A 71,403-nucleotide genomic window follows, 5' to 3' on the forward strand; every position below is an offset into this window, starting at 1 on the left:
TAGGGAAGCCACCGGACTGAGCGTGGGGTTGCAGTTCACCCACTGAGGGTGTATAAACAGGGTCCACTTAAAGCGTGGTGTTTAGTCAGGAGCTGAAGTCCTGCCCATCTCCCAGATGTATTGACTCTCCCGAGTCCCCTGTGAGGTCTCACAGTTCTTATCCCTCTTCTACAGCAACGAGCTGCTGTTCCACATCCCGCCAAGCCCCGTGATTTTGATCAAATTAACTGAACAGCCCCACCATACAGCCCCGCCGCAGTGCAACGGATCTCCCCGACAGCCTTTAGCTTTCCTTATAGCACGAGTTGATAATATTTTCCCTGAAGCCAGCTTTTGATTAATGTGTGTATTTTCACTTTCTGACGAGGATATGACAAATGTTAGGTACCATCAGCTAATACCCGCCGTGCTCCGTTTTTCCTATAAGGCTGTGTTTTTTCCTAAGGTAATTAATTTCTCACTTAAAGAATGGCCTGTGGGAATGCTTTGTTCAACTTCAGGGTGTTATTTATGTCTGAAAATGGTCATGGCGTACTGTTTCAAAAGGAGGAAAAGAATTCCTGAAGACAATGCGTGGTTTCCTCTTTTCTAATACGGCACAGGAATGCCACGGAGGTTTGCCCCCAGTGAAAACCAGAGAGCCAGACCCAGGGAATTTGCTGATGGAATTAAGATGGGCACAGGTGGATGGGGAGTGAGGGTCGTTAGGCAATGGGGCATCTCTCTGCAAACGAACAAGCCTCAGCCCAATCTTTCCGCCCCTTCTAACGGCGTGGAACAGAAGGGTGGTGTGCGTGGTGGCAACAGAGGCTCCAAATGATGTCAGCGATCTCCATCTCAAACGCGTGCTCTTCAGCGCCTCCGAGTTTATATTCGGCAAAGGGAAGGGGAGACGTAGCTTTCATTAACCACGCAGGGATTTTGATGAAAGTTTCAATGGATTTGTGACACACCGAGTATGTATTTCGAAAGCTTTGAGTGGCAGTTCCATTACACGCACGTAACAGGATCTGAAACCTCTCCCTCGCTGTCAAACAGCCAGCGGTCTTCCACCTTTTTTTTTTTTTTTTAAATCCGCTTCCTGAAATTGCCGAGTGTAATTCAGCTTGTTTTCTTTGCTTGATCACCTTTGAGTGGTCCTCACATGTAATTAATATTTACGGCGTGATTGGCACTTCTCATCGCGGTAGCTTCAGCGATACGCAGCGATTAGCCTAACGAGGGAATTTCATCAGACAGTGATGGAGAGATTGTATTAGAGGACCAGGTCCAGCTTCTGGAGAATGCAGAAATACCTTGTAGGGAACACGTTCTCAAGTTTAGAGTGAGGTTGTAAATAAAATAATTTTTATATGTTCCCTATAGAGTTTATTCCACAGCCTAATACCTCTCCTTTCCAAGATTTTGCTACAAACCAGCAAAATTGCTCTATTCCATTCTGGCCTCTTCCAGCCCAGCCCATCTTTTCTGTATAGAGCTCATCTCCAAAACAATTTCTGCCCCATCAGGTTGTCTTGTAGATGTGCAGCACACGTTCTGCACTCTTGTTTCCATTTCTTTGTCCCAGACTGAATTTTTTAAAAAAAGTGTATTTCTTCCTTTGTAAGTTTTTCCAGGTACCTGATGATTTTTTTTTTCCCCTCTTCCTCTCATTTCCCAATTTGTTGGTGGTATCTGAGTGGGATTTACACACCAGCTTTTGTTATCCAAGAACAAACCAGAGCAAGGAATATCAATTCATCATTTATTTCATGGTATGTTCACGAATAAAGCAGAAAACAAAACTGAGATTTTTACATGCCAGTACATTTACTTTTTTCACACTGTAAAATCATTCCTAACTTTCTTCTAGGCCGAAAGTCTGTGAGTGAACCTGTGTGCTCATCACTTCATCTCCCGGAGCTGGGAAAGAACTTGGACTTTTCCCAGCAAGGTACTGAGGGCAAAGACATCCCTTCTGCTCTTACGTCCCCATCATATTATCCCTTGATAAAAGTCAGCTGCTCCTTTCTTTTAAGCCCATGTGAGATACAGCTCAAACGACTCTTTGTTTTCCTCCTGTCTGCGTTTGCTGTGACAGCTAGCAAATTAAGCAGCCAAAATGAAAGAAATGAAAAAAAAAATTGCACTGAAGAGATGGCAGTAAGGAAAGTAAGTTTCCCTTGGTTTAGGCTGCCCAGGGAGGTGGTTGAGTCCCCATCCCTGGATGTGTTTAAGAATAGGGTGGATGATCTACTTGAGGATATGGTTTAATGGGGATTAGGGATGGTTGGACTCAATGATCTATAAGGTCTTTTCCAACCTAGAAATCTATGAATCTATGAGAGCACGGTGCTGCACGCCGTCACCGCAGCTGGACCCAGGGCAGCAGCTCCCCTGCCCTCATCGAGGTCCCACCAGCACCTCCTCCTTCATCTCTGCTCCGTCTCCTTCGTCCCAGTTCCATGACGCCCCATGTCCTTCATCCCAGTGCCGTGCCGCTCCGTCTTCTTCGATGCGGTGGATGGCTTTGCTGCGGCTGCCGCACACAGCTGCCGGGGGTTTGATGGGCCATTACGTTCCTACCGTCTGCCTCCCAGGAGACCCTTCCGAAATAGAAGCAAGTGGGGGGGAAAAAAAAATACCCTAACCTGAGTATGATAGAATAAAGGACATAAAAGTGATATATTGCTTTGTGTATTTTTCATATCATGTGCTCATGACACTGTTTTTCCGTGGGCTAAAAATACATTCTATAACTGCCGAATAGATCCCAAGATGCTGGTGGCCAAATTGATGGATACGCTTAGTCCCGAAGAGTTCAGGCTTCCTTTGGTTTCTTTCTTCAGTGACTGCAATCTGGTCCCCAGAGACACAAAAAATCTAATTTTTGACATTAAAAAAATAGAGGTGTGCTGCCATAAAAGCAAGCAACCCCCTACAAACACATTACAGAGAGGATATATCGTATGGTCACCAGTATCACTCAGCCTGGATTAAAATTCAGCGGAGGAGGGAAGGGAGAAGGTGATGCTATTAAAATTTTGCGTTTGAGCGTGCACAGTGGTTTGGGGCAAGAGAAGAACAAAGCCTTAATGCAAAAGGGTGCTCTGAACAACTTCAAAAATAGCTTCTGTGATAGCCATCCGACTCCTGGGTTCGTAAAGTGAAACGGAGGAGGGAGAAAGGGGCCGGCCCCGGGCTCTGTTGCTGGCTGAGGGTGCTCGTACAGGGCGGTGGGGCGGCTCCAGCTGTGCTGCAGGGACTGTGCCCGGGTGCCAGTGCCCTGGAGGAGCCCCCGGGAGAGGCTGGGGGTGCAGGGCCCAGACCTCTGGCATCCCGGCTGCGTCCCGCATGGCAGCGAGGGGCTGATGCTCTCGGGTGGTTCCTCGAGTTGCCAAAGCGTGGGCCCCCACGGGGGCTCACCCTGCCCCAGCGAGAGTCGATGCCCTCGTCTTCCCTATGAACATCTGCCCTTTTTTCTGAAACCTGCTAATTTCTCAGACTTTCACAGGTCAACCACAACACTTTTTAAATAAAAAGAAAGTTTTTCCTTGGTGGTGGTCAGGTTTGTTACCCCTCGCTGCCATTCACAGCGCTTTCCCCCTGTCCTTTCTACGCTTCCTGCTGCTTCCCAGCTGCTCTCTCGCCTTTTTTCTCCCCATTTCCATCGAGGCAGCTGTATCACCCTTCCAGTAACGGTGCAGTGTCACTGGGGAGCAGCACAACTGGCTGAACCATCTGGGAGAAGAGCTGGCTGCCAGCCACCGGGCACGCGGGCAAGGGCAACGGGCAGCAGCTATCACTTGCCAGCGGTGAGCTGGCAGAAAATGAGATTTTCAGACAGCAAGTTGAAGCCTTAATTACGGAGAGGACACCGCTGGTTTATAATATAAAAGAATTGAAAGACTTGATGCCCCTCTGGGCTCCTTCAGCTTTACCAGTTCGACAGCCCCAGTCACAGTTTGCTGAAATCGATGGCAACGGCATCGTCCATTCATGCACGCAACCGGAGCTGGCGGGAGAGGAGGAGCGCTCCTAATGACTCATTCTTTAATGAGAATTAATTTGGGCTCGAGCGCAGCTAGGGCTGCGTGTTAAAATGAATAGGAACACGAAGATTTTTTTAGGACACGCACTTCCATGAAAGGTTCCCAGCCCCAGTGCGAGGGGAGCGCCCCGGGCCGGGTGCGCTGCGTCACCCGGGACCGATCGACGGCTACTTTAAGTGATAAATATTAAGACAAATCATAAAGCTGTAATGTGTGCTGTGCCTGTCGCTTATGGAAGTTGGATTTTTTTTCACTGCAAATGAACAGCAGGATCCTATTTTCCTTATTAAAGCTAAACTGCTTTAAAAATCAATGTGAATTTCGCCTGGCTATGGAAGCGGAATGAAGCCCCACGCCTGACCCGTTGAGATGCACCTTTCCTGCACGCTTCAGGCAGCGTTTGACTGGTATTACCAACGAGCTGTGGAAAGCACACAATTAAATCTGTACAGCCACCTAGAGAAATTCAGCCTGAGTACGTTCGCAGGGTTATCTCAGAGCAATCGCAGTTGCCGGAGTATTTTTAATAAGTGTATCCCATTTAAAATATCCATCAAACCACTTCAGTGGGTGTTTGGGAAGTGACTAAGGTGCCTCTTGATACTCATTCTGGATAGATCCTGGAGGATTCGCATGCATTTGGAGCCAAAGGGGTGAAATCTATTACCTCGTGTTCCCAAGCCAGTGCTCCTGGCTAAGTGGGAGAAAAGACAAGGAATCCGGTGGCATTTGGCGGGCTGCTGAGGTGTGCTGGGGACAAGCTTTGGTGGGTATTTATGCCAGGAGAGCTCTGGCTCCGGCATTCCGCACGCTGGAAGCCGAGGCTGAGCAAGAGGGCTGAGGTCTGCATGGGCATTGGTTTAACTCAAGGCAAGATCTACTACAGCGTTACTCATAGACGGTAATTAGGTAATCAGACAGCCTAAGGTGAGGCTGCTCCAACCTTGACCTAAGAAAAGTGAGACTCGAGCTTTTTTATTTTAGTGCTGCAGAAGAATTGCAAATAGTGCCATGTTAGGGAGTTGCTGTGGTTGGGGCTGTGTGGACTTTTTGGGCATTGTTCCCTCGGAAGCAGCCATCACGAGGCTGCAGTGAGGGGTCCCGGTATGAGTCCTGCTGGGAGGGGTCCTGCTGCAAAGTCCTACCCCACCAGCAGCCACTGAGCATCACAAGGGGTTTCCTCACAAATTGGAAATTTCCCCTCTAAGAGCTCACATCTGACAGCAACTGAGAACTCCTCAGGTCTAGCAAGCAGGTCACTCTAACAATCTTCTGCGCCTCTGGGAATTTCATGGATGGAAACATGGAGAAACAGGAAAGCGCATCCATGAAAGGCCCCTCAAGTTTTGGTGGTAAAATTGAACATGCTCTGCCATTTAAGCTGAATAAACAAGGGACAAGCACAAGGAAGCACGTCAGCTGTTTGTACCATCTTCAAGCCAACTACAGGAGGTGGAGTCCTCCTTTGGGTATCTGCACTGGTATTATCCCAAATACACCTGTTTCCCAACACCTCAGCACTGCAGCAAAGTAGATCTTGTTTCCAGCATGTTCTAGGAGCTGTCGGGGCTTTGCTTGTTGAAACTACAGACCCTCCAAGCAGCTTTCCAGGTGCTTTTCTAAAAACTGTCCCTGAAACGATGTGTGTAATGATCTGAAAAAGCCAAGTTCACCGCCAGGTTCCCACCCCTGAACACACAGGTCGTGGCTTCACACACATGTCTAGAAGGGACAGAGGCATGCTCTGGGTGGGAAGACCCAGCTCTATAAAGCAGGGAGATGTTTTCTCCTGCCCAGGGGCCAGGCAGGAGGTACCTGCCCCACCACCGCTCCCACGCGACTGGCAGTGAGCGCCTCCATCCGTGCCCTACAACGCGGGACGAGGTGGATGCTGGAGCCCTTGTTGGTGTCCGAGAGGTGCTTCTTCCCCGTGCTGTCATCCTCCTGCCCACCCATGGATTATAAACATCCCGAATCGCCTTCTACTCTCTGTGCCAAGTCCCAGCGTCCCCACGGTACAGAGAAGGAGAGGGGCCTAAGTAAAGCTGATGGACTGGATGCCTGTGAGCACCTCTGCATCACTGAGTAGGAAAAACCCTTTTCCCAACAATTCCCTGCCTAAAATGAGGTATCTTTACAGGGATTAAAGAGTCACAAGCCCTTTATGAAGACAGGGGCTCTCATCTTGCAGGGGGTCCTTAGGTGAGAGGCACCAGGCCATGTGTGCTCTCGGGCTGAGGTGGAAAATTCAGCAATTGTATCACAGAACCAGGAGTTTGTCATCCCTCAGACTTAGGGTGTTGCAAAAAGCTGTGGCTTCTGGCAAAGGTTAATCAAAATGTATTATATTTCAAGTGTTTGCTATAATTAGTAAAGAATGCCTAATGAATCCAGCTCTCAAAAAACGTTCAAGCATGCAGTGCACTCCTTGCAAGTCAGATTACGGGAACGATTGTGTTATCTGCAACACCATGAAGCGACGCAAATTAAAAAGTTGGAAATGCTTTGTAATCACTGAAACATCTATATTGGGAGTTTTCCCTCTCATTGTATTATCTTAAAATTCTGCTTTATCTAATGTTTCTACAGCACTAAGGGGTAAAGAAAGGAGGAGAGTTTTGGTTAAACTGCTCACCTCTGTTTCAGTTGATAGATGGCTTAGTAACATTTATTTTGATGTAATGACAAAGTCCATGGCGTATTTGTTTCCCAGAGAACAGGCAGATCTGTTCTTTGTCTTTCCCTTAAATGTAGCTGTAAGCAAGTGAGTACATGGCTAAGATATCTGCTCCTCGTAGGGAATTGTACTACACTGGGATACACAGTTTTCCCCGATTTTCGACCAAAAGTTTATCCGCAGTCGAGCGGTTGTCTCAGCCTCCATCCCCTTCTAACTCAGGTGTGTTTTGTAAACGCTGAGTTTCACCTTGTCTATCAAGAAGGAAACTTCTGATAACATCTCCTAGAGGTGTCTATAGCGATTCAGTGGCTTGGCCACCTCCTCACCAACTCAGGATAAGCTGAGGGAAAATCAAGCAGGCTGCAGTCTGCATGGGTGCTCTGGAAAACTTCCCGAGTCTTATCAGCATTAAAAATACGGACAATTAACCGTCTTACTGCAGGACTTCGGATGTCATGAGAGATATTTTCTCACGGGCAGGTTGCTTGAGCCTTTTTGCCCCCATCCCGCTGCTGTGCTCCCTGGCAAGTGTTCATGCCGGTTCCGCTCCTCCTACGGCAAATGTGGATGCATCGATTTATCACGAGCAACCAGTGCAAGCCCCCGGGGACAGGATAAACAGCTATGCAAACCTCTCAGAGAAGGATGCTCTGTTATCCTTATAAAGGAAACAGATGAATAAAAAACCCAGTAAAATCCCGTGCAAGCAGAAATTTCTCCCTCCCTTCAGTGCCACCGTGAGAAGTCACCTGTTGGTGAGGTTTCCAGGTGGGTGCATAAAAACTATGTACGGTGGTTTTCCAGACTCAAACCTGGACAGAGGGGAGCACAAACAGGGGGCACCGGGTTATTTCCCCGGCCAAAGCCGGACTCCACGGGGCAGGAGCGGGGTCCCCGGGCACATCCCGCCGTGCCCCGCTGTGCACAGGGCAGGGGGAACCGGGGAGGGGGGCTCGAAAAGCAGCCTGAAACGCCAAGTTTTAGCACAGCTGCAAGACAAAATCCTGCAAGGACGGGCCACGGGGCGTCTGCTTCCCCCCGAGTTGGGGGATTCGCGGCGGCGAAGCCCGGCCACCCCCCCACTCCCCAACCCCCCCGCCGCCTCCCCGCTCCCCTCCGCGGCGGCGGCGGGACCCTGGGACTCGAAGACGGTGGCATTTTTTACCGCGAAGGAAAGAAGAAACCCCAGACCTGTTGCCATCAGAGCACGTTTTACTTCGGTACCCCGCGGGTCGGGGCGGGCGGCTCCGGGGGCCGCACACGCCGGGCACGTCTCAGCGGCCTCCGGGATCTCGGGGTTCGTTGGCTGTTGTTTTTAAGGAGAAAAAAAAAAGAAATAAAGAAAAAAAAAAAACAACCCAAACAGTCTGTCTAACGGAGGAGCGGCCGTTGTGCGGTCAGCGCCGGGAACGAACGGCCCAGGTCGGCTTCCCCCGGGCGCCGGGCCGTCGGGGCGGGCGGCGGAGCGGCGCGGGCGGGCGGGCGGGCCGGGGGGACCCGGTCGGCGGTCAGTAGGGCCCCACCACCACCGCCTCCACCTCCTTGGACGGCCGCCGGTCCTTGACCAGAAAGTTGATCATCCCCTCGGACTTGATGAGGAGGTTGCAGCCGAGGAAGAAGATGCCGAAAACGACGGTGAGGGCGAGGACGCACATGACGGCGATCTGCACCACCCGCATGATGTACAGGCTCCGCTCGTCCGCCGCCGCCGCCGCCGCCGCCCCGCCGCCGTCGGTCACCACGGAGGCGGCGGTGCAGCAGCGCAGCGCCCCGCTCCAGCTCCAGCGCCGCGCTCCCGGTGCCCGCCAGCAGCCCCGCCGCCGCCGTGCCGCCGCCCGCCGCCGAGCCGTTCATCCCGCCCGGCCGCCCCGCCGCCGCCGCCGCCGCATGCAGGCGGGCCGGGCCGTAGCGAGCCGAGCCGTGCCCCGCCGCTCCGCGCTGCCCCGCGCCGGCGGAGGCTCCGCGCTGCCCGCCCGTACCCGCTCCGCTCCGCCCGCCGCTCCGCTCCGCTCCGCCCCGCCGAGCCCGGGCGGGGAGCGGGGCCGGAGGGGGAGGGGGGTAGAGGGGCGGGAGTGGTGGGCGGGAGGGGTGTTGGGGGGGCTGCGGGGAGGGGGAGCGAGGGAGAGAGAGGGTTGGGGGGGAGTTTTTGGGGAGCGGGTGGCGGAGAAGGGAGGTTGGGGAAGGAGGAATCCGTGGGTGGGTTGCGGGGAGCGGGTTTTGAAAGCAGCAGTTGGGGGGTCCTGGGTGGGGTTTGGGGGAGCGGGATGTTCGGCAGCGGGTTCTGGGCAGGGGGAGTCTGCAAGTGCCTCTCGGGGACGGGCTGGTTGAGGGGAGCAGACTGTGAGGTGGGGGGTATAGGGAGTGGGGTTGGGGGAGTTTTTGAGGGGAACAGACATTCAGAGATCAGATTTGGGGGAGCAGGAGTTTGCAAGTGCGTTTTTAAGGGAGCAAGTTCTGAGGTTTTGGGGAAATGTGTTTTGGAGGGGGAGGTTTCTGCAGAGGGGGGTGCCCTGGGGGTTCCTGGGGCTGTAGAAGGAGCCAGCCCAGCCTTTCGGGGATCCGAGGGTGCAGTCAGCTGAACCCCACCCTGCCCTACGCCCCCCAGGTCTGTTTTACTGGAGGTTCAGCCTCTGCGCAGCCCCACGAGTTTTTCAGAGCTGTGCCCCACCCCGTGTGCTGCTGGAGACCACGGTGCCCGCTAGAGGTGCCACCAGGAGTGGTGACAACCCCGTGCCACTCGCGTGGGCCATGCACCTCTGCACCCCACTGCCCTCCCAGAGGGTGATGCCACAGGCCCACGGACGGGCAGGTTGTCATCTTTGACAGCATCCCCAGCCCTGGGGGTGCACCTGGGCACCCCACGGACCAAAGCTGCTTCCCCAGAGGCACCCAAGTGCCTGGGGATGGCGAGGGGTTCGTGCCCCCCTCAGCAGTTGTTCTGGGGAGGACCCAGCCCTGCTGCTGCTCTGGCATCACTTTCCCCACCCGTGGTTTGGAGGTTTGGGGGATCAGTGGAGGGTGCCAGCAGCTCCCCACAGCTGGGGCCGCACTTTGGGTGTTCGTCTGCCGGTGCCTCCATGTGTGGGGCGGTGATGGGCAGGATGGTGGCTCCGATGCCTCCGGCTGAGGGATGACTTGGGATATTTCCAAGCGGAGGATGTGGATGCTGCCATCATTAACCCTGCCCTCTCTTTGCTTGGATGGAGATTTAATTATTACAATCAGCCAGAGGAATCCGTGTGCCAGGGCCTGCCAGGGGCTGCCACCAATCACTGCTCATGGCAGGGTGGGGTGCGATGGCCGCACAGCACCTTACGCTGTCCAGGGCTGATCCTCATGGGAATAAACTAGTGGGGAGGTCGAGGCCAGGCACGGAGAAATGGTGTTTTTATGGACCCCTTGCAGCTAATCCCTGTCAGTGTGGTGGCTGTTTCATTAACTGACACAATCATGCAGAGCCTGGATGTCACCTGTTGCTCAGGCCCTGGTCCTGATGCACCCATTCCTTTGGCACAGGGCTCTGGGGGTGGCAGTCCCCGCGTGGGATCCCTTCCCTGCAGAGCCCAGCGTGGCTGGCGCGGTCGGCTGAGAGCAGCCCACCAACGAGGCCGTGCTGGGTGAGCTGTGCTGCCTTATCCGATGGGACACGCCGGGAACATTGTGTTTTTACTGTCGGAGGAAGAGGATAGTATTAATTCTAATTAGCAATGGGAGCGCTGGCAGTTATTTTAGCCAGAGGATAATGTGGGAAGAGATGTTCAGGCTCCACAACTCCCTTTTCGCGGCGCGCGGTTTGCCTGCCTTCTCGCCTTGCTGGTGGCAGCACGGGGGGGGTGGGTCGGGGTCTGTCCCTTGGGCCCCTCTCCCTTGACCAGCTCTCAGCACCTCTCAGCAGCAGTTGGAAAACAGTTCCCGTCCCTCGGTTATGGTCGGGAAGCCGCTGCCAGCTGTGAGAAGCTGTGGCTAGGAGTAAGGAGAGCTGGATCCATGCAGAGAACATGATCTCTGTTCACGTATGTGGTGCCTTTTAACCATGAGATTTCATCCACATTAGTTTTCTGGGATAAGGAAACAATACAAAAAGCAAGTACCTCCCCGCTGGAATTTCACAGCAGAAGGAAGGCAAGATGTGCCATTTAAACCTCTTAGAGCTCCTGCCACTGTTTTTGTTCTTTTCATCTGCGTGATTTGCAAACCAGAACTGCGTTAGCTCCGAAGAGTGAATCGTGTTTCATCTTGCCCAGTGGAAAAAGTTGCTGAAAGCTTTGGGGATAGGGGTGTCGGGCAGCGCAGTGCCAGGGGGATGCAGAGTACTTGCGTGCACGGGCTCAGGGAAGGGATCACCCTTCTCCCCTTCTCCAGGTTTGTAGATAATCGGAGGCAAGAAGACACCAAGAAATAGGAGGTGCTTTAAAGAGTGTGTTGTGGAGCTACGGGATAGAAAAGAATGTTCACATTCACAATGTTTTGATGTGGAAAACAACATCTGGGGAAAAAAAAAGGGAGAAAAAAGGCACAAATCATTTTAGCAGTGTACAAACAGACAGATTTGGGCAAAGATCACCAGTCAGAAGTGACCGGTTCTGACTCACACTGCTTGGGGCTGGCAGAGGTGGTGGAGTCCAGTGTCCTGGGTGGGATTTGTGTGGTAAGTGTGGCAGCCCAGGAGAAACCAGCCCCGGGCAGTGCTTTTGCCCTCCTCCTCCCTGCTCTGGCAGGGTGGCATTGCCCAGGGAGGGCACTGCTGCCCCGTGCTCCGAGCACCCTGAGCACCTCCGGCATGCAGAGCCTCGTTGCTCACCCACAGGGCCGTTATACCTGGGGGGAGTGGGGCTGCGTGCGGGCTGAGGGCACCCTGAGCTCACCTGTGGGCTGGGGATGGGACAGGGATAGGGATAGGGACAGGGGTAGGGATAGGGATAGGGATAGGGACAGGGACAGGGACAGGGATAGTGATAGGGACAGGGGTAGGGATAGGGATAGGGATAGGGGTAGGGATAGGGATAGGGATAGGGATAGGGGTAGGGGTAGGGATAGGGATAGGGATAGGGACAGGGACAGGGACAGGGACAGGGACAAGGACAGGGACAGGGACAGGGATGGGATGGGGATGGGGCTGGGATGGATGGGATGGGGATAGGAACGGAATGGGGATGGAGCTGGGGATAGAGATGGAGATAGGAATGGAATAGGGATGAGGATGGAGATAGGGATAGGGATAGAGATAGGGACAGGGATAGGGATAGGGATAGGGATAGGGATAGGGAAAGGGATAGGGATAGGGATAGGGATAGGGACAGGGATAGGGATGGGATGGGGATGGGGTTGGGATGGATGAGATGGGGATAGGAATGGAATGGGGATGGAGTTGGGGATAGAGATGGAGATAGGAATGGAATAGGGATGAGGATGGAGATAGGGATAGGGATAGAGATAGGGACAGGGATAGGGATAGGGATAGGGATAGGGATAGGGATAGGGATAGGGATAGAGACAGGGATAGGGATAAGGATAGGGATAGGGATAGGATGGGGATGGGCATGGAATGGGGTTGGGATGGATGAGATGGGGATAGGAACGGAATGGGGATGGAGTTGGAGACAGAGATGGAGATAGGAATGGAATAGGGATGAGGATGGAGATAGGGATAGTGATAGAGATAGGGACAGGGATAGAGACAGGGATAGGGATAGGGATAGGGATAAGGATAGGGATAGGGATAGGATGGGGATGGGCATGGAATGGGGTTGGGTTGGGGATAGGAATGGCATAGGGATGAGGATAGAGATGGGAATAGGATAGGTTGGAAATGGGATGGGGATAGGAATGGCACAGGGATGGGGGTAGGGATGGGAATGGGATAGGTTGGAAATGAGATGGGATGGGGATAGGGATGTGTGTTTTGGATCCCTACGGGAGGCAGCAGCCGGCTCCCAGGGACAGACGCGGAGCGAGGGCTGTCCCGGCCGAGCGCTGCCTTCGCCCCGCGGGGCTCACGCCGCCACCCGGCCCCTCGGGAGGCAGAACCGGCACTCGCTGTGCCCGCAGCCCGCCCGCGCCCGGGGCCCGCGGAGGCGGCGATGCCCGCGGAGGGGGCGCCCCGAAAACGCCGCTCCGGACGCGCCCTCGGAGCCCCGGGCGCCCGTCCGCTCTGCGGCCGGGGCTGCTGCCCCCCCCGGGCCCGGCCCGGCCCGGGAGCGGCGAGCGGGGGGCGGAGCGGCGCCGAGCGGCGTTTTAACCCCGCGCGTCCCGGGCCGGGCGGAGCGGGGCCGCCATCGCAGGGCGCGCAGTGACACCTAGTGCGAGCGCGCGGCGGCGCGGGACACCGGGATGCGGCACCGGGACACCGGGATGCGGCACCGGGACACCGGGACATGGCACCGAGACACTGGCACGGGGCCACCGGGATGCGGCACCGGGACATCGGGACACTGGGACACGGCACTGGGACACCGGGACACCTTCACGGGGCACTGGGACACCGGGACACCAGCATGGAGACACCGGCACAGGGACACTGGGACACGGGGACACCGGGACACCAGGACACGGCACCAGGACACTGGGACACTGACACTGGGACACTGGGACACCGGCAGGGAGACACTGACACGGGGACACCGGGACACCGGTGAGAAAAATATAATAAAAGAACTGCGGGTCAAGACAAGAACAGAGAAGGAGCACCCACCAACCTCAACCATGGTCCCGGGCAAAACGGACTCGGGATGGGTATAAAACAATTCATTTTCTTAACAGTTACTTAAAAGAATAAAGACAAGCAAAACCAGTTACTTGAGAGGATAAAAAGAAACAAAGCCAGATCATAAAAACAACATCTCCCACCCCCCTTTCCTTTTCTTCCCGGCTCTACCTCCTTCCCCAGCGGCACAGAGGGACAAGGAATGGGGGAGTGCAGGTCATTTCATTCCATGTTGTTCCTGCCGCTCCTTTTCTTAAAGGAAGAGGAGCCCTTACACCCTTTTTTCCCCTGCTCCAGTGGATCCCCCACTCACGAGGAAAATCCACAAACTTCTCCAGCACCAGTCCTACCCACAGGATGCAATCCTTCCCCATCGGATTGCTCCAGTGTGGGCTTTACCACAGTCTCGGATTCTTAGAGAGTTGTTGCCACTCACTCCGGCGTGGGTCATCACACAGACTCTAGATACGTCTCTACCTTGTCGTGCCCATGCTTCATGACCGTCCTCAGGCTCAGGCCTCTCTTCTCCAATGTGGCTTCTCCACGGGCTGTGAGTGGGTCTCTGCTTCACCAAGACCATCCTGGCTGCAGGGGGCCACCTGCCGTCTCACCACCAGTTGCAGGGGAAACTCAGCTCTGGCACCTCATCCCGCTCCATCTGCACTGACCTGGTGTCTGTGTACCCGCTTCTCTCAGATCTCAGTCCTCTCTGGGTGAACTCAGCCTGGTGGGCACCCTGGGAGCGGGCTCTCCCTGAGTTCCCCAAGTGGCTCCACCGCGGCCATCCTCAGCGGGTGGCGCCGGCCCAGTGTGGGCAGCCCCCGGCCAGGAGCCAGGGAGCGGAGCCAGTGCCCCCCTCCCCTCTCCTCACTCCTGGGCAAAGGCACCTTTTCTGGTTCCTTTGTCCCAGCTTAAATAGGGCGATTGGCAGAGGCGCCAATTGGCTCAAACCCCGAGGGGGATGGGAGTCCAATCTGGTGGCCAGCTCCTGCCACCAGAACCACCCCCCCTCCATCAAACCATCACACCATGCTACAGTGTGCTGTGCGGGTACCCAGCACTGGTGCAGCTTGGCTGGTGGCAAAACTCCCACTGACGGCCGCTGAGCGGGGTACAGCCGATACCAACACTGCGTTTTATCATCACTCAACACTCATGAAAGTTCCCTGAACTTCTGTCTTAGCTAGCAGCACCAGCCTCTCCCAAAATGAGTGTCTGTGAATAGCCCCCACGTACCAGCACTGGAGATGCCAACACAGCACAGGGCACCTTCCCGTCCCTGGGTAATGTAGGTGTGCATCCTGCATTTTGCAGATAATGCTGAGGAACCACTGAGTGCCATCCCAAAGGGCTGCCTGGGCACCTCCACAGCCGTGGGCATTCACATCGTTCCTTATCTCCCACTTGCAGGCAGAACAAGCGTTTCCATGCCTGGTGGCGAGTGTCACCACTGACCTCCCAGTGTGAGCAGCGTGGGGACCCTCCCAAGGAGACCAGAGCTTCCAGCACGGCTCTTCTTCAGCTTTGGAGACGGGGACTTTCCAGGAGGGGAAATTCTTAATTTGTTCTGACGCTTCTTTGGAGAGTCAGCGCAGGGAGGTGATGGGCAGCAGGGACACTGCGTGGGGCCGCTGTCAGTGCGGGCACCGGCTCTGCCCTGCTCTGCGGGGAGGGATGGCGGAGGAGAGGCGGCTGCTTCTTGGCAGAAGGGAGCTCTGGCTCAGCCAGGGGCAAGGGTGCTTCTGTGTCCCTAGATTGGGGACCACTGAGGGCCACCAAGGAGCACGGGCTGTTTTGCCAGGTCATAGTAGGCTTAGGGTCCGTGGCACGGCTGAGGTTATCAGTTAGATGGGTCAAATGTCACTGTGGCTTCCCTTGCATCCAAAAAAATACTTTGGAGAGGGGTCACCATCCGGACTAGAAAGTCGTGTTTGTCTTGGTGTAAATTTGTACGGCTGGGACTTGACTAACCCATGTGCCTATGGATGCTGGAGGCAGGATTTGACTCATTTATTAGTGTAAAGCTGTAGGATAGGGGAAGAGAAAATTTGGAGCCATGCAGGGGAGAAGGCAGGAGGGGACTTGGGGAGAGGCCTGTGTCCTGTCCAAACACCATGGTTTGATGGGACTGAAGATCACAGGGTGGTTCGGCTGTTAAATGTGTGTGTAACCCCCTTCAAACCTCCGTGAAGTAGACTGGAGGCTCCAGTTTCTGCCCTGGGTTTTGGAGAAGGGCTTAAAAGCCACGTGCCTTCGCTCCTGCAGAGCATCAGCAGCAGGCAAGGTGGGTGAAGAGCCAGCACCTTTCACCCCGGGAATCAATACATCCTTGGGAATCTCCCCAAGGAAATTTCAGAAAACTGCAGGTTTGATTTTTCAGGGTTTTTTTTTTGTTGTTCTTTTGTTTTATTGTGTTTTTTTTTTCCCTTAATTTTCACTTTGCTTATTATCCTAATTTGTTCTATTTTGATCAAAGCAATGAAAACAAGATTCAGGCTTTTAAACTACTTTATCCGAGGAAGTGAGAAATTGTGTATTTATAAAACATGCCAGTCAACGGGATGTACGGAACACGCTCTGTTCCATTCTGCATCTATTCCACTGGTAATTAGCTATAAATACCCTCTCATTTGGTGACTGATTTTAAGTGTATTTATTCTACTTAGATGTGGAAAAATATTCCTGTTGATCAGCTCCCCCGAGGCCCTCATCAGACGAGCTTAATGAGGAGAACAGACAGGTGCTTTTTATGATTTTTTTTTTAATTTTTACAATTTTAAGACAGGCTTGTAGCAGCACCTCTTTCATGCTGGTCTCCAGCTGAGAACCCATGCCGTCAGCAGAGCTAATATCTCACAACAGGATTCCTCCGGGCTTCGGAGTATAAATATTCACAACTTTTTCTCCTCCATTTTGTTCCAAAAAGTGCAATAACCGGTGATGAAAGCTCGGGAACCAACGCCATACATTTGCAGGGGTTGGTTCCGTTCATGGTGAGGATGCTACAAACAGGGCTGTGACTGCTGAGCAAAAACGGGGGCACACTGATGCCAGGCCCATGAAGGCCAGAACGGAGAAAAGAGTTTTTCCTATTTAAATGCTAATAATAGTTTCATTAAAATATGGTTTCAGGCCTTGCGCCTGAAGGAGCAGCGCTGCTCTGCACCTTGAGGAGTCTTCAAAAGCCCTGTTTTGAGGAAGAAATGTTCTAAATGCCTTCACTGACCGAGAGCCAGATGAGAAAACTGCTGCCGAAGTGCACTTCGCCTGAAAGCAACTTTTAATGAACTGATAAGTGCTGCCCAGGGTCTGCTCTAAGACCCGTTGCAGTCCCATGGATCCATCAGCCAAATGATGGATCTTCAACCCCTTGTGCTCAGCCACCCGGGACGTCAGCTCCATGGCCCCGTACTCTTTCCCAAGGCTTTGGAAACACTCCTTCTCTTGTGTTTTAGCCTTCCCCGTGCTTGCCCCGAGCCTTTGGTAAAAAAAGAGGTGACTGGTGGGCTTCTGCTACAAGGCTGGACCTCCTCCATTCCAGGTCATCTCTAGCCAAGCCCCAGCATGGAAGCACGCTGCCTTGTGGAGATGTCTCCACCAGCCCTGCTCCAACCTGCCTTGTTTGTTTGTGGCCTGGGTTTATTTAAAGATTTATTCAGGTGTCTAATGCATTTTTTTCAATTCAATCTGCTACAACAATAAGTCTACGTGGGACTTGGGAGGGGATGAGCTGTGCCTGTGCTGGGCGAGGGTATCTCAGCAGGATCCCTTGCCCATGCCACCACCCTCTCCCTTACTTCTGGAAGGGAGCTTAAAATAAGCACTGCAAAATTATTATAAATTAAGCCAGTTTCCTCAAGATCAAACAGGAAAACCTTTGGCTAATGCGGGAGTTGAAGAAGCCGAAACGCAGGAATATAAGAATTATATAATATCTTTCTTATATAATAAATATAAGAATTAAGGAGGAGAAATTGTATTTCTTTGGGTCAAAAGAGTTAATTATTTTTAACTATAGGATTGCTAGGTGTGGGCATCACCATGGCCCATTTGGGCTTAGCAAGACCCAATGGGTTCCTGTGCTGGGGCTGGGTCCGGGTGGCACCGGCTGGGCCAAATCGGTGCAGAAAACCACCAGTGCCACTCAGAGGGGAAACACAGTTTCTTCAGCAAATTCTTTGCTGAAAATCCCGAGCTGAGCAACTTCAGGCAGGACAACCACCTGCTGCTTGCTGCCTTAGTCTGGGAAACTGCGTGCTTTTAACGCCACGAGGCTGCGCCAAGAGCGGTGCGTGTTAATTAATTTTTTTGGTTTTCAATCCAAACAGCAGAGCACGACTCAGGTTTCTGGCCAAGAGCCTCGATTGAAAATGCAGAATATTTTTTCAAGAAGCCTTGGCTGGCGGCGCTCCTGCCCTGTGCCGGTCTATGTTCAAAAAATAATTTTAAGGTGATTTAAGTTTACCAGGTTTCAATTATACCTTTGTTTCCTAAGGATTCTGTATTTTCCTGCGCTACTTCGTGCCCCCACGTGCTTCATTTCTGCACAAACCTTGAGCGTGGGGTGCACAAACACCCCCAGGATCCCTGGGAAGGAAAACTGGGCCCTGGCTGTGACATTCCCACTTGCAGGCACACATCCTGCGGGAGGGTGATGGGTACAACACAAACCAGGCTTTCCCTTCCAAGGGTGTGATGGTACTGCTTTTTGGGTGCAGACCAAGAGGGAAATGAATTTTGGGGGAGTTAGTTCTGTTGAAGGGAAGATATCCACCAATGTTAATCAATATTGTTTCTAAAAGTCAGTATTATCAACTCTAATACTTATAAATATACAGCACAGACTGTGCAATTGGGAAGAATCTGGCAACATGCAATCAATATTTCACTTAATGTTTTAAACCTCCCTCCCCAAATGCCTTAAGTCATGGGATAATGTAGCCAAGCTCGGGTCTAATGTCATAGGGTGGGGCAGTGTTTTTTATAAAAGGCAAATAAAAAAGCCCATTATTCTGCCTAGGGCCATCACGCTGCTTTTCCTGCAGTCGTGGCCGCTGCAGGACAGGACGGTCGCCATTCACTTTTTAAACGTTGAAGCAATGAGAGGAAGTTTTTATTCTAATGGGATGAAGCGATCCCTTGCTTTGGGAGGTGTGAACGAAGTAAAGTGGGATCAGGTGCCAGGGATCAGCCTCTCCCGCCAGGTCTGGGTGCCCTGGCACTGCATCCCCCCCACCCTGAGCTGGAGCAGAGCCCTGGGGAGGGGGGAAAGTGAGGGGTGGGGGTGCTGCAGCCTCCTTTGGATATAACAGAGCTCTGAGATGGGGCCCGGTTTGCTGCTTGTCCCAGGAGATGCTGGAGAAAAGGTCTTACTCCTGGAAGTGCAATGTAAAATAAAAGGTAGGATTTTATTTTTTAAATTAATTTATCTTTTTGTGTGAGGGCAGTGGGGTGGGAGGGGGTGTTTGTGCTGTCAGGTGTCTTCTCTTGCTTCAGAGCAGTTTTGCAGTGTTTGGTCCTGGATGGTTTCGCTCTGGAGGAGGGAGCTGGGGTGGGAGGCAGCTGGGTGAGGAGTCCTGTGCTGTGGCCGAGGCTGCGGTGAAATCTCCTGGTTAAGGATGTAACGGCTTCATCCACAGCTCTGGGAGCATGGAGGGGTTTGCCGGAGTGGGCAGGAAGCCTTAGAGCTGCCAGCAGCAAGAGTTGGATGGTAGAAAAGACGTAGCAGAAGTGTAACTTGGTGAGATGGCCACTGAGCAGTTGAATGGGCAGCGACCAGTGTAAATCCCGCAGGAGCCCATGCTGGTGGCCCTTGGCCAAGTGGGGTGGCCAGGGCTGGTGCTCAAACCTGGCTCCCCCCGGAGCTGCATGGATTCCTGGTCCTATCTTGCACCCTCTGAGTTTAAATGCCATTACTGGGTGACATGGAAAAAGTGGTTTATGGTGACTGAAGTACGGGAATTGGGGATGGTGGAAAACTCTTAAACTTGTTGTGGCACAGTGCAGACCTGGATGCGTTGCTTGGCCTGGCGTTCCTGGATGCGTTGCTTGGCCTGGCGTTCCTGGATGCGTTGCTTGGCCTGGCGTTCCTGGATGCGTTGCTTGGCCTGGCGTTCCTGGATGCGTTGCTTGGCCTGGCGTTCCTGGATGCGTTGCTTGGCCTGGCGTTCCTGGATGCGTTGTCGCGCCTGGCTTTCCTGGATGCGTTGCTTCGCCTGGCTTTCCTGGATGCGTTGCTTCGCCTGGCTTTCCTGGATGCGTTGCTTCGCCTGGCTTTCCTGGATGCGTTGCTTCGCCTGGCTTTCCTGGATGCGTTGCTTCGCCTGGCTTTCCTGGATGCGTTGTCGCGCCTGGCTTTCCTGGATGCGTTGCTTCGCCTGGCTTCCTGGATGCGTTGTCGCGCCTGGCTTTCCTGGATGCGTTGTCGCGCCTGGCTTTCCTGGATGCGTTGTCGCGCCTGGCTTTCCTGGATGCGTTGTCGCGCCTGGCTTTCCTGGATGCGTTGTCGCGCCTGGCTTTCCTGGATGCGTTGCCGCGCCTGGCTTTCCTGGATCCTCTGCCGCGCCTGGCTTTCCTGGATCCTCTGCCGCGCCTGGCTTTCCTGGATCCTCTGCCGCGCCTGGCTTTCCTGGATCCTCTGCCGCGCCTGGCTTTCCTGGATCCTCTGCCGCGCCTGGCTTTCCTGGATCCTCTGCCGCGCCTGGCTTTCCTGGATCCTCTGCCGCGCCTGGCTTTCCTGGATCCTCTGCCGCGCCTGGCTTTCCTGGATCCTCGGCTCCGCCTGGCTTTCCTGGGTCCACGGGTTCGCCAGGCTTTCCTGGGTCCACGGGTTCGCCAGGCTTTCCTGGGTCCACGGGTTCGCCAGGCTTTCCTGGGTCCACGGGTTCGCCAGGCTTTCCTGGGTCCACGGGTTCGCCAGGCTTTCCTGGGTCCACGGGTTCGCCAGGCTTTCCTGGGTCCACGGGTTCGCCAGGCTTTCCTGGGTCCACGGGTTCGCCAGGCTTTCCTGGGTCCACGGGTTCGCCAGGCTTTCCTGGGTCCACGGGTTCGCCAGGCTTTCCTGGGTCCACGGGTTCGCCAGGCTTTCCTGGGTCCACGGGTTCGCCAGGCTTTCCTGGGTCCACGGGTTCGCCAGGCTTTCCTGGGTCCACGGGTTCGCCAGGCTTTCCTGGGTCCACGGGTTCGCCAGGCTTTCCTGGGTCCACGGGTTCGCCAGGCTTTCCTGGGTCCACGGGTTCGCCAGGCTTTCCTGGGTCCACGGGTTCGCCTGGCTTTCCTGGGTCCACGGGTTCGCCTGGCTTTCCTGCGTCCTCTGCTTCGCCTTCCTTTCCAGCGTCCTCTGCTTCGCCTTCCTTTCCAGCGTCCACTGCTTCGCCTTCCTTTCCAGCATCCTCTGCTTCGCCTTCCTTTCCTGCATCCTCTGCTTCGCCTTCCTTTCCAGCATCCTCTGCTTCGCCTTCCTTTCCAGCATCCTCTGCTTCGCCTTCCTTTCCAGCATCCTCTGCTTCGCCTTCCTTTCCAGCATCCTCTGCTTCGCCTTCCTTTCCTGCATCCACTGCTTCGCCTTCCTTTCCAGCATCCTCTGCTTCGCCTTCCTTTCCAGCATCCTCTGCTTCGCCTTCCTTTCCAGCATCCTCTGCTTCGCCTTCCTTTCCAGCATCCTCTGCTTCGCCTTCCTTTCCAGCATCCTCTGCTTCGCCTTCCTTTCCAGCATCCTCTGCTTCGCCTTCCTTTCCTGCATCCTCTGCTTCGCCTTCCTTTCCTGCATCCTCTGCTTCGCCTTCCTTTCCTGCATCCTCTGCTTCGCCTTCCTTTCCTGCATCCTCTGCTTCGCCTTCCTTTCCTGCATCCTCTGCTTCGCCTTCCTTTCCTGTGCTCTGTTCTCCACACGTACGTGAGCCTTGTACCTTTAAAGAAGAGTTACAATGAGCAAACAATATTTCACATCTGCTGAAGGTCTGGAAACGGCTTGGCTTTAACTTCATTTGAATTGCTGTCATACAAACACTAAGTCAGCACTCTGGGGAAAAAAGGCAGCTTTCTGTGCATCTCAGCAAGAAAAAAAACTATTTTTGTGTGGCTTTTGAACTGTGAACGTTATATCCATAGTAAATGGATGAAAGCTAAAGCATGAAATTGAATATCAAACAGTTGATCTTAAAGTATTTTATGTTGGATTTATGCAGGATAAAGGCTTATTTGCCTGAAAATGCAGAGTTTTTTGAAGAGCCATACCTGTAATTGTTGTATCCGCTCAGTGCTTCTCTTTTGCTGGAGCTGAGTCCTTCCACCCCATGTGGGTGAAGAAGCAAGGGGTGACGGGACATCCCCAGGTTTGCTTTGCCTTGTAGCAGCGTTGGTCTAGCAGCTACTCCTGGTGGCAACTCCTGGGGACTGACCGTACCTGCTACGGACTCCACTGGGGCTGCAGTTGCCTTCTATCAAAACAGTACGTTTTACTGATCTTTTCGGTTTTGAAGTGTCAGAGACAATTTTAGACTAGCGTCGCAATAAGTTTTGGAGCTTCACAAGGTGATGAGTGTATCTGGTGAGTGCGTAGCTCAGCTCTACTCCGTGCCTACCCGTGGTGAGACTGGAGCCCCACGCAGCGGTTGTCCGCAGTGAGACTGGAGCCCCACACAACGGTTGTCCGCAGTGAGACTGGAGCTCCACGCAACGGTTGTCGGCGGTGAGACTGGAGCCCCACACAACGGTTGTCGGCGGTGAGACTGGAGCCCCACGCAACGGTTGTCAGTGGTGAGACTGGAGCCCCACGCAACGGTTGTCAGTGGTGAGACTGGAGCCCCACGCAACGGTTGTCAGTGGTGAGACTGGAGCCCCACGCAACGGTTGTCAGCGGTGACTTTGTGATGCAATGGGACAATCGAGGTGAAGGTAACTTTTCATAACCCCAAGTTCTGAGTTCCTCGGCCCTCTTGCTCAGAGGAGAAGACACTCTGCAAAGCTTTCTTAGTTCCACGGCTTCACCACGGCTTCATTTGTCTGATCTGGGTATTTCCGTGTGAATTTATGGCTCACTGATTGAGACAGCTCCAGGGAATCTGCGACGGCAATACATCGGTGATTGCCTTCGGTTTTCAAATGCATGATTCACTCCTGCAATTTTCTGTGATAGCTTCTATTTACGTAAGGTTTTTAAAAGGGGTTTAAGCAACCAGTTGAAGCTGGACCAGGTGTCATGGTTTGATGTGGAGGGGGTGGGGGTTCTGGTGGCAGGAGAGGGGTTTTGCTCCGTGTGACCTCCCTGGTTTTGGAACCGGGTCAGACCTGGTTCTGGCCACCAGATCAGACTGCCATCCCCCTCGGGGTTGAGCCAATAGGGCGCCTCTGCGAATTGCCCTGTTTAAGTCGGGACAAAGGAACTGGAAAAGGTGCTTTGCCCAGGAGCAAGGAGAGAAGGGAGGAGGGCACCGCCCCCGCTCCCTGGCTCCCGGCTGGGCAGCTGCCCACGGAGGATGGCGGCGGCGGAGCCAGCTGGGGAACTCGGGAGCACCCCACTCCCAGGGTGCCCACTGGGCTGAGTTCACCTGGAGAGGACTGAGATCTGAGAGAAACAGCTGCATCGACAGCAGGTCAGTGAGGATGGAGCGGGAGGAGGTGTGCCGGAGCCGAGTTTCCCCTGCGGCTGATGGTGAGATGGCAGGCGGCCCCCCTGCAACCAGGATGGCCTCGGTGGAGCAGAGACCCACTCGCAGCCCGTGGGGAGAAGATGCCTGAGCCTGAGGATGGTCGTGTTGGGGTGCACGACGAGGCAGAGCAGCATCTGGAGTCTGCGTGACGACCCACACCGGAGCGAGTGGCTACAGCTCCCTAAGTACCCGAGACTGTGGTAAAGCCCACACCGGAGCAATCTGTGGGGAAGGATTGTTTCCAGTGGGCTGGACTCACGCTGGAGAAGTTTGTGGATTTTTCCTCGTGGGTAGGGAATCCATTGGAGCAGGGGAAAAGGGAAAAGGACTCCTTCTCCTTTAAGAAAGAAGCAGCAGTAACAGCACGGAATGAACTGACCTGCACTCCCCCAGTCCCTGCCCCCTGTGCTGCTGGGGGGGGGGAGGTAGAGCTGGGAGGAAGAGGAAAGGGGGGGGGGGAAGGTGTCGGTTTTAAGATCTGGTTTTGTTTCTTTCTGTCCTCTCAAGTAACCGGTTTTGTTTCCCTTTGTCCTTTTAAGTGACCATTAATAAACTGTTTTGCTTTAAGAAAGCCCAGTCTGTTGTGCCCGGGACCATGGTTGGTGGGTGCTCCCTCTGTTCTTGTCTCAACCCTCAGTCCCTTTATTATTTTTTTTTCTCCTCTCCACTTTACTGGAGAAGGGGAGACTGTGTGAGTTTTAGTTGCTGGATCAGCCTAAAACCACGACAGCAGGGCAGTACCTGCGGTGGCGAGGGCTGCGTCGAGCAGGCAGCCCCGCTGTGTACCTTGCCCTGTGCACCCAGGAGGGGTTTGGCTGTGGAGTTTCCTATGGGTGATCCCGATGGATCAGAGCTGCTCTGAGAGGCGATTTGGCAAAGTCGGTGAAAGATACGGCTGCCCACAGGGCAACCGCTGTGTCTGACTTGGGCAGGTGTTGATGTGGCCAACGCTGTGATGCCCGCAGCGAGGGCTGCGGCGGGGGCAGCCGGGAGGGAATGTAGCTCAGCTCATCCCAAGCAGTACCGGGGAGCTGTGGCTTCCCTCCTGCCCCTGCTCCCAGGATTGATTGCACCATAATTTGCTTTCCCAGAGAACTGTTCTCTCTGGGCTGGGAGACGGTGCTGGTGTTAGTCTCTGGATGCTGTAGTGCTTTACTGGTGATACTGGTGGCTGCATTTGTGCCAGCTTTGAACGTGCCACCTCTTTTTTTCTGTAGAAGGCTTAAAACCGAGGCTTGTCTCTGTGTGTCTGTGCTCTGAGCCGTGGGACAGAGCCCGGCCCAGTGCCAGGGCAGGGGGCTGCGGGCACAGCACCCCATTGAGCTCCTCTGCCCTCGCTTCAGCTCGGAGCAAAAGGAAACATGTTTATCATATGCTTGTCAGTGCAGAGCACAAAGGCACGCAGAGTTAGTTTGCTGTCAATAAGACTTTCAAAGTCCAGGAAAACCATCTCAGAACAAGCATCTGACATACACTTCCCCGGCTTGGAGCATCCCAGCAGGTGCTGGGGTTTTGGGCAGAAGGCGGGTGTTAGCTGGTAAGAAGAGACTTGTGCCTGCACTCCTGTGATCATGTATCCGATGGGCTGCACGGGCACTTACAGGCTCCTCTGTATTTTGATTTTTGACTTTTGCAGCGTCCCTTGCAGATGTTCCTTTCCAGGAATTCATTGCATCCATTTATGACCCGTATGAAGATGGATGTAACTTTCAAGTGACATGTTATCCTGAGTTGTAGGGCTGCTGGCTTTCCAAGGTAATAGGTTTAAATCCTGTATTCACTCTGGAGGGTGTCTCTGTGCCAGTTGAAGAGCTGTTTCCAAGGAAACACCTGAAATCAAGGGCAGTAAGCAATTCAGTGTGTTAATTATGTTGGGTGGTGCCATGAGACCCCAAGCAATCTTGCTGAGGTCTGGGATGCACCGCAGGACGTGATGTGGGGGGAGATAGGGAGAAATAAACTGTGTGACTTGTAGACAGGGGTGAAAAATAATGAACACAAACCCTTGTAGGTTTGTTAAATGTACTGCTGGCACTGCTTGAGTTCGACTGAGGTCCAACGAGAGAAGGGATTTGGGTAAATACACGCTATTGGATTGCTGATGTGTACCACGGACCCCGTCTCTGTAGGTGCTGGGGGTGAGCTTTAGTAAGAGCTGCACAGAATGAGAGAGGAAAGGGATGGCTGCTTTTCCAACAAGAGACACGGAGATTGTGGCTGGAGGGACTGACTGAAGGTGGATCTCTTACTGGAGTTGCCATCTTTGGATGAAAAATTATGTGATCAAAACATGTGCTGCTGCCTGGGCATGCCAAACGCTGCCGTGCTGGAGAAGCCGGTGATCTGGCAGAGGCTGGCAGTGTAAATAATACTTTACACCAGGAGTGGGAGGGGGGAGTGGATTTCACCTTTTTAATGACAGTTTTTACTATCTGTTTGTCATAGAGTTGGTGGTAGTTCTGCGTGTGGAGTCTGTGGTTGTGTTTAATACAAAATTACTATTGTTACCGGACTAAACGTCAATGGTCTGAAAGGGTGTATCAATATTTTTGGTGTTTAGAGAAAAACTGTTCATTTGAAAGAGCAGTATCTTAGCAGTTTTGAAGTGGGAAAATCCTAAGAAAAGTCCATGTTTTTTTTTTTCACTGTGTAGCTACTTCATATAGTTAGCAAGTTGTGGAAGAAATTAGAGCTCAGGAAGAAGGAAGAGATTTCCTTCTACTCCACTGGGAGCTGATGCAGAGGAACGGGCACATCCTGGTGTGATTTAGAACTGGCCTTTACAGCAGCCCCAGGGACCCACGGGGCTGAGAGTAAAACCCCTTCCATGGGTCTGTCACTAAGCCAAAAGAAAATATGGAAGGAGACTACGAGTTGTTAAAATAAGCCTGAGCTCGTTCAAAGGAGCGTTGTGACCCTCTCTGTGCTGCTGCTGGTGGGAGGAAGGGGCAGCACCCCGAGTCCTCCTCCTTCTTCTCCGTGCCAGCTTCTCCCTGTGCAGCGGCTTGGCTCCCACCAGCCTGGTGATGGGAGTAAGGATGTTCCACAAGGTACAGGAGGAAAAAGTCAGTGACTGTTGTTTTGCAATTCTATCGAATGCTTAACATGAAGTATCTTTTGAAGGACTAGAAAGGTACTTTATTTTTTTTTTTTGTTTTAAGAGAAAGCCTCTTTCCTGCAGAGCTGGGTCCCCACGGCTCTCCGCAGGGGCCAGGGACCAGCTGGTGGCAGGGGGTCGGGGGGCTGTGCCCAGCCAGCCGTCAGCCCTCCCTTACATCAGGCAGAAATTAAACTGTCACGGAGGAAAGCAGCACAATGGACAGAAACTGTTCAATTATCTAAGGAACAAAATCACAGTTTCCGTGTGCTTAATTCAACTTGACAGGTTGTTGTTAATCCTGGATTTGAAAAGTAGAATTTTAAAGAGTCTTGAAAAGCACTTTGTACTATCCCATTAGGCTTACAGGGCAATAAACCCCATTTCTTTCTGTGTCCAACTGTAAAAAGGAAAAAAGATAATAATCAATTTCTCTGGAGCCAGTTGCCATTTAGTGTTCTCACTTTAGTAACGTGGCACAGTCCTGCTCATGGACAAAGTCAGATTTTTGTGGTGTTTGATCCAGGAGTAAAAATGCTTTTATCTCCTGGCTTGTGCTCTCCTCTGGCTGTTGCCGAAAGGCAGCGATGGTGGGTGCATCCCTGCTCCAGTACCCGCCGCTGCCCGCAGGGACATCACTGGGGGCTGGGCTGGAGCCACTGGTGTGGCTGTGCCCACCTCTGCCCTGGGTCCAGGATGCAGCCCAAGGCCACAGTAACCATAGGGAATGAAAGAGCTACGTTAAGGTGCTGCGTGGCTGCGGTGGAGGTGGAAAGCATGACTGCTCCATCAGTTCAAGGAGCATCTGGACGATGCTCTTAGTCCTGCGGTTGTGGTTTTGGTAGTCCTGCGAGGAGCTGAGAGGTGGACCTTATGGGTCCCTTCCAACTCGAGGTATTCTATGATCTTCTCCTCCTAAAAGTGCATTTTGTGTGATGGCTTTGGTCAGCACCGGCGTGGGAGCTGGCTCTGATGTCGGCCAGCTGCTGGGCTGCAGGGAAGGGATGTCCTCCCATCAAAGGCTTTCTCTTTATAAGTGTTTCTGCAGTGGAACGAAGGAAAATGACTGCCCAAGTGCCACGTGAACAGGATTAGTAGTGTCTGATGCTTAAAAGCTTGCACACAAATGCTGGATTTCCTTGGGTCAGATTGGAATCGGACCCCGTGGGCTCTGCCCCTCGTGGGGATGAGAGTTTGGGTGGGTGGCTCTGCCATGGGCATCCAAAACGGAGGCTGATGCTTAGCTGCACCCCCGAGCCATTACTGGTCCCGTGGTGCCTCTCCTCCGTCCTTTGCAAAGACGAGACACACAGCTGAGGCCAGATCCCATCAGCTGTTCTGCAGATGTTCCTGCAGATGTGGGACTGCCCTGAAACGTGTTTGTCACTGCTCCAAACGTGGGGGCAAACCGAGCAGAGCCGGTGTGCTCATGGTCAGGGTGTTCCTGCTGGTGTCTGGAGCAAGGTGACTCCGGGACGGGATTCCTTCCCGGCTGTGGTCCTTGGGCACGGCAGGAGAGCTGGGATGCTCCGACAGCCCTCCCCAGGCTGAGCCCCCCATCCACTCCGCGCTGCCGGGCACAGCACGCATCTCTTGTGCACTTCAGACTGCTGTGAACCATGATGTAACACTTCCACCAAAGGAAGCCTGACATTAGTGCAATCCATTGCTCTTATTACTGCTGTGCCAAAGAGCCCTGGGGAGCCGATCGCGCTGGGCTGGACCCTGTACAGAGGGTAACAGGAAGCAATCTGTCCCAAAAAGCTCAGATTTGAAGACAGGCTCTGAGCCTGGTGAGATCTGGGAATGAGCTGTGTAACTCTGGGCTTGTCTGTAAATAAGACTCCTGCCTTTGAGTGTCCTTGAACTGCTCTTCCTGAAGAAGAACCTCAAAATAAATGTATCTGGTCAATAGAAAAGTCCTTCTATGGGGATTTTTCATTTGTGTGTATGTGCAAGAAATAGAAACCCATGACAATGTTTTCCATGCTCTCACAATCAATTTGTCAACATACAATATGAAATAGCTATAAAAATGAATTGCATTGAGATGGGGACCAGAGCTGCTTCTGAACATACCTATAGGGAAGTTCTTTGCATCTCTGTTTGTCTGTCTCTCTTGGGGATGATTCCACTATTGGATTTGTCCCCAAATAATATTTATTATTCTTGTCATAACCAGCCAAAAGGCATCAGCAGAACATGGCTTGTTACCAAGTCCTCACTTTTCAGAGCACCTGCTTCTCCGTGTGCCAGCCCCCAGCTCAGTCCCCTTTTAAAGCCTGTTGTTGAAGCCCTAATCTGAGGAAGCCTCGGGAAGGAAACTGGGGTGTAGGCCAGCATCTGGAGCATCAGCACGGAGATGTTCGGAGCTGACACTGGTAGCTTGATGTGTTTGGTGCAGCCTCTTGCCAGACCCTGACCCAGTGCCAGCCCTTCCCCTGCAGGCTGGGATGGGAAAGGTGGGGATGCTCATGCTTGGTCCCGGCCCCCGTTGCTCTTGTGGGTGCTCAGCACCCTTTCCCAGCTGGCACTGCTGTCCTTCCCCACCGCACGCTTCCAGCTGCAGCGGGGTCCGCGCGATGCCATCACCCAGCTGCGGAGCTCACAGCAATCCTGTGCTGGTGTGTTTGCAGTTATCTCTTGTAATATATCTGAATTTATAGATTACAACTTTTTTAGTAGTCTGTGGTGGCAGCATGAACTGGTTTTTGAAGTATTTTAATAGCAGAACTACTTAGCAAACCTTCTGTGCCGTTCCTCTAAAGACACAGTGCCAGACTGCAAAAATGCCATAAAAATGCCCTGTAATCAATAGAGTAAGACAAAAGAGCAATCAATTTCTCTTATATTTACTTAATCACACAGCATTTGACGCCTGACCTTTAAGTCTTCTGGACTGTTTTAGATTTAGTACCTAATTATCAGTCACATGAGTACTATTGATTTAAAATCATGATGCTGAAGTGATCTGGTTGTCTGGGGGGGAAAAAAAGCTTTCATAATTGTGTATGATCAGTGCCAAAGAAATTTTCAGGAAAAGAAATAAGTGTCTGGACTTAGCAAAAATCTTTCCCCACTACTTTTATACTAAGAGAGGTTTCTTTCGCTGCCACAGTCCTATTCTCATTAATTTTTTCCCCTTGGTTTAAATAAATTAAAAAAAAAAAAGGGCTTGTGGAGCATAATTTCATGGGATTGATGGAAGTGTGCCTGACGAGGCACAGGTACAAGTGCAGACTGATAACACCACGGCCACTTCGGCTCCTCCACAGCCATGTCGTGCCCTTGTTTTTTCTTCAATTAATACCAAAAAGGGACAGACAGAAGGAACTGCAGCTGCCTGGCAGTGCTGGTGCCCCAGTGCCACTTTGTAAAGAACTTACAAACTTTAAAAGCTATGGAACCACCTCCAGTGGTGTATGGTGTTTTGGTTGGCTTTTTTCCATATTTCTGTAGGCAGTTTGGCTGGTTAGGGGCCCCGTGGGGAGCATTTCTGTCACCCACTGTCAGATATCCAGGGCACTTTGGGTGCTGGGTGGGCAGAGCTGACTGCCTCCTCCTCCTCCCTGCAATTCTCCCCAGCTTTAAATGAGTATCAGAACAAATGAGACAAATACTCTTGGCTGAGACACAAGGCTTTATGCACTTTTCTCAGGATGGCTTTTGGTGGATGCCACCATTGCCAAGGGAAAAATGGATTTTTTTCCCCCTCTCAGTGACAACTGTGAATATTATTGGTTTCTCTGAGTGATTCTGCCTCTTCAGATATTTGCCCGTGATGCATTTTTCTAATGATGGGCTCCACCACCTGTCGTCCACCATTCTAGGTTTCTTTTTCTTCTGCATTTCTTTCTACAGGATGCCTTGCTATTCTTGTATTTCTCTGCCTTAATCCTAAGCCAATTTTAATGATATTTCACTCTATACTCATTTTTTACTGCAAGCTTGCCTAGAACCCCAAGCAGCTTTCTGTGTTGCAGGAAAATCCCTGTAAAATCTTAGATAAATAAAATCTGCCAGACTTAGAAACCTTTTTGTACAGAGACTGTTAATGCAACCAGTTCATAAAGGAAAGGGTTTGGGTTGTTTTGGTGTGGTTTGTTGGTTTTTTTTTTTTTTGACCCTCCCATTGAATGAGCACATCCTGGGCTTCGGAGCTCAGTGTTGGGGATTGAACTGGAAAAAGGAGCAGTGCTTGGTGTGTGTGTGTGCTTAGTTGTTGTGGGTTTTTTTCCCTCCTTCTGAATGGAGGAGAAAAATTATCTGTGTAGTAGCAGCTGTGTGCTACCTCTGACAATTACCTTCCTACATGCTGGGGAGGAAATTGGGCACAAAATGCCCATTACAGTAACAGCGGTTCTCATGCCCAGTTCCCCCTGTGCTTTACTGTGTGCATCCCAGCATACATCCAGTTGCACATCCTGAAAGTGTGAGCACGTTTGGAGCGGGAACAGAAGTTACACTGAGAGCAGGAGTTTATAACCCATTTTTCACACCTTCCACGCTGCTGGGGATTTCTTCCCAAGCTGTGGCCAGGAGGATTTAACCTTGCTGACATTGCTCTAGCCCTTAAATGAAATCAGTTAAGGATTGTGGGATCTTCCTTACTTTCCATCAAGCTATTCTGCAAGCGTGAAAGAAGGAAATTGAAGTGGTTTATCTGCATTTTTTAGCTGCTGTTCTCCTGTTATGTGTTTGTTAGAAGGACTCGGAGCGTTGCTGCTTGTAGTGGGGTAGAAAATACCAATGGAGGTAACTGGTGCTTTGACTACAAAATGGGTGGGGGCATAAGCTCAGTGTGGGTGTGTATATGTATGTATATATTTATATGTATGTATATCTCCTTTCTGCTAGTGGTGTGCCCATTTTAGCAGTGGTTTGGACCACAGCAGCCTGGTGGTGCTGCAAAGCTGGGCAACGCTGGTAGGTTTGAGAGGATGAGGAGGGACGGTGGCACTGGTGGGGAGGGTCCACTGCAGCCTCTGCAGCTGTGACTCCACCCCGAGCCCCCCCTGCAGCAGCTCTGTCTCCATGGGCACCTCCTGGGCTCCCGAGCCCATGTTGTACGTGACAAAAGGGATGGCTCCCAGTGCCAGCAGCGAGCCCTCCGCCCCGGCACGGTGTGCCTCATCCTGCTTGGGGTTCACGTCTCGTTGCTGAGGGCAGGTCCTGGCTGCTCCTGCATCCCAGAGGGGGTCCTGTGCAGGTGTGTTCGATCCACACAATGATCCTGGAGCACAGAAAATACCGAGCAGGAAGATATTAAATCCAAATTGCATTTTTTACCCCTTGTTTTTAACTTTTTGCAAGTGTTTCTAGAACTCATTTTTTTTATTCAATAGCATGAGATGGTCTGTAATGGTTAACACTTGTCAAGCAAAGCACTGTCCTCTACTAAAAATATTGCTGAAGGGAAGGAGATGATGTCCCAAGCATCTGATAACATCAGGCTTCCCAAGTCCCACGGGAACCTTGTTCTCCAGCATACAAGTACAGAGGCAGAAAGTCTCTTTCGCAACGGCCTTGGTGTAGTTCTGCCCTCCATGGACACGTTGCTCAGTATCCATGGGGTTGTCATACTCAGTCTGTGACCGTCTGCCTTACACCAGGAGCAGCTGAACTCCCATCTGCTGTGGCTGCACGCAGCGGGTGTTTCAGCGTGCCAAAAAGGTCTGACACTGGGCTGGGACACCTCAAACTGGATACTTTCTTTTTGGGCGGTTTTGTGACTCTATCTGGAAGTGTATCCTCATATTATCAGCTATTCTGGAAATCTTATTTGTATATGCAAATAGCTTAAGAGGAAATGGGACCTTATTTTTAATAAAACATGAAAAAGGGAGAAGGGAATTCCTGCTCTATTTCGGTAAAAGATACTAAGGTTTTATGAAGACTGTAGGTAAAACCTTGTGGTATTACTTGAGATATTAGACTGACTCTGTGTGTGCAGAGGAAGTTGTTTGCATATAAAGATAAAGTTGAGAAAAATACTAGTTTAATATGCCTTATCATATTCTTGGACTGACCTGTTCAGCCCTGAAAGACCTTTTATAGTCTCAGGAGGAAAAGCTATTTTCCCTTCTGCAGAGGGAAGGTGCCCTGGGGTGGCATCAGCAAAGCCTGGCCTGAGGAGCAGAGATGCTGAGCACCATCTTCTCAGGTGGGAAAATCTGGGTTTTTTGAACATCTCTTAGCTCCTGGAGGCTGATGTCGTGATAGCCGAGAGGAAGGGGACACGAATAAGAGGACTGAAACAAGTGCAAAATCAGTCTATTCAAGCAGGAATTATTCCAAAGTCATCCTAATGCTGTCATTGACCTCCACTGAGGTTCCAAATGCATTCAGAATATCATGGGATTTCTGACATGTGTTAGAAAGGAAGAATATGGGAAATAGACTTTTGCTATAGCTCTTCTCTCCTAACAGGTTACTAATTTTAGAGCTAGTTTTGTTGGCTATAAATTAGCTGCATTGGAATGGCAGCACAATAATGTGGCAAATGAAAATGAAGGATAACCGTAATTTAGGGATTCGAAGACAAAGACCCTCTCAAGTTATTCCAGATGTAGCCAGCCCACAGCAAATCAGGGAATTTGGTTGCATTTATCAGCTTCTGTCAAACTTACTGGCCGTGCAGATCCTGTTTTGGCAGGTCAAGGTGAAAATCTTTCAGTGGTTTGATACCACACGCCGGGTTGACAGGGACCAACCTCATCATCACCTGCTGATGGAAGGTCTGAGTGTCAGGATGGAGTTAGAGGTGAAACTCTTTTAGTGAAAATGTACGAAAAACTCTGATTTATTTTTTTTATGTGCCTGTCCTGCCTTTTATGTGGGAACATCTGCATTTCTGATAATGAAGGGGTGGGGATGTCTGTCGGCAGCTGATTTCTGCTTCATCATCCACGCTTGGCCCTGCTAATGAGCTGCTCTGCCCTGGGGAAGCCAGCTTTGCTAGGTGAGAAAAGTTATTTATTCTCCTATCCCGCCTCGTTCACAGTCTTTCCTGAAAAGAAATTGCCAATCAAGCTTAATTGCACTAAATTACGTGTGGCAGATTGGAAGTGCTGCTTGCTCCAGGCTCAAATGAGTCCTGCAAAAGTGAGCTCTTGTTCTGGGATTGCAGATGAGGCTGCAAACCATGTTCCAACGTGACCTATCAAAGCAATGCTGGATCTTGGTATAACCAGAAAACGAGGAAATTATTCCCACATTTCTTCTTGTGGTGGTGTGTTTTACACTGAAGTGTTTTTCATTTTTTTGGCTGTGCTACAACGCTTTGCTTTTATTTGTAGATATAACACAAAGCCTTTGCTTAGCTGGAAATAAGACCATAAATTCCTAGCTGATCTATGCAACTAGTTAACGAGTGAAGTAGGCTAAATCCCAGGAGACGGTGGTTGTTTGCTTTAAACCTCCTCCTGTCCATGACATTAAGCACCTCATCTCTCCTTGGGTTGTCCATCCCAGCGCTGCGGTCGAGGCCATGCCTCTGTGCAGAGGGCTCAGGTCTTTCTGCCTCTCAGGAATTTACAATTCACTTTAAGAATTACTCAAGGTTATTTCATTATTTTAGCCAACCCACTGAACGCTGTAAACATGAAACGATGGAGAAAAATGTGCAACGTAAGTAGGAAATGTCGTTGATGCAAACGATGCCCCAAGGGCTCAGGCTGTGGATGACGGGACCGAAGAAGCATACAAGAAAAGGAGATACACTACATGTGTCCAGTAGACTTGCTCTTTTGAACACCTATAGAACTTTGCACAACTTGAACCTCCTGTGGATGGAGGCACGTTTCCCACAAGCAGGGCTTCCTTGCGATGTTTGCCCTCCTTCTGGGCACGCAGAAGCAACTTGTAATCTCCGTGCAGCTCCAGCCTGAAATGTTTCCCTGATTTATTGAACAGAAGCTATCAAAATACCTCTTTGCACTAGAAGTCCTGGTGCACTGGAAAATCACCCTATGGGCTCGGCAGTGTTCCTGTCTCTGCTCCTGGGAGTATGGATGTGAACATTGCTGGGAGCAAGGGGCCAGCAATCAGCTCGTGCCATGTTTCAGAAGACTGATGCTTGGTGAGATGGGGATGCAGAAGGAGCTGTATGGCTGATGCATGGATGAGTTGAGGTTTGTGGGCACCTTGGTGGTCTCTGGTCCCACCTCTGCAAAATGCCAGGACAGCTGGATCAGGCTGCTCTGCTCTTGTCCAGGCAACTTTGGATGTCTCTGAGGATGGAGATCCCACATCCTCTCCAGAGTTTGGCTGCCCTTCTACTGAACGTGTGCTTCCAGATCTCCAACCAGGATTTCCCACGTTACTACCTGTCCCCACTCTGTCCTGTGCCCCTCGGAGCAGAATGTGGCCCCGTGGCTCTGTGCCTGCTGGGTACAGGGTGTAGGGATTGCTGCTGGGACAGCCCTTCCATCGGCAGCACAGCGGCGACTTGCTCTGGGTTTGCGTGCACCCACTTTAAATAATAATTTCCATTTCCCTTGATGGGTGTCTTGTTTGGTACGTGCCTGCTGAGAACACCAAGGCACCTTCTCTGTGGTGTCTTGCTGTGTTTCAGTCAAAGCTCACAGCTGAGTTCAGCCGCAGTCATGGATCTCCACGATGCTCACAACAATCCGTACGGCATCCTCGCTACTTATCTGCGTTCCTTCGAGCTGCAGCTATCGCTTAATTCAATCAGGACTGATTAGGCAGTCAATGAATAATTAGTTAAACGATTTGTGCTGCACATCAGACAGCCCAGTCTGTCCAAGGCGTCCTAGTACTTGCCACTGTTAAAGAAAAACAACCTAAAAATAAGATGGATATCATGGCTGAGTTGAGCTCAGTTTCTGCTCCGAGTCTCCCTCTGGAGCATCTCCCGTGATTTCTGTTGGCTCTGCTGGGACATCAGGAACCAGCAACCGTGGTGGCCCTGTGGATATCACAGCATTTTTATTTATTTCCAGCATTTTGTCAGATGTGTTTTTGAAAAACATAAACTGTCTATTTTAAATTTACAATTTTACACTTGCAATATCCCATGAAGGATATTCACTAGCAGAAAATACTGTATTCTGGAAAAAGACTTTTATTTGGTTTAAACAGATCCAAGCAGAGAAAACAAAACCCTCCAGAATCCTGCCTAGCGTAAAAAAATCTGATCATTCTACACTGAGAAATTAGATGTTTGTGGGGCATTTAATACTAAAAATATTCATTTTCCAAAAAGACAGGAAATCCTAATCCCATGAAAAGGTACATTTCTGAATATAATGTTTTACAGAATCAATAAGCTGGGATCTGTGGTGGGTTATTCCTTGTCTCTATTTGGAAAAAAAAAAAAAAGAAGAAAAAAGCACAAAGTCAATCAGTTGCTGATCTACCATTTCCAGAAAGGATCTTGCAAATACTCCCTTGTTTGCCCCGGATCTGACAGCAATTTTACGTTATCATAAACCCAAGTTTCCTCCCTGAGCTGCAGGCCATAGGACAACCAGATGAAACTCCTTTTTTTAATTGTTTTTGACCCGCCAGGCAGCACGGGAGCCCTCGGATCCCCGGTGCACGCGTACAAGTAATTCCCATCAAAGCCTCAAATCCAGTTTTGCTGGAGACCTTGCTCCCACGGAGCCCTGTTGGCGTGGGGATGCTGGGACACCTGGGACATGCTTTGACCTGTTTATCCCTCGTAAACTGAGCGAATTCTGCGGCTAGCTCACCTCTGGCAGTCACTCATGGAATTTTCTTTAGCTTATTCACTGTTATTCTGAAATAATGTTTATTTACACTCAGCAGTGATCACAATTATCTGACACACAAGCTGTGCTGTTGACTGATCAGATCAATCTCATGTTGCCACTGCTTTTTCCTGACTGGACGTGCTCAGGAGCACCTGGAGCATAAATCCTTTTGGTTTGGTTACACCAAATTCTCTTCCTGTGAACTGGATGTCACCACAGACATTAGAGCATCTCGCTGGTCGGCACTTGCCATCAGTTGGATATATGTCTGGTGAGAGGCTGAAACATACTTTGTGTGGCTGTTATTCCAGTAAAACTGAGTTGCTTGGGCTCTTGTGGGAATCACGTGGATGTAGATAACAGGAATGTGGAGCTGAAGCAAAGGAATCCATTCTCTGGGTGCTTGCTCGGGATTTGTGTTGACTTTGCTGGTCCAGGGCCGTTTCTTGGTTTGTGCTTGAAGCTCTTCAAGTTTTCTAGAAATGTGCTTGAAGCTTTTCAACTTTCCTAGAAATCGGATTTTTTGAGTCTTGCAGTAATTGGTATTTGGAAAAGAAAAAAAAATTCCAATGGCAGAGTGAGATGTCTGTGTGAGGATCTTGGGCTGGGCATGGAAGAACAAGGAGAGTGGGAGCACTGAGTGCAAGGAACGACTTACCCTCACATCAAGATATTAATTCAGCTCCCCGACGGAGCAGGGCTGCACCAGTGCAACGTGTGCCTGTGCTAATTAGCTGGGTTAATCCTCAGCATTTAATTCGGCAGTGCTAATTACTGTAGGTCCTGTGATGTAGCTGTTCTGCTCCTGGATTCTGACCCCGTTCGCTCTACCCCGGGTGCCTGCTGCTCCAGTAGCGATGCTCCAGTGATGTTCCCAAGAGTGGGATGGCTGACACCGGTGAAGCCCCTGCGGGGACTGGAGGGGTCAGGGAGGCCACACAGAGGCTACTGAGATGGTGAGATGGGCTTGCCCACACCAAGCTGTGTCAGCAGGGTCCGTAAGTGATGCCGTGCATCAGCTGTGATGGAGAGCTACCTTTGGGGGAGAAAAGAATAAAAGCAAAGGGAAGAGAAGTGAAAGGAGAAGTTCCTAGGGGCTGCTCGTCCTCTTTCCCCTCAAAGTTTCATCCTGGTTTGCTTAGTTGCAGACTGGCAGTGATTTCTCCCAAAGCAGAAGCTGTAATTTGAAAACCAAATGCATCTTCTATTCTGGAGATGGATTACTTTGGGAACTGGAATGTGGGAACACGGAGTCAGGTGAACAGCAGGGCTTGGGGCTGACGGACATAAAACTAACCCCTAAAACTCCACTACCTGTGGTGTTTCCCTCCAGAATAAATGTGAAGGTGTTTGTTGGTTTGTGTTTTTTTTTTTTGTGGCTGCCCCATCCCTGGAAGTGTTCAAGGCCAGGTTGGATGAGGCTTTGTGTAACCTGGTGTAGTGGAAGGTGTTCCTGCCCATGGCAGGGGGAGTGGAACTAAGTGGTCTTCAAGGTCCCTTCCAACCCAAACCATTCCATGATTATATGATTTTGGATAAGCAGTAGCACTGACCAGGGCGGAAGCTGATGTGACGATGGTTAGGCAATGTTAATTTGTAGGCTTGTATTTTAGGTTCAGCAGGGTGGGCTTCCCAGAGTGTTGGGGAAAAGGAGCCTTCGGGGAAGGATGTGGGACAATTAGAGATGCTGGAGGGGACTCTCCCAGCACGATGGAGAGGACAGGGGAGCAAGGCATTGCCTGGGGACCTGAGGAGGTGATACAGGAGCAGCTCGTAGAGCAGCAGTTTCTAAAGGAGGCAGTTTCCACGACATAAATTTTCCTTCATTGTCTTTGTAAATTTAGAATATACATAGAAATATTTTAAGCTTAAGAATAACCAGCTCCCATAAAGAAATAAACTCACGGCCCAGAAAGAGGTACAAAAATTAGGAAGATGCTCAAGTAAGCAAAGCATCAGACATGGTGAAATAAATAGTAAATATGAACACCAAAAAAATCTAGGACCTCAGCATAGGGTCTGCAAAAACACTTACGTGCCAGTGGAACTTTTAAAAATTAAATCAAGGAAGCCTTAATGTTTAAACAGGATGTTTAAAATTTAACCTGTGCATTTCTTTTGGACATCGGTGCTGCCTGGCAGCCGGCTTGCTTAATGCCCCGACGAGAGCGTTCCTCTGCAATGAGAGACTGTTATTTTCTCCCAAATGCAACCAAAACCCAACCCAGTCTAACCAGGGGGCTCAGGGGGAGACATTCCCCACCTCTGGGACACACAGCCCAGACCCACGAGGATGCTGCTGCGAAGGGCCGGGCTGGCCGTGGGCGCTGAAAAGCGGGGCGAGACGTCAGCCGGCACGGTTTATCCGTGATAAGCGGGTCACAAGAGGCATTAAGGGTAAGCCAGGAGGGCTTACACTCGGCTGGGATCAGGCTTGGAGTCTTCCTCCAGAAAAGCTGCTCCTGGACAACACGTGTCCCTGCAGCGGCGGTGGCCGGGGCTGAGCCGCCGCGGGGAAATCGCCTGCTGGAGGCTTTTAGTGGGACTTAAAAAAGAGAAATGTGCCCCAGCACGGCGGGTATCTGTTCTGTTAACCTTTGGTGGAGCTGTGACCTCCGGGATAAAAATAAGCTCGCCTTAACTCTTTAATATACGCACTCGGTTCTAAGAGGAATTCTGAAACTACGCACGAGACCTTCCCCCAAAACTGCCATGCGACGCTTTCCGTTAAAACGTAGTAAAATAAAGACACTTTTCACGCCTCAACAACTTCCCGGAGAAACAGGCACGAGTGCAAGAGGACCTAACTGGGAAAAAATCCTTTAAGGTTGCGTGTAAGTGTTTATTAATTGGTGCGTTCGTTTGCATATCGACTCAGATGTGTGAGAGGTGGCAGTTCCAGGCTGAGCATCTCTCCTGGTGCTTGTGGAGCTGCTTGGCCGTTTGGCAAAGGGGCACGCTCAGTGATCCTGAATGCTGAGGAACAGCTTGTCCCACTGGTTTTTCACCTGGGAGCTTGAGCACGGATTTCGGGAGGAGTTTGGACACCGAGCTGCTGCTTTAGGTGCTAAAATACCCAAATCTGGCACACGGTATCGCTCATGCTGAAAACGCCCAGCTCCTCCCAGGGCCGTGCCGGTCTCTGCTGCAAGGCAGGTTTTGGGAGCACAGCTTGGGACAGGGACAAGAAAGCCCCCACCCCATTTTCTGTAGCACAGCATGTCTCTTCCCTGGTCTTATTTCCCCTCTTGCAAGCTGCATCGTTTCTTCTAATGTTTACAGTGTAGAAGAAACATCCTTTAATAGCTGGCTTGTGGCGTGTACCTTCCCGTTGGTGCCTCTGATGCTGCTTCCAGCAGCACGGGGCTCTTCTAAGGCTTTTTTGTAAAGAGGCGTTTGGTCAGACTGAGCATCACTTTGTCCAGCTCCAGGATGTGTTTTGATGTGTCACTGCTGTCGTGCTGAACTGCTGCTTTCATCTGTGCATGATAAATCTGAAATAGATAATTTCCTCAAGAGATGAAACACTATGTTTACACTCTAAGGTGGTAAACACGAGGCTGTGCTTCATGACCAACCTTGCCAAGGAGGACTTAAAGCAGGGCTCTGGAATGGGAGCACAGACCTGGAAATGCAAAACCCAGGAATAAAACTTACAGCTTGGAAAAACTGGGTATTAATAACATTCAACCATATGTACACTGATTTCCATACAGAGAAAACTTTCCAGCTAGAGGTACGTTTACACTCATCTTGCACATCTGCTTACCTGGCTGCGGAGTCTCCCTGGCTCTCCTGCTCTTCACCAGCTGGGAGCCCGTTTCTAAGGCTACGAAATTACCACGTAAAGCCCAGCAGTGACATAGAATTTGGTCGGTTTGGTGTGAGTCCCCGTTTCCGACCCGCGGTTGTTATCCAGCCCCGTGTAGGTGAGCTGCACTCAAGATCACAGTTGGTTTCTGAACTCTTTTTCTTCCCCCCTCCTTGCTTGCTGTACCCAGTTTCCCAAAGATTCCTGCTTTTGAACACTCCCGGCTCTGGTTCAGGTACAAATACACCTAAGGCAGAGCTAAGACGTGAGTCTAAGTGAGGTTTTCTGATTACTTGTTTTAGGGGAAAAATATTGATGTAGATCATATGCAACGTGGTCAAGAGTCAAGGCCAGTATCTGAGCAAAATAAATGTCTTTGCAGAGAAGTTTACAAGCAATTACTTTAAAATTTCCCAGCCCAAGTGAGGCTGGATCAGCTCCTTCAGATGCTGAATTTCCTGAAACCTCTTCCCAAATTTCTAGGCTGAGAGGTGCAGAAAACGCGGTGTTAAATGTCAGAGGCCCTGAAACCTGCTCTGCAGATGAGTTGTCATTTAACCCCCCCCTCCCCAGTACTCTCCATGCTCCATGGTATAGTGCACAGGAATGGTAAACTGGTTATTTTTGGTAAACTGGTAAAATGAAGAATAGAAGCCTGACGTTGATACCAAAGAATGAAATATTTCTGAAAAGGGAATCAAAATATTGTGAAAACAGAACGGTCCTTGGGCATCCTTGGCTGTAATCTCTTTAAACGGGGAGAATCACGTATGGAGCCGGGTGCGGATCCGCTGCCCGTGCACAGGCTCGGGGCTCCCCAAGCCCCCCGAGGCTTCCTGGGCCAAATCTCAGCCTATTCTACACTTATCCTGCTTAGCTGAAAATAAATGAGGGGCAAGTGATTTGTTTGGATATGGATACTCAGACAACAAACGGATGTTTTTAATTTTAAATTCATATGCAAAGGAGGACACACATGAGAGAACATAACCTAAATTTTAATTATGTGAGTAACTGCGGTCGTCTGAACAAGCATTTGGAGCCAGAGAATGAATAGTCTGAGCTACTTCATCTCCTTAATTAATATTAAAAATGCATTTTTATGAAGAGTCACTTAAAAGATTGACTTTAAAATAGCTCCTGCCATTTGCTATCACTTTTCAAACCAATACGAAAAAACTGTAGCAGCTCAAGCCCTTTCAGCTTGCATGTGAAAAACTTCTTTGCTGAACGTTGCTATGTCTTAATTTAATTGTCATTTTTAATGAGCATTTTGAAGCTACGAGCCGTTGTTCTTTGCGTGGCAGCTCCTAAGGTTAGATTGCATTTTCCTGCAGAAAGTTAAAAGGGAAGGTTATTCAGCACACTTCAGTTTCTTCCTGTTTCCTGGCAGTTTCTAATTCCAGTGAAACATTGATCTTTGTTTTATGTTCTCCAAAATTATCTCGGGGTTATTTGTACCCACAGCTGAGAGTAGTTTCCAGTTCTGTCTGTACAGAACTAGTATAATAAGTACAATTAATTGTGCGTTTGTACTTCCAAAGAACGATACATTTTTGTTTGGAACAAATGGTGCCCCGAGTGAATTTCCTGGTTTTTCCAGCACTTTATCCAAATGCTCATACAACGCTGGCTACGTGCACGGAACCAAGGATAAAAGCACGGAGAAAACAGTACTGCAAAGCCAAAAGCCAAAGAACTAAAATTGTAAAAATATAGCAAGTCAATACAATTTTTTTTTAAAAAAAGAAAAAGTTCGGAGAGGAGAGCCAGGCACCCAGGAAGGAGCAAACCATCACTTGTTACTCCCACCTTTCTGATGTGCAAATCCCGGGATTGTTGTGAGTCCTCCCTGGACTCGGAGCGGTGCCGCAGCGTGGGAAGGGCACTGCGCATCCCGCAGCAGCGCTGTCAGCAACAGGGAGAAAAGGTCAAATTGAACCTGGGGCCCAAATTCTGCAACCTCCATGTGCTGCCATCGGCAGCTTTTCACCAAAAATGGCATTACTGCTCCCAAAACGCTGCCTGGCCTGATAGAAACCAACACAATGAAAAAAACCCCACATTTAATTTCCCAAATATCAGTTTCTCCGCTTTCCCTTTCCTCCCTCTCCTTCCCACACCCCTTCTGCTGTCCCTCCTCCCCATTTTTTTGGCACAAACCCCAGTTTCTTCCCTTAGAGGAGGCAGAGCTGAAGGACCCTTTGCTCTCTCAGTTTTTGGCTGCTGCTCACACGGGATCTCTCTGCCTTTCCCCTTTTTGATGCAGAAGACTTGTGCACAGCTCCACGGATGTGGCAGTAATTATAACGTGGTTATGGCTCAGAAAACAAGCTCATTGTGGAGTAATCCTTGATTTTAAATATTGGAAGCCGTGAAGCAGCAGCAGCGAGGGTGCCAGGGGAGGATGCTGAGCACCTTCCAGCAGAAGCTGCAGTACTACGGCTACGACCGAGGAGCTTCCCATCATCTTCAAAGCCTTCATCTTCCTCCCATAAAGCCACCGAGCCGTGGTTTCATGCAAAGCTCTGCATTAGGCTTTCGTGGGCGGTGTGAAATGCATCCTTCACCAAAGGGGAGCCCCTTCCCACTATCACCAGCGCGATCTGTGCCCCAAACTGGTGTGCTCAGAGGCTGATACCTGGGGGCACGGTGGGCAAAAACAAGAAAGGAAAAAAAGCCTCTCAGATTTTTGCCTGCTGAACTGTCTCAGCAACTAATGAAAAACAGCACCGTGCCCAAGACTTTTTTCTTTTTAAGGCCCTCAGAGAATAATCACATTAAAGTAGGTCTCATAAATAATTCACCGCTGCTGACTTAATGCTGTTTTTGTGCAAAGGCCAATTATCAAAACAAACATTTAGCTTTATGTAGATCAGTAAATGAAAAAAGTCATTCCTATGACATGTAAGATGTACTTTCATTTATAAATTGTACTACCAAGTACAACTTTAAGAGCTTCTCTCTCCACCATTTTTAAAAGGATGCATTAAAAACAAATAATTTAAAAACTATCTTGCAAAGATAGACAAAAGAATTTTAAATATTATTATAGCTAGTTTTGTTTCTTGATTAATGAAACTTAACACTAATGCAAGAGTTATTTTACTGGTTCACATAAATCCAACTTTTTGCTTTTGTTAATGAAGCACCACAATTAGTTGCTACAGACGGCTGCCTGGGAGGTTTCCAGTGCTCAGCCAGACATCCCTGATCCAGCACTGGGGACACCTCGGGGGAGGCTGGAGCACCTGGCCTCAGGGGCTTGACAATCAGCATTTCCATCGCTGTATTAGAGCCACGGCAGCAACTGGGGTCAAGGGAGCTTTAGGATGAGGAACTGAAGTGGTTCTGGGAAGAATGAGTAGGGCAGATGGGTTAAACCTCCCTGGATTTAGACTCAAGCTGTCTCCAAGTGAGATGGTTTCCAAGGATCTCTGACAAGTCAAGTTCAGCCTAAGAAGTCTTTTATCAGTGGAGCGAGTGAGATGCTTGACTCCAGAAATAGCCCAGAGTCAGAGAAGCTTTCATGTACTGACGAGGTCAAGAGACACAACACATCGCCTGGAGCTCCAGCGATGGACAGCAGCACCTTGCTCAGGCTGCCGGGGAGGAGGATGCCTCCAGCAGCAGAACATCTCATGGAGTGACCTACTTCAGGAAGGCAGCCTGTTTATTTTTTTAACACCCAGTAAATCCAGCTCTGCATTTAGAAACTTTTTACTGCCGTGGAAGTGGTGGTGGAGCAGGTCCCACGTACCACTGAACTGGGTCAAACGACGCACGGAGAAAAAACACGTCTGGAAAACGCAGATCTCCTTCCAGGGCATGGATGCACTTACTTGTTCAAAATTACTTGCTGCACAGTGAATTGATTCAAGTGATCTGTAGTACAGCGTGGCCTGAAAAGGTTTTTCCTATGTATCTTTCTCCAAGAAAAACTAATGCCAAAACTGTCATATAGTTTTGAAGTTAAATCTTGACCAGGTTCGCTCTGTCTTAATGAAAAAAAAAAAATCTGCATAATCTACTTCTTTTTAGTTAATCAGCTCCTGCAAGAATTGAAAATACTTTCTGGTTTATAATAAAGTTTTGTGAACGAGTCAGTCAGTTACCGCTCCCAAGCACGCTTCGTGCTCGCATTCATAAAAATAAGGTACTTCAAGTGCATTCTAAATATATTTTTTTAAGAAGCTCTCCTTGCTGGTGCGTGTGGGCACAGCTCAGAATCTGCAAAACCTTCCCCACAAGAGCTCAGGGAAGCGGAGATACCCGAATCTGTGCTTTATTAGATTCTCCCATTGGTAGTTGGCTTCATAGCACCCGTTGCCAAACCCCTCGTCTGTACGAAAGTGAGACCTGAATCGTTTCAAATTTTAACCCAGAGAAGTTGTAGATGCCCCATCCCTGGCAGTGTTCAAGGCCAGGTTGGATGGGGCTTTGGGCAGCCTGGTGTAGTGGAGGGTGTCCCTGCCCATGGCAGGGGGTTGGAACTGGATGGTCTTTGAGGTCCCTTCCAACCCGAACCATTCTGTGATTCTATGTGGGTTCATGTGTATCTTCAAAGTTTTATGGCTCTAGTGTTCGATGTTCAGAGAATTCCTTTGGCTTCAGTGAAAAGTTTCCTTTGGCTTCAGTGAAAGGATTTGAGGGAACTTCTGCTTTCCTGGATGAGAGGTTCAGCGTGATTTAAGTGACTCTGTTGATTTTGCAGAAGAGCCTCTCGAACATTATTCACTCCTCTGAGAAATACGCGATTGTTGAAAGCTGGTAGATTTTTACCATTATTGTTTGGGTTGTCTTGTAGAAGGATGAATTGCCCTGTTTTACTGATCACAAATCAGTATCACAAACACTGTGCTCTGTAATTGCGTGTCACGGCATAATTTATAGTTTCTTTAGTAAGAATGTGGCTTATGGGTTATAAAATAGAAGCGGTAGAAATATTTAGCTAATGGATTTTTCTAAGCCCCTGCAAAAAAATTTATTTGCATTATAACTTCTCCAAACCATCCGTTTTTATAGTTGTATCCATTTCCCAATCAAAGCAACATCATTTTAATCAAGTTCATCTGCTGGAGCTTAGAAGGGGTAGGAATGTGTGAAAGAAAGGTGGGTTGTTTTACAAATACATATTTGGATATAGAGTAGGAGAATTTATTACATACTACCTATTGGCTTTGGACGGTTTTTCTCCATTGCTGGAAAGTCTCCTTCCTCATTGCTGCACTCTGACCCCGGGACAGCTGTCCCAAAGGGCACAGTTTCCAAAAAAAACACAGCACTCCTTTTAACTAGCCACCAAGTTTAGAAATCCTTACGGGTTTCACCTGCCGTGTGGCCCTGGTGTTTCGGGCACCCGTTCACAGCCTGGCTCTCTGATGAAATGTTTCCTGGTTCAGATGGCTCACTCCTGCTTATCAACTCATCCTTTCTGCTCATGCTCAGTGTTGCTTTGTCTGTGTTATGTTTGGGAAAGAAGGTGAGAAGTATTTATGCTGGTCTTTTATTTGGTCATCCTCTTTGGGGTTGTGTTTCTAACACTTTATATTGCTCGGAACTGTAAGAGGTGGCACCGAACTCTCCTGCCCAAAATGCAAGTGCTTGTTCCCATGCGACATGCCAAGGCCAGCATGTCCTGTTACGTGGTGAGGCTGTTTGCCCATCTCACACTTCTCTCTGTTACCTGTTGACCGTGTGCTTTAGTCACATCATAAATTTTAAGGTGTGCCTGGTATGTGGCTGGCACTATTCACAACATGATGAGGAACATCTGCCTTGGGATCACCCACCTGATGCGCTTCACTTGATGAAACTACCTGTTTCGTCAAGAAGATTCTTACAAAATTGTTTGTTTATTAAGGTTGGACTCGAGGATCTTAAGGGCCTTTTCCAACCTAAATGATTCTATGATTCCATGATCTTTGGAATAAATGTATATGCATGAATCTGGCTAGCTCCATTTTTCTTTGACATGGGCAAGTTTATACAGGCTGATAAAACTTTAGCTATAGCATAGACTTTTTGGACAAGTTGTTAAAAGGTGCTGCAAATCAATTAATATTTTCAAGCAACAAGGATGCTGAGCATCTGAAGTTGTTTGGAGAGCTTAGTTTTATTTAACAATCTGGATGAAGAAGGGGTCTTGCAGATGTGCTGTCACCTCCCACCCAGACACTCTGCCATAGGTTCTATAGGATTTAGAAAATATACCAGAAACCACATGCTAGTCCGAGTATAAGGCTCATTAACTGAAAATGTCAAAAGGAACGATCAGCAGAATTCTTTCTCATCTTCATTTTTGTTGTCTTCTGTTCTGACTCCTCCACGTTCACTTGCAGTTCTCCTATCTAGGTTAAGTGTTTGGGGATTTCTGTCTCCTACTGTGATTTTTTCATCTGAGTTTCTTTTCTAAAGACAGCCTCTCTGTCTCTGACTGATAAGGCATGCTTTTGGAAGATCAGGTGATTTTTTTTTTTTCTTTTTTTCTCCCCTTCTTTTGTCTTTACCTTCTTCTTCCCCAGTGTCGTTTCTCTCCACTGGCCAGTTCTCTCTCCCTCTCCAGAGAGCACATCTGTCTTTCATTTCCCTTCTGTTTTCTTTTCCTGGCTACCATTGCTATCTACAGTTCAGTTTGTCTCATATCTTTATGAAAATGTTTACTCCCACTCTTCTTTTTCCCTTCAGCTTGATTTCATCCAGCCTTTTATTCCTCTTTTGTTTACCTCTCATCGATATTACGAGTTAAGTGAAAATTTACTGCTTTTGCTGAAAAAAGGTGGATCCGACTTTGTGACTGTGTCACAAACAGACCCGGAATAACCTATGGTGTCAAACATCAGATCATTCACCAATGTGATTTTTGACATGAAATCAAATCTGATTTTTTTTCCATGTGAACTTAACTTTATATTCCATGCTTTCTTGGCAAACAGTCCTAAAAGCTCTCTTTGTTTCACAACAACCATTAGTAAGTATCCCCATCTGCTCTGAGGACATTCCAGGTACTGATTGAACCTGGTTTCTCTGCAATTGCTCAGTAGCTGGACATATTACTATCCATTTACTCTCCAGCCTTAGGCAAACACCACCTTGTATTGTGACAATACAAGGTACCTACAGTTACTCTGGGGAAAAAAATGAGATGATGCGTGGAGCAGCATGCATGGAGTGGCAGAAGGTCCATGACCTTCTGCTCTCTGTCCCTAGGAACCTCTGCAGAAACACTGCAAAAGGAAATCTAGAGAGTGATTTCCAGCATTCTGATCTGTATCAGGTGGATGTCATTTGTACGATTTGTAATATCAGCAGCGGTGGTAATAAATCCATCAAGATGTCTCAGGAAAAGCTGGTAAAAATGCCTCCTGTTTAAAGCTTTATTGCTATCTTCAAAAGTCGGTATTTTGACAAAAGCGTTGAAGAACTCCAGGAGTTCAGTGAAAACTCCTGGGATATATTTTTTCTGCTCTTAACTGGATTTTTTTGCATTACCATTTTATACCAAATTAATTTATCAGTTTATATGGATATATACGTGTATGCCCATAACTGTGTATATGTGCATATATATTAGATATGGATAGCCTTAAACAGTTTTTCTCTTTTGTTTCTGTTTATATGACTTGAGCCTATTCCAGTGATAAAAATATGACTTACTGGGCTTCTGTACAGGCATAAGTTTACAGTGATGTAGTTGGGCTGAGTGTTTCAGTGGTCGTTGGGGTATCTTCAGGAGCAATTACCGCTGCGGTGGTGTTAGAGAGATTGCAGGAGTTCCTGGGAGAGGGAGCAGACCTTGCACCATACGTGTGTTTGTAGTACAGGCCAAGATGACCTCAAACTGGAAGACTTCTCCAACTAGTTTTAGAAGACAATCATTAGAGAGCCATATCCCCAAATTCTTAGTGTTCTGAAAACTTCTGATGTGTCAAAATTAAATCATGACACATACTTATTTGAAAATGTTTATGAATTATTCCCATGCTGTTCATCGCCCTAGCTACAAAAACACATATACTGTTACAGAATTGTAGAAAACAAGAATAAGTACAAGAACAGCTTACTGGGTACAGTATGTGGAATAAACTAAGTCAGTGATGAATTTTTCTAACAATATGTTGTATACTTAGAGCAAATCAACATCTACATTGTTTGCCATCTGAAGTACTGCTTTTCTTGTATTTTCTGGTAATTTTTGATTCAGAAGGTACATTTTTCAACACCTCTGTTAACATTTAACAAAAAATTAGTAACTAAGTACATTTATTGACTCCCAGCTGCCCTCCATGCAATTCCTACAGCTGCGACTGTAACATACCCATAGTCTGTGCCACGTGCAAGCAGTTTTCAGATGATTAAATTTCCCTCTTTACTATGCCATTCCATTTCCTTTAAGGATTTCAGGCATTTAATTTTGGGGGCTCAGTCTAGTTTTTATTTTATATCTAGTAAAATATCTTTCAAGTGTCTCCTTAAGTACCTTTGCACAGAACACAAAAACCCAACACAAAATTAACTGTATTTAGCTTTCTCATAAATACCCAGCTTAAAATGGCTAACAACTGGCTGACTGTTTTTAGGATAGAGTGAAGTATCAGTCTCCAAACATGTTCTTGTAGCATATTAAAAGATTTTCAGCTTGTTTTTTCCTTCAGTCAGACCCAATAGCCACAAGAAGTGTTTACATTTTGTTCAGTATTCAGCTTCATTTCCATCTAGTTAAACATGAGGGGGATGTAATATATTCATTTTGCAAGAAAATTCTGTATTCTTTGGAAGTGATGAATGATTCAGCAAGGCACTGTCAGAGTTGGTAACAGTTTTGCTAAGCTGTCCTACTCCCCATTGTCATGTTATCAAAATACTGCAATGAAGGACACTTTGCATTCTCCCATGGTACACTACTAGCCCACTAATACTCTCTATAACATAGTCCATACATTATCTAACAGGCTCAGATTCTCTGCTTACATCGCTTTGTAGTTTAACTTCATCATTAGCCACCTAAGAAATTTCCATCTAAGAAATATTTTAACTGAACAGACCCTTTGTGTATCTATGGCTCTTTTGCTTTTATAATGCAGCAGGTTTTTATTTTTTTTTTTTTAAATCTTACGCTATGTGAAATCAAATCTCAGCTGTACACAGAGTCAGAAATGAATCCAATGTCTGAATGGGCACAGAACAGAGAGTAAATTGCATTCTTACACCTTTGACATATTATCTGACTGTGAACTTGTAGACAAATTGGTGGGCAGCACGTCCTGGAGATGCCTGAAAAGCATGGATGTATGTAAGACCGTATAATGACCACTTACAATCTCGTTTTGCCTTTACTTTTGCATTCATGGGTTAAGAAAGTGCTGCTGTCTCTGTTTTACAGATAAGGAAAAAGCACGTAAGGAGAGTATTCCCAAAGGTCAGCCGTGGGCCACAGGGGCTAATGGTCCTAGACTTTTCCTGTAGTCAATGGAAAGTGCTCTGAAATATATTTTGCTAGAGCTCTTCTTCCTCTGTTTCCTAAAGCTAGCTCTGAGGGCCACTCTTCCACTCGCTGCCAAATGGCTGGCCAGAGTCACTTGTGAAATCTATGGAAACACAAGGAATTGCAGTGGGGCCCCTGTGCAGCTCCCTAACTTCTGCTCTATCTTCCGTCAGTGCGCTTGTTTTGCTAAGGGAAGGAAGAAGAGTTGAGTTGAAGCAGCTGAGTTGAATTGTGCCACCAGCAATTTGTGCTAACACCAAGTTACGGGCACGTAGACCTGTGCACACTCATTGCAGCATCTGGAACATGTCACCTGGCACATGTGCCACTCTCTTTTTGGCCTTCTGCAAAATCTTCTGTTCATGTAAACAGGCAGCAACTGAAAACTGAAGAAGTGTCATGCTTCAAGTTCAAATGATGTTCTACAACATGAGAGTTGTAGAACACTGGAACAGGTTGCCCAGAGAGGTGGTGGGTGCTCCATCCCTGGAGATGTTCAAGGCCAGGTTGGACGAGGCCCTGAGCAACCTGATCTAGTTGGAGATATCCCTGTTCCTTGCAGGGGGGTTGGACTAGATGACCTTTGAAGGTCCCTTCCAGCCCTAACCATTCTATCATTCTATGATTCTATGATTAAAAAGGGTGCATTCCAACAGGCAAAAATATTTCCATAAATGCTTTCAAAATGTAAGGAATAAGAATTTCTCAGCCACCCCAGTTGTAGCAGAGTTCGGACACACCAGGTAGCTCATCTCTGGGCTCAGAACAGGCACAGAAATTTGTGTCCAAAATGTAATTTGTTTAGGCGATGTTAAGCTCCTGAAAACACAGAATTAGAATTAAATGCCTTCTCAAGCATAACCATGGCACTGCAGCCATGATGCTGGAATACACTGGAGCACAAGTACTTTAGACAAACATAACAGGCTGAACAAACGAGCAAGAAACACTCCATATGCATAAAGGAAGCAATTTGTAAGCATTCGTGTTCCCCAGCAAGGCGCAGAAAGCAGGCACCAGTCAAAATGATCAGCAATAACCATTTCACTGAATTTAAATATAGTAGTGTGGCCCTGACTGTCATTGTTTTAGTTGTCACTTTGTCATTGCTGGTAATGGGATTTTTTTTTTAGCTCTTCTTTTCCATATTTCGCTTTCTAAATAAAGGCATTGAAAATATAAACCCTACTTCTGGCTGAATTCTGTTTGGAGAAAATTTACTAAAAGGAAAAAAAGAAGTTGGATAACTCTAACATCAATGGTCAGAAAACACAAAAGCTGATGTTCTCTTCCTCTACTTTGTACCTTGTCTTTAACTTGCTTGGTCTATAGGGTCTTTAGGACCAGGGCATGAAGAGTCAGGCTTACCAATAAGGTCTGAGCTGCATTTGAGTGAGGACTTCAGTTTGAAGTGCTGGAGCCAAGGCAAGCTACAAGAGTAAACGAGATCCAAGGAGGTGCTGGTCAAAGGGAAGAGATGAGGCTGTGGTTGAAGATCAACACAGGGTCTAGATGCCCCTTTGGTCCTACACTTTCAAATGAATTCTTGGCTGAGAGTATCTGGTGTATGTGGGGGAAAAGCACGGTGGTCACTTGTGTTTGGATCATTAGTCCTTTGTTTCGTAAGAAAGGTAACTGCAGTCTGTGTAACCTCCCCAGTCCTGGAGGCAAACTACAGAATAAGGATTGAAAACACCTCCAAGAAGCTGCATGTATGGTGCTATCAACTGAGGAGTTCTCAAAATCCGAATACTTAACTTTTACACTCCGTTTAATTGCAAATCCACATTGGTGAGTCTCTGTGCAAACGTCCAGAGTGGAGGTACGTGATTCAGGGAGGTCTTCAGCCCTGACATCAGATGTAGCAGATGATCAGCCAAGAATTCTGCCACGTGAGGTGTGACCCTGAACTCTGCTCTTCTCAGTCCCCTTGTCCATATGCTGCAATGTCCACCGTTTATTTTTTCCAGATGTGAAGCTGCTCTTTTTTGGTTTATTTTACAGAAAATAGGGTTCAACTAGCAGTGACGATATAATAATGCAGGAGCAGTGAAATGAGCAGAAATGTATTTTATTCCACAGGATTCAAATTAAACTTTAAAGTTGTGCTATTCCACTCAGGGATTAGTATTTGTGGGGATTTGGAGGGATTGCAATCAGGGATTGTAATATGCATCGTAGATGTCAAAAGACAGATCTTCACCTGAAACTTTTATGCCACATCATTGTTGAAGAGACTGACTTGCTTTATTTTATTGTCTTTAGTTGATTTTCCTGGCCATCAGTGAATTGTTTTTGTTTTGTCTTGAGTGTCACGTTTGTTAAATTTCTTCTACGTAGTCATTTTGACGTGCTTCTGAATATCATCTCTAATCAGGGTCTATTCACTCTATTTCATGACATGCTTGTCTCAGAAAAGGTTATCAGAAAGATCTTCAGATTTAATACTGTACAGCTAAAAAACCCTCTGCTTCTCTTATAAACTAATCTTAAACCCTTTTGTTTCTGGCATACATCCATATAGCTGAGGTAAGTAAATAGCGAGTCCCTAAACAGATGGCCATTAAGTCCATCACTTGAATGCCAACCAATTTGGGAGCTATCAACCTTTCTGAGATGAAGGGTAAACCAAGAAGGGAAAGTCAGTATTGATCCAGTATCCTTTCTGTAAATTTTCTTCCTAGGCTTTTTTTCACGTTCTCTACAACCTAAGACAATCTCTGATGACATATGGTTACCACGCTTGATAATCGTGTTCTTGTAAACTTTATTTGTTGACTGGAAAGTTTCACAAGATGAATATTACCCTCGGTATGCAGATGAAGGAAACAAACTCTCTTGTTCAGATAGCAGATGACCATCTCAACTGAATTTTGGGTATGCCAGAGTTTCTACTGAGCTGATATTTATGTCAAGGAAAGCCACAAATCTGAAGAGTTTGTTTATAGCTGGTACAAGCCTAGCTAATCAGTAATCAGTCCCTAGGAACACTAGTTTTTGAAAAATTATTCAAGATTTGGACAATGCTTACTTATCATTTGTACTATCTGGACACTTCAAAACGTGGTATTTTACATGAGCATTGGTGAACAGGGGTTCAACACGTGTTCATTCATTCACGTTTATTTTGGGCAGTTTTGCAGAGCAGCTTTCACATGCTGTTCCTTCTTTCAAAATGTTTTTAAGACGCTGGTCTTTGAGATGAAAACAGCACTGGTACCCAGGGAAGATACCTGCCTGTCTCCACTTTGTTATGTTTTGAACAAGCCTCCTTAGAGCTGACAGGAACTCTAGGCTGAATAGCTCACTGTGTCTGCACATCCCATTTTTCTCTCCAGTTGTGCTGTCCATCCCTGACCACTCTGCTCTATCCATTGTATTTTTAAAGATTTAATATTGTGTGGCACAGAAATACCGAGTATTGGTGTGAAGTACCTGAGAGATCTGCACACGAGGGCATCCAGGTCTTTTTTCTGAGAATAATACTGAAGGTTTCAGCAGTGTCCAGGCCATACTTTTCAGAAAATGTTGTATTTTTCCCCTGAATTTGGTCTGCCGTTCTCCTGAATTGCTGTGCTTACTCAAAATGCCTAAAGACTTCTTGCTTTTTCTCTCTGATGCAGTCTTTACCTCTATGATTAATTTCTTGGATACTTTTGAAGAATTTTGTCATCTATTGAAAAACCCAAGCTAATCTGAACATTGTTTACTATCATCTGTTTTGCTGATGTTGTAGAAAAGTTTTTAAATTAAGAGAAATATTTGATGTAAACAAATCATCACTGTTGGCCAGTGGCTTTCACGTATAAAGCTTAGTTGCTTTACAACATTGTTTTGGATTTACATTTCAGGTTATATTACCAGCATTTTGCCTGTAATTCCCTAGATTCTTGCCGAGCTCTTAGAAAAATATTATTTGGCCATGGAGTTACGCAGCACTTTACTTTGGTTTGATCTGACCTCTGCTTTTTTACTTTTGACGTTTCTCTGACTGTGACAGTCTGCCTCAGTCACGTTTAAAGAAAATGTATTTCTCCAGTTTCTTCTACTCTAAAAAACTGCACAGACAAATACTCCAGCTTTCAAGAGTCTTTATTCTTTTTATTCTACAAAATCCCTTTCTTTATGCCCTTGTGGCTAAGCCCATCCTCCAGCTCTCTTGCACCTTGCCTGCTTCTGAGATCATTAAAGTTTTTATAGCTTTGACTGTCTGATCTTTGCATTCTCTCTTAGCTCATCTGTCACATCCTACATTTTAAATACCGGAGTTTATTACTTTACAGAGCTTTGAAAGGAAAAATATCTGTGCCACATCTCTTGTGCTGTTGGCATGATAACCTCTAACCTCTGCGGCTCCACTCGCTATTTTAAAGCATAAAGAAAAAAGATTTTTTTTTCCTACTCCTGCTCCTTTGGTTATTTCTTAATGATTTGGGGTTTTTTAATAATTTTGTTTTTGGATGGTACAGTTTTTACTGAGGTCTATTGTCTAAACATTAAACACTTGGAAAAGTTTCAAAGAAAACTGGCAAGTTAACTGCTGTACTACTAAAACATTACATTAGACTCAATGAAGACAGCGTGGCTTCTCTCCAGACATAAATCAGTGGCTTTTTTGTCTCCTGCTAAATAGACATTCTGTAACTCTTTCCATCTTCAGTTAAGAAAAATATCTTGTTCCTGGGTGGAAATTTAAAACTGGAAGTAGACCTTTTTAAAAACTGATGAAGAGATGAGTTTTGTAATATTTAATTTCCATAAACGGCTAAGCGAAATCTCTTGTGAGGATGATGATCTGAAGTGAAGATTGCTCCAGATGTTTGGGCAAACACATAATTTTTCGTAAATGAAATTCAATCAGTGAAATTCCAGCTTGTACCTTCCCGTATCCATATGGTACGCTGCCTACCAGGTGCTTCATATGGACACTCATATCCAAATGCTGTTCTCAGCCATGTGAGTAGAATCTTTTTTGCACAAATTACAAGGGGAAGCAGTTCAGGCAAAAAAAGGCCTTCACCAGCCTGAGTCAAGAAAAGTGAAAAGAAATTTTACTTTACAATAGGTGTGTGCATGAGAAAACAGAATGAAAACAAAATTTCAATTAAACTCAGAAGCATGTCATGAGAAAGCAAGCTAAAGAAAGGAAAGCATTTATTGGGGATAATTGAGGGTACTTTTAAATGTTTAACTGCCAGATCAAAACGAAATAGCAGAGCTGTTTCAGCAAGAGGTCCTTAAATTCAGTCATTTATTCTCACTTTGCACCTGCAGTAACATGGCATTAGATCTTTCTTGCCTGTCTTGTTTTATCCCCATGATGCTTCTGTCCTTCATGGAGCTTCCCCCAAACAAAAAACCTGGGCCACGCACACGGACCTGAATAGAACATGCTGCACATCATATTCTTTGATGTTACGGCAGCTGCCAGTGCAAAATTTAGTTCTGAAAAAGAAAACCTCTGCAAATAGCAGTAACCTTGGCTTTCTAACATCAATTATTTTTCAAGTTAACCCATGTAAATCATGTGAAAAATCAACACTTAATGCATAATATAAACCCACCATCAACATTTCTAATGTTGTGACGATAGTCATGCTTATGCCACACTAACACATTTCTCGTTGCAGCTCTTTTTTCTTGATTCATAAAACATGAAATAGAATAACCACTAAAAATGTGTGGCTTTTTTGTTGTTTTGGTTGATATACTAAACACAAATACAGCTTTTTTTTCTTAAAACCATAAGATTCAGTTCATCAGACATCTGCATCATTTGACTTCATCTGATCTGTGTACGTGGAAAATACATCAATATAGAGCACTTTAAATTTAGAAAATACACAGTACATTGACAATGGTAGTTATGTATCTACTTAATTGTGCCCTCAAAGTGCCACTGTTGGTCTGCACGTGTATTACTTTGGCCAGTTCCACCGATTTGCCCCTTCCACAGCGCACTGCTGAGTTCAGTGGTCTGAGGATTGAACTGCAACAATTTCAGAGCACTCTCAGTGCCTACAGGAGGATATTCTAAAGGCTAAAGTTAGCTTCATCCTCACAAAGCATCTGCCAAAGCTTCCTGTGAAGCCAACTGAGAGAGGCTCCTCCAGAGAGGGCTCTGGAGCCAGAACCTCAGCTGTCCCCACCTCTCTGTTGGCCAGGAGCAAGCCAAAGGACATGAAAACTTCATTACCATTAGATTTCGTGACCCTCTACGTACAGTTCCATGAGAGCTCTCTACACGACGTGCTACGACAGGCTTTTTGGAACTTCTCTATGGCTTTTTAAGCACTTCTCTGTTCTGCATCTGGGCAACTTCTGGTGACGCGGCCGTCCAGCCTTTGCTGGCAGCGAGCGTGCTCCCTCTGTAGCACAGCAAACAGCAGCCCTATGTCCAACTGCTTGTTTATATTTTGTCCGCCTTGTTGTGTTCCATTTTGGCAAGAAAATATTCTGGTTTACTCCTTCCTGATTTTCCCAGAACACTCACAAACAGGCCCAGATGGCCAGCTGGTAGGACTGGGGTCACTTAAGAACAAAAGCATTAAGTGGCTTAGAAGCCTAAATCTTTGATTTCAGGACAACGCAGGGTCCTGCAAGGCTGGGGACTTTTCAGCAGTGACGCAGAAATTCGGGAGTTAGCTCCAAATAGCTCTGTGCCACAAGCTAAACCAGTCGTGTTTCTGTCTGGTCTTGTGCATGGAGATGCACCACGGAGAGGCACTCTGTTGCGCGCTATGGGCATACCGCAAAACAAGTGCTTTTAGCAATTTTACAAGAAAAACAGACTTCCCACGGGCTGTCTGTTAGTATGGTCACTTGGGTTGGAAGTCACGTGCTGATCTTTTCCTTTTTTGAATACTGAAATAAGGATATGGCTAGTGCAGGCTGAATTATTCTTGTATAATAGAGCCCTTACAAAGTTATTCCTCACTCAGGAAAAGCTGCAAGATTATGCAGTCACAGGTACTGTGTTAATGACTGGTTTCTTCAGCTTTGTCCAGAACACTGGCATTTAACTGTACTGCTGTGGTAAAAGCAGTAAATGAGGGAGAAATTGAGCCACTCGATAGACATACACTGTAGTTAGTTTGCATAATTTTATTTAATAATGTTAAATTTTTTATGAAAACATCTATAAAATGTGAAAATGAATGCACCGGTCACTATTACTGCTTTAGCATTTTAAGACATATTTTAAATTCTTCTTTATCTCTTTATTCCTGAAGTAATAACCAGAGACACCAAATTAAAATGGTTTGCTTGGGTAACACAGTATGTTAAAGCATACTTTTTTTTTTTTTTCCTCTTCAAAGTCATACTCAGGTGATATTCACTCAGCGGAAAGCATCTACTTACGTTTTCCCCTTAGAGTAAATTATATGTATTTCTACCAGACATCTACTGGTTTGTCCTTTATTGTAAGGCTTTTATTTAATTAGTAACTTGCACCAGCCTATCATTTTAGACATCCATCAGTCTTGACTGTTTTTGCTCAGGGATACCACGCTGAAGAGATTTTCAGGAGCTCTCCAGGAAAGTAGATTCTGCTTGACTCAGTGTCTAGAGTTTCTTTATTCAATAACAGGAAATCTACTCTTCTTTGAAAAATAAGGACGTCATTCTGCTTTGTTTATATGTCCTTTCTTTATATAGAGATGAGCAGGTTTGCCATTCTCTTATGTAGGTGTTTGAAAATAAGAATTAATACCACATTGTAAGAGATGTAACTGTGAAATTAGCTCTGAGTGGGTTTGGAGGCACCAAATACCATGAACTCCTGATGACAGTTTCATTGGTAAGATCAATAGCTTACGCATACTATTCTAGAAGAACATGAAGTATCAAGTAGCTTTTACAGAATGTGTGAATTTAGTAACATAAATAATCCAGAGCAATGGTACCACGCTGTGTCACTCCTGTGCAAGAACATGAGTATAATGGTACCTTATTTTGTACTTCTAACCCCAGAGAAAATCGATAATGTTAACCCCATACCTGCTGACAGCTAAAATTTCAACAAAATCTTCTCTAAAGTGGGAGGTTAATGTCACAGTCTCATGAATTCAACCTTGTTCACTTCTTGACCTGGTTCCTGCGATATGCCTAAAACCTGCAACAAGAAAGAAGGAAGAGCATCACAAGCTTCCTGAGTGTAGAGGTTAAGAATCCTACCACAGTCAGCGTGTTCAAAGCTTACTCAGGTAACTATGCTATCTGAAGACCTTCTGTCAAGTAGAAGATGAGTTTGACCAGAGGTCAGATTAGAATTTGTTTGTGTTGAAATCATGCAGTCATAGAATTAAAAAAGGACAGCAGAAATAAAATTTAGATGCTGTTGTCCAACTACGTAGACATCAGGGAGAATACACCTGGAAGACAAAAGAAGAAGAGAGAAACTTGGATGTTTGGTGCGATTAAGGTGGTGTATTTTAACAAAGTATCTGCTTCAGTGTGCAAGCTAAAACAAAATCTGTAAAAGTCGGTCAGTGAAAGAAAACACCACAATGAAATTCGAAGAGGACTAGAATAATTTTCTGTCCAATCAATACCACTTCCAAGTGATAATTATTTTTCAGAGGCATGAAATAGGGAAATCAGAGGTACTACAAATCATATTAATATTTTCCCTTTACAAAATGAAACAAAAAGGAGTATTGAGAAAAAAGAGAGAAAACATCAATCGCCTTCAAAGACTGGAAAAAGAGAAAGTAAGTTTGTAAGGACATGGTGTGAAATGCTGATTTCAAAAATCAAATAAGGAATGATATTTGTGGAAGAAGTCATAACTTCATAACTTTCTGTCATAACGTTCCGTGTTCTAGTAATTGACAGAACAGCTGGGGAGAGAAGGAATTTGACAACAGGATGCACACGATGCAAAAGGCTTGCAAAAATTACGGGAAATGAAATATTAAATTATCTTCTACATATTCAGAGACGTTTGAGAGCATTTCCTCTACTAGGATTTTCGTTTTGGTAAGCACAGAGTAATAAGATCAGATCGGGTTATTTTGCTTCTACATGTGTAAGTGTCTCTGCTGTCTCTCCCAAAAAAGACAAACTGACAAAAAGCATTAAAAATGAATGAATGATGTTAAGCCTTTGCGGTAGGAAATCATATTTTGAGTTCAGATGTAAACAGCATTCTTTCAAATCAGAACGGATCAACAAAAAGAACATGGCCAGGATTAATTGGCTGTAGTGGGAGTCTAATGACTGCAGGAAGGAAAATATTGATAGGGCTAATGCCAGAGGGAAAAAAAAAAAAACCACCTTGAGATTCTGCAATGTCAGTGTAAAATAAAAAGATGCATCTTAAAAGGAAGGACCAACAGGAATAAAAAACCCAAGAAGGGCCTCAGTTTCTTAGAGTAAGATACCAGCAGCGGAAAACCTAACTGGAGGATGGGAGTGAGCAGATGAGTGGCACAGTTTCACAAACCTCTCTTTAGCCACAAAACCCCACAGATCCACAAAGTTTGGCTTGACTCCAGACCGGTACATCTATCTTCTATCCCACTGCATTCCCTAGAATCACAGTAGCTTTGCTGGTGTTCAGGGATGCCCGCTGAGGAAGGCTTGGTGCCTACCCTACACGCTGTTTCTGTATCATTTTAACTATGTAAACTGGGAAACAGGAGTAGTGAGAAGGACTGGAGGTAGGCATCGATGGATGCTGCCAGCATTAAATCTGTGCCTTCATGTTCTCTGAAGTACTCCTGATAAGGAGAAGTTTGTGAACAATGTATACATGCTCACGCAAAATAGATCCATTTCAGATCATGTCAATACCTTGAAACTGTTCTCTGACTAATTAATTGATGAATAGGAAGAAAAAGTCTGAAACTAACCAGTTCTTAGTTGTAAATAACGCACCCTGTTCTGTCCAAACTTCAGTAGAAAGGTTTTCCTTTTCAGCAGCAGAGCATTCATAATTCTATTAGAAAGTCTGAAATAAGTAAGCTTAGAATTGGGCAGCTGCTCAAAAATCAGCACTGTGGCAGGACTCAACTTTTTAAAAAGCCTTTTATTATGCAGACTCAAGCCTTATTTTAACCCACAAGACATCACTCTACCTGAAATTTAACTTAGCTGTGTGCTGCTGCGGTATGAGCGAACACATTGTTCTTTCCAGCGTATACGGAGAAGCAGGAGAAAGCTGTCCTCTTCCTTTTGGTGGACTCACAAACCTTAATGGAGGTAGGAAAAAGTTAATGGTTGACAGCAACCTCGTACATTCTGTCGTGCGTGAAATTTTGACAGCAGCGTTGAAGGAGGCAATTAAGCCGCTTCCAAGATGGAACGTTACTCGGGGGCTGACTACAACACAGCAGATGCTCTCCCGAGGTGTGGGTGGCATCTTCCCACCGCTAGAAAGATTTCAATGAGCTGCATGGTTTCAGATGGATTCATACAACGCCTTGCAAAACTAAACCAAATGAATGCATTTGTTAACAAGGGAAATTCTGCGAGCAATATAAATGACATTTGGGTGATGCCTCAGGAAAACATTCGGAAAGAGTACTTACAAAGGGAAACCTGGTTTCTCCTTTTATAGCACACTTTATTTCTTTACAGGTAATATTTTTATTATCATTGTAGGTACCAAGGCTAAACCCCTCTGCATTGAACCGGAGCGAATGCAAACGTGTCGTGAGACACCGAGTTTACACCACGAAGGGTAGTGACTGTTCATTTATTTGTAAGTTAAGAACATTTGTGGTTTATTTTTGAGCCAAAAAGATTGTTGGCCACTATTATACATGTGAAAATGTGATATCTCATTTAAAACGTGGCAGCAGCTACTGCCAGAAGCAAAACTAACCCCCAGAAAACACTGTATGTAGAATATCTGTTTTCCAAATATAGATGAGGTCACCCTTGGATGTGATCTATGTGTTATTAAAATGAAAGATTTCCCGAGGCAGAGAGCCATTAAGCCTGAATTAATGCCATAAATATCTAACAGCTACTTCAGGTGAATAATTCTGATTAAAATATTGCTGCAGTTTTCTCAAATCACACTCCATGAATATTAGTCTGGAAATCAGGAATACAATGTTTAGCACATACTAACACGCTTGTAGGTGATACAGTGGAGAATTTGCTGTGAGTTTCATTGAGTATTTGGTGGTGTGCCTTTGGCAGGGAGCTCTGGCATAGTCCCAGTTCAGTGGCTGCAGTGCCCACTCAGGATGTGAGGACTTGGATTTAATTTCCCCCTGTGCCTAACAGAACTTCAACCTGCAGCTCCCAGTTCCCGTGAGAGCTTGCGAAACTGCTGGCTAATGAGGCAGGAAGGAAATTTCTCTCAGTCCATCCCATTAAAGCCGTATCACTTTGTACAGAACCATTAAGTATTAATTGGGCCAGAGAGATGGTAGGGTGATGCTGTGGGCAGTCGGGTCCTAAGCCTGCCTCAAATCAATGCGTGATTTTCTCCTGTTAAAGAGCCTTTGGAGCAGGGACTTGGAGCCACGCCTGCTCGCTTGACGTGGTATGAAATTACCTGTGCCCGTTGCTGGCACATCCAGGGGCACGGGGCGATGCAGCACAGACTGCCACCCTTACACTCACCAAATTCCTAACGCAGCACCAAGTGCCCTGCACGCAGCAGCAGCATGTAAAAGCAGGGTTCCTAGACCTCTGAGTCCTCCTGCCTGCAGCAGATAGCAAACGAGTCACCTCCCGAGGCTGGGAATACACCGCTACATACAACGCGGAGCTGGGTATGCCCGGAATATTTGAAAAAAGCTCAGCTCTGAAGTGCCCTGTAGACCTCGCTCGCCAGCAGACTGTCTGCATGCAGCTCAGCCCTGGGAGACCAAACATATAAATTCAGGCCTCCTCAAGCAGAGCTGATCATTATTTACAGGTCTTCCACACCCTTGATGAATGATTTATGCGCCGCCCCGCTGGGTTGAAAGGAGGCAGCAGCCAACCGTGCCCCCCTGAGTTCTGTGCCAAGTCCAGTTGAAAAGAGATGCTCAGAAAAAGTCCCCTAGACCAGACAAAATGACACCTCCTGGGCAGCTCAGCCTGAAACACCACCCAATTATTTCATAGATTTCATAGATTCATAGATTTCTAGGTTGGAAAAGACCTTAGAGATCATCGAGTCCAACCATCCCTAATCCCCATTAAACCATATCCCCAAGTAGATCATCCACCCTATTCTTAAACACATCCAGGGATGGGGACTCAGCCACCTCCCTGGGCAGCCTATTCCAGTGGCTGACAACCCTTTCAGAGAAGAAATACTTCCTAACATCCAACCTGAATCTCCCCTGACTAAGCTTATGCCCATTTCCTCTTGTTCTATCACCCAACACTAATGTAAAGAGCCCTTCCCCTACCTTCCCACCATCTGTTCTCAAGTATTTGTAGGCTGTACCATTATAACGTGGTATTTATCAAGACCTTCTTTTTGCAAGCAGCGAGGGCATGTACAGCATCATTTGAGTCACAGTTAGAGGAAGGGTATTGGGATTATGAAAAGCATGCTCGCTTCACTTCCGAGTTACGGATGTGCAATTACACGCGGAAACAAACGTGAGAAAAATACTACGGACGACTATGTTTAGCCATTGCCATCTCAAAGGAAGATAAACTTCCTCACTCACTGCCAAGGGAGTAACTTGGGTGTGCCCGGGCTTGCCAGCCTCTCTTTTCCCTGTGGGAATTACTTTTCCCATGGCTTATGAGTTGTTTCAAGCATGACCTGCACGTAGCTCGATCAAACTCCTGTTATCACTTCATGTTTTCTGTTCAAGACTGCCGTTTCTAACGGTTTTACTCTATTTTCAAGAACTCTAATTGAGTTTGTAAAACATTCTTTTCCCTCTGAGTTGAGACCAAAAAGACAGTAATCTCTCTGATCGACGCCTCTGAGGTTTCCATGAGAACATACGCTGAAATCCCAAAGGCAGTTTTACAGTGTGAATTCAAGCCAGGTTTTATTTCTAATAAGAAAGCTATATGACTTCCAATATTCATAAAGCATTGTTTCTATGTAAGATTTTGAAGTACAATTTGCTCTTCGTGTCAATAGAGATTGGAAGCACAGATTAAGGGGAAAAAAACAAAAACAACAAACAATTGATAGGACAACACTAGTAACACAAGTTTTAATTTTAAAAAAGGAGATCACTCGAAGGGGAAAGATAAATCGTATTGACAGAGAAAAATGAGTTTTACTAAAATGATGTGTTCGTTTATCATTTAAGTTTTTACTACGAACAAGCTGGAGAAATTATTAGAGTAGATGTGATCAAAATTAATACTGAGGTTTGGAAGGTGGCAGATCTTTATCTGACGCCTAAAACGTTATTGAGAATCAAAAGCAAGTATTACAAATATGGAAATTTGATGCATTTCTAGGCAGAGGACCAGATCCTGTCCTGCACAAGGGGAAAACAATTATTCTAGCTCAGCTCCGTGATCTAAGGGGGGCTAGCATCGCAGCGGTGGGCCCTCAACAGAAGCAGTTGTGTACACTGATTTTTGAGGATCTTTACCATGAATTTAGGACTTGGAGGAAGGCTCCGTAAGGTTTCATCTGTATTGGTGAATTAAACTTGCCTGGAACTGTTCTCTGGCACCGAGACCAACTGGCATGGGATGGCCTCTTCCTTCACAGCTGAATATGCAATCCCATTTTAGCATCTGTGTGCAGATACAGAAGGGTCCTTTAGAATTTGATTTACTGTCTATCCGGGACAAAGGCTGCTTCTCAGTTAAGGACCCTCTTGTCTTAAGATAATCACTATGACAGTGATACAGAAGTAAAAACATTCTGTATCACAAAACCAGTTCACTCCATCTTCTAGGCAGTGATTTTTATTCTAAAGAAAACCAAGAGAGTGATCCACCTTCTCTCTACTCCAAGAAGGCAGACATATCACTCGGGGGAAAAAAAAAGTACCTTAACCTTCCCCCTCCATCCCAAATGAGTTTTTTTTAGCTTAATCCACTTCATGAGTTTTTATGCCCTTCCTGTTTTTAACAACCAGTCGAAATGAAACCACTTCTGGCCTAAAATTAATGGTAAGTCACAGGTAATGAAAAATCTGTACTTCAGACACTCCCACAATGAATGAAACAGCTACACTGAGAAGGGTACAGAAGTAATAAACTTGCAATAAATGTCAGAAAGATGTGAGCCTTTATTGGAAAAAAACTCATGTACTGCTTTTAACAACTGAAGCTGTCAGTTATATAAATGATAATGTGCATTGAGGGAAAGTCAGCTATAAATCCTTTATTTCTGAAATGAAATTTTGTCAGACATGAAGAAATAGGTTGATGACAAAATTAACTCTCTGGTAATGCCCAACATAGATGCATCTGGATAAAAGTGTTTTCAATTCAGAGCAAAAAACATTTTCCCAAATATTTTCTTGCATCACGAGCGCTTTGCACGCAGAAGTGCCTGTGTCCTTTTGATCATCCCTGCCCTCAAACTGAAAACAATTCTGCAATATTATTTTTACCATCAGTAACCATCAGAGATTTGAGTGCCAGTTCCACTATGCACATAGTGAAACAACAGGCTATTGCATGTGGAGGAACCACGAGAAGAAACGCTCTTTACCCTCTCCAACACAGGCTTGGTGTTGGTCTGAGCAAACACAGACCTCAGGGTGTTCAACACCGACCTCTCACTGGACCTGAAACAGAGCTCACCCAGATTTGAGATTCTTTCTGAGTCCACAGCTGGAGAAAGAGGCTCAAATTCAGCGTAAAGGTTTAGACTCAGTTCTATGTGTGTTTTCCAGCTTTACTGAGCTTACCCATCTTTCTGAATCTGAAGCAGGCTGATCCATCTAAATAAGAAGCAAAACATGGAGCAGTATTAATGCTAATGCCCTTACTTCACTTCCATTACCAGAAAAATATATTCTGTTCTTTAATTATGAAAACAGAAGCAGAGCTAAATGATTCTAGAAAGACAGGACTAGCAAGAAACAGCCCGAGGTTCATCCTTTCTAAACAGGAAAGGCATGGCATGGGCAGTTACTAAGACGTGCAAGAAAGAAGAAAATTAAATCACAAAGCCCAGATGACATTTGTCTGAGAGTCTTGAAGAAACTAAAGTCTGAAGTAACTGAACTACTGCCAAATGTGTGTAATTTATCATTACACACACCTCCTACATCAGATGAGTGGACTAAGTGTCATACCCTGCTCTAAAAAAGCTCTAAGATTTGTGTTCAAGACGTAAAGGGAGTACAGGGCATAAAGTATTTAAATGCAAGGGTATTTCAACCTTCTCATACAGGGCAGGGAAATTTATCTCAAAGGTTATCCAATTTCTTTTCAAATGGTAAAACTGGGCTGTGTAATCGTACAGGAAGGCTCCGTCGAGGGAGGTATGGGATTAACGGATGCGTCAGCTGCGATTGCTTTAATGTTATAAATGATGCTTCATGGGTTTGATGAATAGTTACATTTGGTTTACCTGTGGTTCTGCATTTGAAAAGGTAATCTAGCAAGAGCAATAAAATTGAGTGAGTAGAACAGTATGGGCTGCTATTACCTAAAAACTAATAAATGAATTACACTGAGAGGCAGTATACATGCAATAACTGTCAGTCTGTTATCTATCAGCCCATTTTATTTCTATTAGGTGGCAGGAAAGAGTTCTATATTTTGTGTAATTATTGATGTAAAATTCAGATGAAAACGAATTGGCTTCTTCCTTCAGCTTTGTTTTCCCCTCTGCATAAGATCATACACAAGTCAAAAGATTCGTTCTAGGAAATAAATACACGTGATGTCTTTCTTCAACCTCACCTGCCAGAAAAAAAAAAAAGTTACCTTCTGGCATGACAGATTGGTTAGAAGACATTCCAGTAGAGCTAGGGATGCGTTTTTTGGCACGACGTTATATACATTCTAAATAATGCAACACAATATTTAAAAGTACTTGCCAAGAAAAAGCATCGGTTTTATGTAGGTGCTACTCAATTCCGGCCTGTAAGAGCTGAGCAGACATGAACTTCTGCAGGTCACACAATCAACCTATGGATAACCCGTCCGACCGTGATATCCCTTATGTATTTGGAAAGCAAAGGGATGTTCTATATTCCTCTACATTCCTCTTTTCACTGGGAGGGAAAAAGAAAAGTTCTAGTAGGAGAAAACCAAAAACCCACCAAAAATATAGGGAAAGATGAGGATGAGTGGAGACGTGGAGGGGCTTTTGGATAAGGGGAAACTGAAGTGACCTGGACTTTTCTCCTGCCTGTAAAAGCTAAGGGATAAGGAAGACCGAAGCCTGTCAAATCACAGATGTCCTTAAAAAGCACATTAAAAATGACTGTCCGCTGTTTCTCAGGATACACGAATGGAAGACAACCCAGTAAGAATACCAAGCAGCAAGTATCCAGCTGATGTGGAGAAGTCGAGGTACTTTTATACAAAACCTGTATTTAATCTTGGAACTCTACGGCTCAAGCTGTTGTTGAAACTAAAAGTCAAAACAGATTAAAATAGATGTTGAGAGAAATTCACAGAAGAGCTATAAATAGAAGTTAAATGCGATGGTCTGAATGCAGCCTCCACACTGGAAACTCCACGCTGCAAATTGCTGGAAACACAGATTGCTGGCAGAAGAATTATTTCATATTTTTGCGATTTCTTACACTGTTTTCCCAGAACCCACTCCAGCTCACTGCCTTTGATTCAATCAAGTGTGTCCATTCTTCTCTGACGTGCCCTTTACCATCACGCATTAGGTATTATGGAATTTTCTCCTGAAAAATGGCATTCCTTTTGTCCTGGTTACCAGCACGTGGCCCACCACAGTAAGTTATAAATCAGGTGCTTTGGTGCAAACACCACACTGTTACACAAGCCATGTATTTAAAGTTTGTACACCTACCCTTGCATGTTTCATTCATTCTTGTATTTCTCTGGCTTTATTTCGCATTCTTAAATTGTCAGGACTACGTTATTCCTAAAAAGACACTAGTACTATGTAATGCCATATAATTTTTGACGTGGAAAATATCTTTTACACGTTAGTTTAAAGATCTGTGTGGTTGCACAGTCAGGAGCTCGATGAAAGTAAGTATCTCAGAAACATCTGGAGGTTTGTTATTGTCCTGAAGAAAGATGGCAGTTGTCTGTTATATGAGCTAAAAGGAAGATTATACTGGGAAGTGAACGTTTCTGCTCCACGCCAGTGCGTGGTTACCAGTCAGGTGGGGAGAAAAGTCCTTCCATGAGACAATACTGCTCTGAAGTGTTTTTCCACTCTCTTTCGAACAGGTGGCATTGCCCAGTATCTAACACAGCCTTAGGACGGCATGAATGATGCAGTCACTGAATTTTGCTGTTTCTTTTATATTTGTCACCTTTGAGGGAAAGTACTGGTTCAAAGGCACCAGACTCTGTGGATTGTTATGTTATTCTCCCGTGACAACTCACTTTTTCCTACTTGGAGAAAACATAGAATCCCAGACTGGTTTGGGTTGGAAGGGACCTCAAAGATCATCCAGTTCCAACCCCCCTGCCATGGGCAGGGACACCCTCCACTACACCAGGTTGCTCAACACGCTACTATTAGCACTAAAAATGAGTGGAGAAAGAATACTTTGCACTTACACAGGCAACATCCCTTTCTGCATCTTAACATCCTTTACAGGAAGCGATTAATGCTCACGACACCCCTGCGAGGTTAGAGATAAGAAAGCTGCAATGCAGAGAAATTGACTGGCTCATCCTCAGGGAAGCACCTAACTGTGGATTTCCAGTCCTGCACTCCAGCGCTAGGCTGAGTCCTCCGCTTCGCTTATATCGAGCCCACCTTAGGAATCATTTTATACTTTAAAGGCTACGTATCATACAGACTGAGCAGGCTTTGTACCCCAAAGAGACGTTAAAAAATTCTGAGCAATCTTTTGGTATGTTTCGAGGAGAGAAACAAAGGCCATCAGACCATTTATTTAAATGTTATTTTGCAACATACTGAAAAATGCTTTTATTAATTATTTTGTAAAGGGAACAAGAAATACAAAGCGCCAAGAAGTCTCTCATCCTTATACCAAAGCAGCTGGTTTATGCAGTTGGTTTTCAGTGTCAAAAAAGACATTATTCAACCGACAATAAGATGTTTTCAGTTAGGACTTTCTCACTTTGCTTCAGTGCTGCCAAGTCTGGTCACACGCAGACAGGAAGAGTAGGAAGAGCTCACTGACATCGACCTGCTACGTCTAAACACAGAACTTCCCGGACCTTTTATCCACCACCCATGGAGAAAAAAGTTAATGTCTATGCAATCGCTGCCTGGCTACTCACGTAAACAGGATGGATACCTTTTTGCTTTGGCTTCCTTTTCTAAGGAGTGAGATTATGGAATCACAGAACGGTTTGGGTTGGAAGGGACCTCAACAATTATCTAGTTCCAACCCTCCTGCCATGGGGAGATTTTCCTCACGTTAAGTAATAAAATTTCAGCCGACACTGAAAACGTACTGCTGCTTTTGATACAAGGGCTGAGGCCTCCGAGATCTGCAGGTGATGATTCCAAGAAACATCCTGACCGCACGTGCACGCGAGCACTCCTCTGCTGGGATGCTAGGGCTCTCCAAGAGAGGCGGCAGAAGCTTCCTCGGAATTTTTACCTTAAGAACGGTGAAGTGCATCTGCTTTGGGGCACGTTTCAATGACACTTACATGTGGCATCCAATTATTATTGCCCAGCTGGCTTGAATCGAACCAATTATTATTACCCAGCTGGCATGAATTGAAACTGAATGTAATTAACTAATTAACTAAGGTTGAGACCCTGCCTACACAAGGTGGGCCATTTCCTCCTGGCTGTGGAAGAGGTAAGGACATTCTTGGAGCTGCAGCCCAGGTTGGTGAGCAACATCTGGTGACCCTGATGTGATGTGTCTGAGAACTGTGACTCCCTCGCTGGAGCCAGAGTAGCCAGATCTGGAGTGAGAGTCCTTCGGTAAAGAAGGTAAAGCTGCAAGTCCCAACGTGGTATTTGTGGGAGGGAAGCGTGCTGGAGTCGGAATGAATGGACTGGGTCTCTGCTCGCTGTAAAGCCTTCACTTTCCTCTAAAACCAAAAACTGGTAAAACAAAAAGGGGGAATTGTGGCATGCAATTGTTATTGCCCAGCTGGCTTGAATTGAAATTGAATGTAATTAACTAAGGTTGAGACCCTGCCTACACAAGGTGGGCCATTTCCTCCTGGCTGCGGAAGACGCAACGGCATCCTTGGAGCTGCAGCCCAGGCTGGTGAGCAACACTTACGCTATTTATTTGGGGTTTTTTTTAATGGAGAAAGACAACATTCTGACATGTAACTGTAGAATCATAGAATCATGGAATCATGGAATGGTTTGGGTTGGGAGGGACCTCAAAGATCATCCAGTTCCAACCCCCCTGCCATGGGCAGGGACACCCTCCACTACACCAGGTTGCCCAAAGCCTCATCCAACCTGCCCTTGGAACTTACTATAAAGTAAAAAAACTGTAAAACTGTAACTTATTAGAGGTTCTCCTGCAGGATTTGGTAAGCAGGGCTGGCACCTGAGGGGAAGAGCGGTTCGGCACCGTTACTCCGGGAGTAATGGGAGCACGCCTGCTTCCCCCCGTTCCTGGAAAACTGGAAAAAGCATTGCCACGCGTCACTCACCCCTCAGAAGGGTGACTTGGCGACCATTTTCTCCACGATCCCCCCCTCAAACCACGGGTGTGGCGCCCGCTCCGCCTCAACGCCCCTTCCCGCCGCCTCCCGCCCCAAGTATCGCGGGAGCCGAGCGGCCGCCGCCGCAGCCATTGAGGGGAGGAGAAGGCGGCGGTGCCGCCGCCGAGCAGAGCCGCAGCAACGCTCCTGGGGCCGCTGTCCCGCCGCGGCGGCCATGAGGTGGAGGAGGAGGAGGATGATGGCGGCGCCGCGCTCTGCCCCGGGAGGGAGGCGGCGGTGCTGGTGCTGAGCGGCGGGGTCGGGGGTGCCGGTGTGGGGTTCGGTGTCCCGAATAGGTAAGCGGGGGGTTGAGGGTCGGGGGGCAGCCGGCGAGGTCCCGGGGAAGGGCGGGATGGGGCCGGTCGGCGCCGGCGGCGCCGACCGGCCCCATCCCGCCCTTCCCCGGGCCCCCGCCGGCGGCGAGTGGCGGCAAATAAAAGTTTATTTTACAGGTTTGCATGAGGAATTTTAGCGAAAAAGCGCTAACAGAGCTTTCGTCTTTGCTTGCTAAGCGAGAACGGGCTGCGCGTTTGTTCGGGTGATTGGAAATTAAAAGCTGGAGAGGTGAAGGCGTGCTGCGAATTGTGCAGGGGAAAGAAAAATAATCTTTGCTTCTCGGGCTGCTGCTGGGTTTTCAGGGAAGGGATGGGGCCTTAAAGCTTCGGTTTTCGGTTTTCTTTTAAAATTTTTCCTCTGTCGTGAGCTTGGTTGGGAGCGCTGCTGGTTCCCGGTGATGCTGATGTTCTGCGTTCGTCGGTAAAGCCGTGCAAAGGTGCTCAGGCTAATGAGGACAGTTAGAAAATTCGGTATAACTTGAAAAGTGGTGCTTTCTTTTAACAGTTTTTAAAAGGCTTGTTACTACAAATGCTTCAGGATTTTTTTTATTGTTATTTTTAAGAAAAAGTGGTTTTAGATGACATTAAGTAATATGGCATAAACCTGGATCCCCCCGGGGTTAGTTTTTTGCAGTTCAGAAGTGATTTCCCCACCGAAGCGATGTTTTAAGAAGCAAAACCTGTGCCGGGTTTTCCTATCTTTGTGCTCGTGCAGGAGTGATTAGTGCTGGCAAGTTCCCGAAGATGAGCGTGTGCCATCAGGAGATGCTGCTGCTGGAAAAGCAGGCTTGCAGTCTCCTGTTTGGCTGTGGATGAGCTGTAAGAAAATAGGGAGTGTAAACAGCTGTGCCTTTCGAGCACAACTGAAGGCTGGAGGACGTGAGCCTATGTGGTTCTGGGATCTGTGTCTGTTAACACCTGCCTCCCACCCACCCTGGAAAAATCCATGATTCTTCCTGAACGCTCATGAAGAGGAGAGGTGATGTATCCATTCCCACCATCTGCACCCCCAAGAACCCTATTGAGAATGAGATGTAAAATGATTTCTTATCAGCCCTGGCAAAAGCTTATGACCGGTTTATATTCGGGAATGTGCGGAATCAGGTTGCTTTAATTTCTGCGTGATGCTAAGTGCTGTTGTTTTGGGTTGAGGCAAAATACAGTAGAGAATTACCTAACCCCACTGCCAGATGACAGAAAAATTAAGGCCAAAGAAGAAAAAAGAAAAGCAGAATTGCTTGGAAGTAAGAAACTAGGAAACCTTGTAGTGTTTTTCTATGTAAGACACAATTCTAGTGGGTTTTGTACATTACCAGGTGAATTCACGAGAATCCTTTTCCTGAAAATACGGGAGAATTTAGGTCCGTTTGGCTGTACATCACTTTTATGAGCATAGGAAAATACGATTTTTTTAAAATCCAATGTAGTGAGAGCTGTGCTCTTTTAACAAGCCTGCTTTCTTCAAAAACTTTGAGATGTGTTAAAAAATGATTGAACAGTGTATATTCTACTACTTTTGCATGATCAGTTTCAAGTTAAGAGTAAGTATGCTGTGAAACTTACCGATTGTTAGAAACGGCCTTTTCAGTGTTCACAAACTTTGCATTTTTCAAGACCGTTCTGTTGGATTGGAAGAAGTGAGGGTGTTGTGGTTTTCCCAGTGTTACAAAGTAGTTCCTGTGGCCTCGGTACCTAGAAAAAAGAATAACCAGGTCCTTCTCTTCACAAAACAGGTGAAATATGTTTTCCATTGATGCAGCTGCCAGTGTTCCATGGCACGGTGCTGAGCGCAGGCGTATGCCATGGCCTTGACCCACAGGCATACGTCCAGAAGGTCAGGACCCTTTTTGGCGATGCTGAGTAGTAAGGAATCGCCTTTACAAACAGGACTCGTGTAGGAGGCTGCCTTACAGAAGGCAGTGGTTGTGTCTTGGGTGATGCTCTGGTTCCAGCTGTTTAAACTTTTGGGTTTGTGGTGTTATCGTCATGCATTAATATCTTCGTCCGTTTGATCTCCAGGATGGGTGCGATGTTGGTGTCCAGCTGTGTTTCACTGTTGGTGATAACGAGTGTGTTGGCACAGCCAGGGTGGTTGGGCAGCTGGTGCTGTGTCTCCGTGGGACGTGTGGTGCCAGTGCTTGTCAAAGGTTCACGGGGGA

At 47.2% G+C, this 71,403-nt stretch overlaps 1 protein-coding gene across 1 annotated transcript; it reads right to left on the bottom strand.

The window, feature by feature from the left end:
- Positions 1-8,219: 8,219 nt before the first annotated feature.
- On the bottom strand, positions 8,220-16,816 carry RPRM (reprimo, TP53 dependent G2 arrest mediator homolog). Its single transcript, XM_086616176.1, has 2 exons — positions 16,641-16,816; positions 8,220-8,484 (listed from the first exon to the last, which is right to left on the bottom strand). The coding sequence occupies exons 1-2, from the start codon at positions 16,814-16,816 to the stop codon at positions 8,220-8,222; spliced, it is 441 nt and encodes a 146-aa protein (XP_086472302.1).
- Between the last annotated feature and the right edge of the window lie 54,587 nt (positions 16,817-71,403).

This window comes from Tauraco erythrolophus, chromosome 8 (assembly GCF_009769465.1).
Source record: "Tauraco erythrolophus isolate bTauEry1 chromosome 8, bTauEry1.pri, whole genome shotgun sequence".
NCBI lineage: Eukaryota > Metazoa > Chordata > Aves > Musophagiformes > Musophagidae > Tauraco > Tauraco erythrolophus.

What these genes read in the sequence shown, in the direction of transcription:
- RPRM (XM_086616176.1), bottom strand. Translation starts at nt 16,816, where the DNA reads ATGGAGCTGACGTCCCGGGTGGCTGAGCACAAGGGGTTGAAGATCCAT. An exon ending in GTTTTCTCATCTGGCTCTCG is followed by an intron (nt 8,485 to 16,640) that starts GTCAGTGAAGGC and finishes CTGGAGCTGGAG; the next exon opens with CGGGGCGCTGCGCTGCTGCA.